General features: G+C 52.5%; 2 protein-coding genes across 3 annotated transcripts; both read left to right on the top strand.

Annotated features, from left to right (window-relative positions):
• The first annotated feature begins 238 nt into the window (after positions 1–238).
• IGSF21 (immunoglobin superfamily member 21) lies at positions 239–46,978 on the top strand. Of its 2 annotated transcripts, XM_063176911.1 has the most exons (10): positions 239–732; positions 22,462–22,574; positions 31,791–31,912; positions 39,527–39,645; positions 40,329–40,444; positions 41,582–42,029; positions 44,565–44,650; positions 45,511–45,703; positions 45,798–45,836; positions 46,730–46,978. In XM_063176911.1, the coding sequence occupies exons 1-10, from the start codon at positions 669–671 to the stop codon at positions 46,801–46,803; spliced, it is 1,374 nt and encodes a 457-aa protein (XP_063032981.1). In that variant the 5' UTR covers positions 239–668; the 3' UTR covers positions 46,804–46,978. The 2 variants fall into 2 exon arrangements, with proteins under 2 accessions (XP_063032981.1, XP_063032982.1); XM_063176912.1 differs by lacking the exon at positions 239–732 and having other exon boundaries at positions 22,505–22,626.
• Positions 46,979–52,751: 5,773 nt separating this feature from the next.
• Positions 52,752–56,892, top strand: KLHDC7A (kelch domain containing 7A). The gene has a single exon (XM_063176998.1). It carries the CDS (start codon positions 52,808–52,810, stop codon positions 55,421–55,423), a length of 2,616 nt encoding a protein of 871 aa, XP_063033068.1. The 5' UTR covers positions 52,752–52,807; the 3' UTR covers positions 55,424–56,892.
• Positions 56,893–70,390: the final 13,498 nt, after the last annotated feature.

Raw genomic sequence — 70,390 nt, forward strand, 5'->3', positions numbered from 1 at the left:
CCCTGGATCCATCCCCCCGTATCCCCCCTGGATCCATCCCCCCGCATCCCTCCGTGATTCCCCCCCCGCTCCATCCATCGCCCCCCCCGTTCCCTCCCCGCCCCCCGCTCTCCTCCCCGCCCCCCTCAGCCCCTCCCGGGGGCCGGGCCGGGGGCGGGCTCAGCCGGGGGGGGGCCGGGGGCGGCCGTTCCAGCCCCGCTCGGCTCCGGCTGCTCCAAATCGGCTTAAGGGCGGCAGCGGCGGCGGCGGAGCTGCTGCTGCACCGGGGGGGCACCGCCGAACCGAGCCGAGCCCCCTCCCGAACCGGACCGAGCCGAGCCCCATCCCCTCCCGGACCCCCCCGGACCGGCCCGAGCCCCCTCCCATCCCCTCCCGGACCGAACTGGGCCGGGTCGAGCCCCCTCCCGAACCGGACCCCCCTAACCGGACCGAGCCCCTTCCCCTCCTGGACCCCCCTGGACCGGACCGGACCGGGCCGAGCCCCTTCCTCTCCCGGACTCCCCTAACCGGGCCAAGCCCCCTGCCATCCCCTCGCGGACCCCTCCCCCTGACCGGACCGAGCCCCATCTCGGACCGGAGCGGAGCGGGCCGTGCCCCTGGCGGTGCCCGGCGCGATGCCCGCCCGGCTCCCGGCGCGGGGGCCCCGCTGAGCCGCCCCCGCGGGCACCATGCGCGCCATGAGCCCCCTGCCCCTGTGGCTGCTGCTCTGGCACCTGCGGCACCTGGCGCTGGGTGAGTGTCACCCCCTCCCCTCGAGGGGACAGGGACACCCCGGGAGGGATGGAGGCAGCCCCAGGGACGCCCCGGGGCTATGGAAGGGATGGGGGGACCCCCAGGGACACCCCCGGGGCTATGGAAGGGATGGGGGGACCCCCGCACCCCTCCGGTCATGGAGAGGCTTTGGGGATCGGCGTCCCCGCCCTGGGGTTTGGGGTGGTTGGGGGGTGGAGGGGCACCCACGGAGAGGAGAACGGGTTTGGAGTGGGGAATTGGGGTTTGGTGCTGGGGGGATGAGGTCTGGAGGTGTTAGTGGGGCACCCCATAACCCGGTATTGGTGTGGGAGCTGTTAATGGGGCACCCCATAACCCGGTATTGGTGTGGGAGCTGTTAATGGGGCGCTCATAGCCAGGAACTGGTGTGGGATCTGTTACTGGGGCACCCCATAACCCGGTATTGGGGTGGGAGTCATTAATGGGGCACCCCATAACCCAGTATTGGTGTGGGATCTGTAAATGGGGCACTCATAGCCAGGAACTGGTGTGGGAGCTGTTAATAGGGCACCCCACAACCCGGTACTGGTGTGGAGTCTGATAACGGGTCACCCCACAACCCGGTATTGGTGTGGAGTCTGATAACGGGTCACCCCACAACCCGGTACTGGTGTGGAGTCTGATAACGGGGCACCCCACAACCCGGTATTGGTGTGGAGTCTGATAACGGGTCACCCCACAACCCGGTATTGGTGTGGAGTCTGATAACGGGGCACCCCATAACCCGGTATTGGTGTGGAGTCTGATAACGGGTCACCCCATAACCCGGTATTGGTGTGGGATCTGTTTTTGGGGCACCTCATAACCGGGAACTGGTGTGGGATCTGTAAATGGGGCACCCCATAACCCGGTATTGGTGTGGGATCCGTTATTGGGGCACACCCTGCTGAGGGGTTTTAATGGGGCACCCCCTAAAAATGGGGTTCTAATGGGGCACCCCCTACCCGGGCACTGCTGCTAAACCCCGAGCCGGGCACTGGGGTGGGGCCGCTCATGGGGCGCCGTTTTTGGGGTGCGGAGGACCTGGGGTCTCATCCATGGGGCCACCCCGCGTCCCCTTTCCCCGCTGCTCCCCCGCATCCCAGCCCTGCTCCAGCCACGGAGGGGTGGCTGCTCTTTGGGGACCCCCCACCAGCTCAGTTTTTGGGGGGTCGCAGCCCCTCCTGCCCCTTTGGGATGCCCAAACCCCAAACAAGGAGCAGCATCCCCCAAATCCCCGCTGTCCTGGGGGATTGCAGCTCCGGAGCTCCCAAAAACCCCGGGACTCCCACGCCAGCCCCAAACCCGGGGCTCCAGAGAGGGGAAAACACCCGGGGAAGGAAACTTTGCCCTCCTCGCACCCTCAGGGCCAGCCGTGGGATTTCATTCCGTGCCCATTTGAGGTGAATTCCCTCTTTTTTCCCCCAATTCCCGCTCGGGGGGTCTCAGGTGGCCGCTCCTTCCCGAGCCCAGGGAAGCGGGAGCTTTTCCAGGCGCTGGGTGATGGAGGAGCGAGCGCGCAGCCTGCTCTGCATCTCCTCGGGTTTTTTGGCTTTTTTGGGGTTTTTTTTTTTTGATTTTTTTAAATGGACTTTGTGCTCTCCGGGCGCTGCAGGGCGCGGGGCGGGGGAGCCGCGGCTCTGCGGGGCTGCGCGGGGCAAGCTCCACACAAAGGAGCCGATTCTTCCCCTCCTGCTCCCGCTCCATCCCTCGGGCACCGCGCGGCCCCAACCCAGCTCGGGAAGAGGATTCCCTGAACGCCTCATTTCCCTTGGTTCGGGTCCTGCCAGGCTGCGGCTGCTGCTCCGAGCCCCCTTTTCCAGCAGCATCCCGAGCATCCCAGCATGGGGATGAATAAAAACCCGCTCGGGAAAAGGGGGGAACTTGTGCCAAACCCAGCCCCGGCTGCCTCCCCTCCCCTCCCCGCTCTCCTCCGCCGCCGTTTTAAGGTCATGGATAGACAATTTCCAAGGAACAACGCATCCCCCCGGCTTTCCCGGAGCTCCAGCTGTCTGTCACTGGCGCAGGGATCATTTTTCCTGCCTCTCTCTTCTCCTGCTGTTTTTTTTTTTTTTTTCCTCGCCGCAGATCGGGCGGCTGCTCTCGTGCTGTTGATTTCCTGCGGGGGAATCTCTGTTTGTGAGGGGGGAAAAAATGGAATCAAAGTTGGTTAGTGAAGGGGTTAGAGGAGCTCGGTGAGCCCGCAGGGGTTTGGGGTTAGGAAGTGATGGATCCGGCGTCGGGAATTGTTTGGGTTTGGGGCATCCACGAGCTGGGTTTGGGCTCCCAAACCCCGCTGGAACTTGGCTGCATCCCGAGGATCCGCCGTGCTCGGCATCTCCTTCCCTATGGAAGCTGCGCTCATTTTGGGGTTCCCAACCCAAACCGCACCGCAATTCTGTGATCCCCGCCTCGACTGTCCCAAAAATCCCATCCCGAGCTCTGTTTTTCCATCAGCCAGCCACAAATCCCGGCCAAATCCCGGGTTGGGGGCGCCTCCCTTTGCCCGGGGCAGCGGGGGCTGAGCCGCTCCTGAATTTGGGGGGATGGCAGAGCGTTGTTCGCGAATTTGGGGGCGCACAGCTCTCGCCATTCCCGAATTTCCGAGGGCAGATGGCTTTTTCCTGGCTGACGGCATCCTTGGCTGGAGCCGCCGCCGCCGTGCCCTCCCCTCCGTGCCCTCCCCATCCCGGCTGGACAGCGATCCAAGGGACGCAGACCCCGGCAAGATCCAGGTGGGCACAGCCCCACTCCTCCCTCTTCATCCCCTTTTTATGTCCCCAAACCCCCCTTTTTAAAGGAAATTTTTCCTGCTTTTATTGTCCCCTGATCCACCTCCTCATCCGCATCCCGGAGGATCCCCCAGGAATCCACAGGAATCATTTCCCACCCCACAAATCATCCCTGGGATGCTTTTTTTGAGGGGGGAATTTCCAGCCCTGCTCTGCATCCCTCCCCGGCTCAGGAAAAGCCCTTTTGTGACCCGGGATCATCCCCGAGGTGTTTTCCAGCCCTCCGGGAGCATCACCCCTGCTATTTCAGCTTTTTTTTCCCCTCCCTTTTGTCCCCGGCTCAACCTTTTTGCCAAAAAAAGCCGCCGGGGCCGGGGCTAAGTGGGTTAAGGAGCCGTCAGGAGGGAAAAACGAGGCCACGCGGAGGAGGCAGCGCTGGACCATGGAAAAGGAGAGGAGTGCCTGGAAAAGGGGCTGGAAAAGCTGGAAAAGCTCCGTTTTTCCCCGATCCGTGGGTTCTGGGATCAGGGCTGCCTCGTTAAGCCCCGTCTGAAATACGGCCCCATAAAGGGCTCGTCGGGGGCTGTTTTAGCGCCCTGCGAGGGATCAAAGTGTCAAATTCCTGGAGATTTCCAGCGGTTTTATCCCGGTGGGATTTGCTTCGGCTTCTGCTTCTCAATCCCAGTGGGGAAAAAATAAAAAAAAAAAAGGAAAATTCAAGTGTTTGAAGCTCCTGGGCTTTGCAGGGAGCTGTCCTTGGGGATATTCCTGAAAATCCCAGCATGGGAACAGCCCTTTGCAGCTGGGGATTTACCTGGAATTCTCTCCCCTCTGCATTCCCCCCGGAGGTTTTCCTGGCAGGGGTTTTCCCAGCTGACAGCGAGCCCCTCGAGTGGATCCTTTTGCAGCCTGGAAAAGACGATTTTCCCTCGTTTATGAAGGGAAAATCCAGTGTGGGGCTTTCCCCAGGGTGGTGGGAGTCACCTGCTCGTGTTTCTTTTTATTGAGAGGAGGAATTTGGTGGGATTTGTGTCCTGAGGGAATGAGGGAAAGGGAGGAGCAGGGGTGAAATCCTGCTTTAAATTCACCTGCAGGTGCCAAAAATCCGCCCCACATTCCCACCATCCCTTCCTGTCCACCCTTTTCCCATCAAATCCTCTTTTCGGGAAGTTTCCCCTCCCATTTCCACGAACCCCGCGTTCCCACGGAGCCTCTCCAGGTAAACCCAGGCCGTGCAGCCCCTTTGGAAAATCCCCCTCGCTGTGCTAATTGCCCTTTCGCAATTAGCCCAATTTCCCTCCTCCCACCAGCTGCGTTTCAGAGCCGCCACTTCAATCCAGAGCTCAGGAAAAAGCCGCGGCTCCGGCGAGGATCTTCCCTCTCCTTGTGCCTCTCCAGGATAAATCTGGGAAGGGGAGACATTCCCTGATTTATTTCTCCCTGGAAAAGCTGTGGCTGCTCCCAGAGCGTTTCCAAAATCCCCCAAGCCCAAATTCCTTTGGGATTGTTGGCATCCCCAAAACCGAATCCCGGGAATGCTGTAGGGTTTGGCTTGGGAATGTTGGTGTCTTTTGGCCTGGGATGAGGAATTCTGATCCTGGAGCTGAGCAGCCCCTGCCCTGAGCAGGCTGTCAGATATTCCCAGCTCCATCCGTGGGCTCAGCCTTGGAATCCCGGGATGTTTTGGGTGGGAATTCCACATCCAGGGACAGATCCCACTGTGCCAGGTGACTCCAAGCCCTGTCCAGCCTGGCCTTGGACATTCCCAGGAATCCAGGAGCAGCCACAGCTGCTCTGGGAAAGCTGTGCCAGGGCCTCACCTCCCTCACAGCCAGGAATTCCTTCCCAAAAATTAATTTCAGTTTCCCCTCTGGAATTGTGGAGCCATTCCCTGTGTCCTGTCACTCCAGGCCCTTCTGGAGAGATCTTTTCAATTTTTTCTTTCGGCTCCTTCAGGTCCTGGAAGGCCAAAATTGGGTCAACCCAAAGCTTCTCTCCGAGCTGAACATTCTCAGCTCTCCCAGCCTTTCCTTGGATCACCCTGGAGCCTCCTCTGGGCTTGCTCCAGAGGGCAGAATTCCTCATTTTCCTGCTCTGGGATCAGCCCTGGACTTGGGTGGTTTCCATGCTCTGCTCCAGGTGCTTCTCCCAGAGCTCCTCCATGTGCTCATCCTAACCTGGATCCATCCCGGGATTGTCCTGCTCCAGGTCCTTCTCCCAGCCTGGATCCATCCTGGGATTTTCTCATTCCATTTCAGGTCCTTCCCTCAGGAGGCTCCATGTGCTCATCCCAGCCTGGATCCATCCTCAGATTGTCCTGCTCCAGGTCCTTCTCCCAGCCTGGATCTATCCTGGGATTGTCCCACTCCAGCTCCTTCTCCCAGCCTGGATCCATCCTGGGATTGTCCCACTCCAGCTCCTTCTCCCAGCCTGGATCTATCCTGGGATTGTCCCACTCCAGCTCCTTCTCCCAGCCTGGATCCATCCTGGGATTGTCCTGCTCCAGGTCCTTCTCCCAGCCTGGATCCATCCCGGGATTGCCCCGCTCTTGTTAAACTTCAGGAGATTCCCGTGGGCCACTCCTGGACTTTTCCAGGTCTGGAATCCTGGAGGATCCTCAGGTGCCTCCAAACACTGGACCTTGCATCCCAAATCCATGGGTGGTCCTGGAGCATCCAAATGATCCCACCAGCTTCCCCCTCCCATGGAGATGTTTCCTGTGATGGTTTTTTCCCACCAAAATGCTCTTTCCTGCTGGGATTTCCTTGGCTTGGGAATGCTTGACCAGCTCTCACCTCATGCTCCGGGATCTGCTGAGGAAAAGTTCTTGGGATGAGAGTGGGATTTTAGTGGGAATCCAGCTGAGCAGAGCCCAGGATCTTCCCAAGGCTCTGGCAATGCTTGCTAAGGAAAAAGCTCCACAGGGAGCTGGGAATGGAGCTGGGAGCTCACCCTGGATGGTTGGGAATGAGCACAAATTCCTTCCTGGAACAGGTGTGGGGGGACGAAGCAGCATCACCCCCTCTCAACTCCCAGTGATGGGAACTTTTGGAATTTTCCCCAATTTTCCAAGATGAATCCTCGACTTTAGCCCCACCACATCCAGCTCTGTGCTCAGACCCCACAGAGAGGCAAAACAAGGGAAGGGGCCCCCAAATCCTTAATTTTGGGGGGCAGCTCCAGCCGTGCGAATTCCCGGCTGGCGGATCCCGGCGGGAGGGATGCAGCTGACGGATGGGGCTGGAATCCTTCCCCATCCAGCTGCTCTCTGTGCCCTTTTGTTTGCTCGTGCGGCGCTGCCGGGCTCGTTCCGAGCTCGTGGCTGGCGCTCCCGTTCCATTCTCTGCTTCCCACTTTTCCCCTCTTTTTTTTTTTTTTTCCCAAAATAACCCGTCAATCACGGGCTTGTTTTCAGCGCGCCGGGGCCCGGATCCGGCGGGAACGCCAAGGGCGGGCGGATTCCAAAGGCACTGATAACAACCCGCGGCTGTTGTTCCATCCTTGGAACTGTTGGCTTTATCAGTTAGGGACTGGGGGCTCTCCAAAGCCTTTGGATCAGGGAAGGTGCCTCGTTTCCACTCCCAGGTGGGATTCAGCTCCAAGGAGGTTGGGGAAATGCCAGGAAACACCACAATTCCCAGCGGGGGAAGTGGAGATGGGAATGTGGCTCCATCAGGCCCTTCCAGGCCTCCAGGCCGCACATTTTGGCTCCTCTGGGGCTGGGAGAGCTTCTCCATCTGGAAAATCCCACCTGGATCAGGGGAGGCAGGGAATTTGTTTGTCTCCTGCCCAAAACTCTGGAATAATTTCCCATTCTTATAATTCCTTGGTCAATATTCTCCAGGCAGAGGGGATTGAAAACCCCTCTCCATCTCCTTGTGCTCAGGGATAAATCCAGGAGCTGCTCCCATCCAGCCAGGACAGGGGAAACAGGAGCTGGGAATCTTCCTTTGGGATGCATCTCCTGCTTTTCCACCTCCTTTTCCCTCTTCTAAGGATCTGCAGTCCCAGGGAAGGGCTGGATCCAGGGAGAGGCTTCGTGAGGGGAGTTTGGGATCAGAGGGATGGGTGGGATGAAGGGTGAGGAGGGATCTACTTCCTCGTAATCTCCAGTCCATGGAAATGTTTTTTTGGGGGATGAATTCCATGGATAAGCCTGGATTTATGGGTAGAACGTTGTTTTGGAGGCCGCTCATTCCAGGCTGGTCCCAAGGTGGGAATTTCTCCTGGAGCTGGAACCTGGAAAAGAGGGAAGTGATGGGAAGGACATTTTTGGCCAGTGGTGGTCACCATGGGATGTCCTGGCATGGATTTTGGAATCTCCGGCTCTTTCTGGCAGGACTAGGACAGCAGGAGAGGGGCACAGAGAATCCAACTCAGCAAATTCCAGCAAAATCCTTGCAATTGTCCCAATTTTGGGATAAGGGGGGTGTGGATGGGCTCCCTGTGAGCCTCTTGTGGAAATGTCCCCCTTCCTCATCCCGAGTTCTTCGTGGCTGTGTCTTTCCTTTGGAAAAACCCCATGGATTGGATGGGAATTGCCTGGGAAGGGATTTTGATGGGATGGAAATTCCCAGCCCAGCTTTGCCCCTCTGGAGAGAGCATTCCAAAGCTCCGGCTCCAAGGCTTTGGAAGATTCCAAGCCTGGATTCCTGGACCAGGATTTGGGATTCTCCCCCTACTCCGTGGAGAATCTTCCTCCTTTTTTTAGGCCCGGCCGCCCCCGTTCCCTGCGGATGGAGCCGCACAAAGTGTGGGAACGCGGGATCCACATGGGAACACGGGATCCACGTGGGAACACGGGCTCTCTAATTCCACCCTCTGCAGCTCCAGGAGCATCCCGAGAACCGGGGGTGGAATTTGGCTGCTTTCCTGGCTTTCCTCCTAAAAATAAAGCAGGGAATGCTGGATTGCGGGAGGACCCCGTGACTGTGAGAGGGTTTGGGGGGCTGGGAAAGGCCAAGGAGCCCAAAATATTCCCAGGGAGCTGCTGGGGAGTGGGATTTTCCATCAGGGATGGATGGATGGATGGATGGATGGATGGATGGATGGATGGATGGATGGATGGATGGATGGATGGAAATAGTTCCATTGTGTGGGATTTTCCATGTGGAGTAACAGGCTGGGTCTGCTGGGGAATGGGATTTTCCATGTGGGATACGAGGCTGAATCTGCTGCTGGAAAAGCACCAGGCAATGGGCAGATCCCGTTCCAGAAAAGATCCATTCCATGGGGAATGGAAATGCTGGATCTGCTGGGGAATGAGATTTTCCATGTGGGATACGAGGCTGAATCTGCTGCTGGAAAAGCACCAGGCAATGGGCAGATCCCGTTCCAGAAAAGATCCAAAGGATGCAATTCCCACCAGGAACAAGGGTCCCAGAGAGCCCATCCTGCATGGAAAAGCCTGCAGCGCTCCGGCTCCACTCGGAGTCCTTCCCTTTGGAATTGGATAATGAGATGTTTTCCATTATTGCCAGCTCCTGGTGACCCTTTTGAAGTTCTGTTTGCGTCTCTCTGTGTTATCCCAGCTTTTTTTTTCCGTAGGGAAGCTCTTTGTGAGGAGTGGAGATTGTTTGGATTCCTCCTGAATTTCCGATGTAATTAGCACGGGGATGGGAAGGCGAGAGGAGCTCAGGGAAGCGCTTCCCAAATTAAACCTTCCCATTCCTTGGAATTTGGAGGGTTGTTTTTATTTAGGGCAGGAAAATCTGGGAGGTTCCATGGTGGGAGAGAGAGGGTGTGGGCAATGGGATGGTCGGGATGCTCCCACTGTTCTTGGTTTGCATGGATCACGCTCCAGATCTGCTCCATGCTTCCTGCCAGGAGACAAAAAAATGGATGAAAAAAATCCCAGAGTTTTTGGGCTGAAAGGATTTGATTGGAATGATTTTATCTCGGGGGGAGGGAGGGAATGGGAATGGGAATGGGAATGGGAATGGGAATGGGAATGGGAATGGGAATGGGAATGGGAATGGGAATGGGAATGGGGTGCACTTCCAGCCTGGAAAATGAATTGGGAATGGAAATGGAGAGCATTTCCAGCTTGGAAAATGGAAATGGGAATGGAAATGGAAATTAAAATGGAAATGGAGAGAACTTCAGGCCTAGAGAATGGGAATGGGAATGGGAATGGGAATGGGAATGGAGAGCACTTCCAACTTGGAAAATGGAAATGGGAACGGAAATGGAAATGGAAATGGAAATTAAAATGGAAATGGAGAGAACTTCAGGCCTAGAGAATGGGAATGAGAATGGAGAGCACTTTCAGCTTGGAAAATGGGAATGGGAATGGGAACAGAGAGCACTTCCAGCCTGGGGAATGGGAATGGGAATGAGAAAGGAGAGCACTTCCAGCCTGGAGAATGGAAATGAGAATGGGAATGGGAATGGAGAGCGCTTCCAGCTTGGAGAATGAGACTGAGAATGGGAGTGGGAACAGAGAGCACTTCCAGCCTGGGGAATGGGAATGGGAATGGGAAGGGAGGGCTTTTCCAGCTGTTTAACATCCTGGGCCCTCCTCTCTGCCCCGCTGAGCAGGAAAACCTCCCGCATTCCCGGCCTCTCTTCCCGCCCTCCCGGGAGCACTGAATTAAAGGAATATTGGATGATCCCACGCTTGGTTATGTTTTATTAACGCGGAGCCTCGGCCTCCCGGCACGTCCAGAGGATCTGAGGCTCTGCCGGGCATTTGTTCCTTTTCCAAGGTCTGGCTGCCGCTGTTATTCCCAATCCCAGTCCTTGGTTTGGCTGGGGGGTCAGGCTGGGGTCTTCAGGAAGAGGAGGGAAATTTGGGATGAAAAATGGGAATGTGTGGTTTGTCTGAGGATTCTCTGTGTCCTGGTGGGCTTTGGGATAGGAGCTTTGCAGCAGGAAGAGGGATGGATTTGGGAAAGGAAAGTCATGGACACCACACGGAGCCACGGAAAAATCTCCTCCTGATTTTCCAGCTCTGCTCCATCTCAGGGGTGGGAGAACCCCCAGAATGTCGGATTTGAGGGAAAAGATCCCCAAAAATGCCAGCATTCCACAAGCAGAGCTAAAGGAGGAATCAGGGCTGGGATTTTGCTCTGTCAGTCTTTGGAATCAGCGGGAAAAGCCAAACATAGAAAATGGGACAGCTCTGGAAGTGCTGGGAGAGGGAAAGGTGTTAATTAGCAGTGATTTCTCAGCGGAGTGAGGATGGATCGGGATGAAGGGAAGAGCCCCAAGGAGATGGATCGGGATGAAGGGAACTGCCCCAGTGAGATGGATTTGGATTAAAGGAACAGCCCCAAGGAGGTGGATTGGTATGAAGAGAACAGCACCAAGGAGATGGATTGGGATTAAAGGAACAGCCCCATGGAGATGGATCGGGATTAAGGGAAGAGCCCCGCACATCCTCTCTGTGGGAGGGAGGAAGTGTCAGGAATCAGTGCCTGGAATCAGGGCTGGAAGAGGGAGATATCCATTAATCCCATTAGGGATGCAGAATTACCGGGAGTGCAGAGGGATTATCAATCATGGAGTGTGAATCTGGAGGAGAGGGAGTGGTGATCACAATCCTGCTTTGTCCAGGGAATGGGGCTGGAGAGGATGGGAAAGATGGAGCTGGATGGGGTTGGGCCAGGGAGATCCTGGGGGATGGGATCATGGCATTCCCAAGGTATGGGATCATGACATTCCCAAGGGATGAGGGAGTGTTTGGGATGCAGCTGCCCCTTGTCCCTGGAAAAAACATCTCCAGGCCAGGGTCAAATTCTGGAGTTGGGAATCCTGGTGGGAATTTTGGCTGTTTCCATGGAGGGTCTGGAGGAGTCTGTCCCAAAAATCCTTCCCTTCCCTTCCCTTCCCTTCCCTTCCCTTCCCTTCCCTTCCCTTCCCTTCCCTTCCCTTCCCTTCCCTTCCCTTCCCTTCCCTTCCCTTCCCTTCCCTTCCCTTCCCAAACCTTCCCTTCCCTTCCCTTCCCTTCCCTTCCCAAACCTTCCCTTCCCTTCCCTTCCCTTCCCAAACCTTCCCAAACCTTCCCAAACCTTCCCAAACCTTCCCTTCCCAAACCTTCCCAAACCTTCCCAAACCTTCCCAAACCTTCCCAAACCTTCCCAAACCTTCCCTTCCCCCTCCAGAACATTCCTTCAGGAATACCAAGGCTTTTCCAGCTGAGCTGGGACTCTTTGGGGCTAATCCAGGTGCCCCAGGCAGCCCTCGGGTCATTTTTTTGGGAAAAAGCTGCACATCACACCCAGAATTCCAAAAACAAAGTGGATTTTGGAGCTCCTGGGATTCCTGCATGGACTGGGTTTAATTTTGCTCTTCCTCTGCCTGAGGTTGTGCCTCCGGAGAAAGAGTTCAGAAGGAAAAAATCCCAAAATATCATTAACAATGATCCCTTCCCAGCTCCTCCGGGCAGGAATCGATGGAAGGAGCGGAGATCGCCCGGAGCCGACAGCTGGGAGGGAGGAGGGATCGATGGCTCCTCGTTTGTCACCAATCAAAAATCTGGGATAATTGGATTTCCTGCAAGTGGAGAAATAAATCAGGGAATTCATTATCCAGGTCAGGGTCACCCCTGCTCCGGGGCCACCGGGGTTTGGGAAAACCTGCTTGGAACTGGTGGGAAACTCAGCGGGGTCATCCAAACTGAAACCTGCTGACTTTCCTGAATGGAATTAATGATTTTCCCTCTTTTTCCCATCCCAAGCCTATGGGTCTCCCGATAAAGCTGAGAAAAGAGGAGTTTTAGAGAGGACTGGGGAGTTTGGGGTGGGAAAATTCTTTCCTGGGGTTATTTTTGGGAGCAGGAGCACCTCTGATAACCCCCTGCTCTTCCTCCAGGATGGGATTTTTTGGGATCTCCAATTATCCCCTTGCTGTTATTCCAGGATTTTTGGGGGGATGACCAAAAACCCCTTGTTGTTACTCCAGGATTTTTTTTGCTCTTTAATAACCCCTTGCTGTTGCTCTGGGATGGGATTTTCTGGGATCTCTAAAAACCCCTTATATCTGGAATAAAACAGTCCATAATTTTTCGGGGATCTCTAATAAACCCCTGCTGTTATTCCAGCATGGGATTTTTTGGGAACTCTGATAACACCTTGCAGTTACTCCAGGATGAGAATTTCCTGGATCTTGCATGAGCTGGAAAAGACTTTGCTTTCCCCTTCCCAAGTGGGGAAACTGAGGCATGGAAAGACCTGGAACACTGGAATGCTTTGGGTTGGGATGGACAGGGACATTTTCCACAGGTCATTGCTCCAACCTGGATTTGAGCACTTCCAGGAACAGGGAGCAGCTCCCAGCTCCTTCCTGCTCTGTTAATTATTCCTGCTGGGATTAACTCCAGCAGGGATTAACACCCCGAGCCGTGGCTTCCCAGAATTGGCTGCTGGTGCCATAATCCCCATCCCAACAGAGCTGGAACAGCAGGAAAATCCTCAGCTGCTGTCAGCAAATCCCTCCCAAACCACTGACTGAGCTCTGCCAGGGGTTTGGGAATTTTTCCCCAATTTTCCAATCCCTCAGCTCCAGTTTGAGACTCGAAAAAGGAGCACCAGGCGCAGAAATTCTCTTTTTTTATTCTGGAATTGCATTACTGGGATGGATTTTGTGCGGCAACACCATCTGGGGATAAAATCCTTTATCCCAGGTGAGGTTTTCCATAATCCTGGTGCCCAGGGGTGGCATTCAGAGGGTGCAGCTTCCTGGGAAACTCCAGGAGCATCCAGCTGGCAGGAATCTCTTCCTCGTCAGGATGCAGAGCTGAGCTGCTGGAAAAGGAGAGCCGGGAATTTGATCATGTGGGGAAAAATCCCATTTCCAATCTTTTTCAATGCGGGATTAGGATACAGCCTCTCCTTCTCCTGCCACACTTAATTCAGGATTAATTCCACATCTGCACACGGAGATCAGATCCTGCTGTGTTTTCCGTGGAGCTGCTTGATTAAAAACCAGGGAAAAGCAGAACAGGGGGAATTTTTAGCTTCAGGACACCTGGACGTTCCGACTTGGAGCATTAATCCAGGTTAATCCAGGTGTTGAGGAGGCACCATGCTCTGATGGAAGGATTTCAGGGAATGTTGAGCCATTCCGGAGGCAGTCCATTGGATTTGGTGGTCGGTGGTCGCTCCCGCTTGGCAAAGTTGGGATTGTAGGAAAAATCCCCATCTGGTGAGCTTGGGATTTTCTGGGGATAGATGAAAATCCATGGAAATGGAAAATCCATGGGGCAGCTGGGGGGAGATGGAAAAAATGGGGGAAAAGAAGGAAAAATTGGGATTTTTTTAAACAGTTCCCAAGTGTCATTGGGATCTGCTGGGAAAAGGAGGAAGGAACTCCCTCCTGGGATTTATCAGCAGGAGGAAATTCCTGCCCTGCAGCCCAGACTGGGGCCGGAAGCACTTCCAGGTGGAAAACAGGAAAATCCAGCTGATGTGGAGGAAATCCTGCAGGAACAGGGTTTGTTTATAGGGAAAAGGGAAAATCTGGGATGAGAGGTGGCACCTCCCACTTGCTGGGCCTCGTTTGCCCAAAATCCATTGGCTTCACCCCATGGAATGGCAATAAAATCGAGGAGCGACCAATTTGGGGAATTCTGCCTTAAATAACTTGGGGGGAGTTGTTTGGCAGCTAGGAATCAGGCCTGATTTGCATATTTGCATAGATGCAAATGAGGGCCATGATCTCCATTTATCAAACGAGGCGTCTCAGACCCAGCCTGGCCCTGCGGAATTTTTGGCTCCATTTTGGCTCCAACAGCTGTTCCAACATCTGGGAAGAGGCCATGAGGTGCTGGCAAAGCCATTGCTCCAAATTAGGGATGGCGCCAGGTTTTTGAGGGAATTTGGCTCTGCTGGATTCACCTTCCCACCTTTCCTGGGATGAGGCATTGTTTTGGATTCTGAATGCACCCAAAATGATCCAAACAAAATGAAAAATCTGGAAAAATCCTTAGATAATGAGGAAAAGGGGTTAATGGAACAGGAGAAATGACAGCAGAATGATGACAAACATCCGACTCTTCCCAAAATCCTGATCCACCAACCCAGGAGCTCTTCCCAAAATCCAGACCCATTGACCCATCCCAAACTCTTCCAAAAACCCCAACCCAAAGATCCACCAGGAGCTCTTCCCATGATCCCAACCCAACAACCCATCCCGAGCTCTTCCTGAAATTCCAACCCCTCAACCTCTTCCAAGCTCTTCCCGAAATCCCAAACCTCAATGACCCAAGCCAAGCCACCACTTTGAGCAGCTGTGGGAGCTCCAGTGGGATGTCCAGCGTTTTATTTTATGGGAATATCAGTGGGATGAAGATGTGGAGATAAAATATTCCCCCCTCCAGCACCGCCGGGAGGCCGAGGGACTTTACAGAAACGTTGGAAGTGCAAAGGAGGGGAAAAGTTATAAATAAAACTTCTCAGCGCTTTGGTAAATGCTCCTAAACATCCTTCCCATGCGGAGATAAATATTCCACGTGTGATTTACGGCCCTGCATTCCCAGGCTGTGCGGGCAGGGGGATAAAATCCCATAAATCACCGGGAATATCAATGCAGCCACCACATTCCCGCTGATAAGTGGCGTGGGCCGGGAAAATCCATCTTTTCTGCACCAGCTGCGCCTTGACGGAGTTGATTTAAGGAGTTTTGGGATTGGGAGGGGTTTCCCAAGCCTTGGGAGGGTCTTGGATCCTTTGTGTGTTTTCATGGAGAGGGATTCTCCTCCAGGGGGGTTCAGTTTTGGGGGTGTTGGGATTTTGTCCCAAACAAGATAATTCCCATCTATTCCAGGGAAATAATTCCCAAATCTGACAGATCCTGGCTTTCCGATGGATGTTGCTTCCCTCCAGTCCTGTTTTTCTTGTGTTCACCCCCAAATCCTCACTTTTCCAGCATCCCTTGTTTTGTTCCATCTATCCCAGGGACATACTTCCCAAATCCAACTGATCCTGATTTTCTGGTGGCTGTCACTTCCGTCTAACTGTGATTTTCTTGTGTTCATCCTGAAATCCTCACTTTTCCAGCATCCCTGGTTTTGTAGCCTGGATTTATCTCCTGGGATGGACGGGACACAGCCCTTAGATCCACCATGGAATTTCATCTCTGAGCATCCAGGGAATCCCTGGATTTTTGGGATGAAGGACCCCCTTAACATCCAAAAAATTATTCCAAAGCCATTCCGGGGGTTTGTAGCAGGGCCTGGTCTCCCTCCAGCCAAAGCCGTCACGGTTTTCCCTCCAAACATCCATCTTTTTCCTGGAACGCCGCATTCCCTGTGGATTTGTGCCGGAGATGTCGAACAAGCACGAAATCGACGCCGCGAGCCGAAGCCAAGCCGGGAACGGGCTCCCTCATCCTGTGCTCCAATGAGCCGGAACAGCTCCGAGGAGCTTGGGAAAAGCCGGATGAAGACGTTCGAGGATTTATTCCAGCCCGTGCCCCAGCCACGGGGCTGATTCCGACGGCTCAATCCCACCCGGATTTGTTTGTCGGGAGGCGCGCGGCGAAGGTGGAAAACGCTGGAGTTTACCTGGGATTTACTGGGCATGGAGAGAGCTGGACTTGAGTCGTTGTGGGAAGGAAACTGGACAGGGAAAAGTGGAAATGTGGGAAGGAGCAGATGGAAAGAGGACGGAGATTGGAACTGGAGAGATGGGACATGGCACCACCGGGAGGCTCCCAAATCCCAAATTTCCTGTGGATTTTCCACTCCCAAAGTGCCCAAACTCTCCTCCTCCATCTGAAATCCTTTATTGTGCTGAGGTTGTGCTGATGGGGAAGAAAATCCCATGGAGCTGGAATGTTTGGAATGTTTTTAGCCCAGCAGGGTCCATTTCGATCTCATTCCTCATTTTTCTGCTGCCTCTGGAGCTGCTGGAATCTTGGAGCTGATGAGAGCCAATCCCACCCCTCCAGAACATAAAAGTGACTCTGGAGGTCATCATGTGGAGAAAACCAGCCCAAAATGGATTTTTCCTCAAGATCTATCAGCATCAATCCTTGGGAACCCTCAGGTGGTGTTGGAGATGCTTCCCATGGACACAAGGACATTGGGAATCACGGCACGGAGCAAATCGGGAATTCGTCCTTTTTCTTTGGACTGGGATATTTTGGGATATCTTTTCTTTGGGATATTTTGCTTAGGAGGAATCTGGGATTTAAGGAAAAACGGGAAGCTGGACAGTGGTTAAAAATTCCATCTCGATGGGATTTAGGTGTTGAAATCCTTGGAAGCTGGGATTTGGGGGTTTGTTTTATCCGTATTTTATAAAAATAGGGAATCATGGAATGGGTTGGATTGGAGGGACCTTAAATCCCATCCCAGTCCCTGCCATGGACAGGGACACCTTCCCCCATTCCAGGTTGCTCCAAGCCCAACCAGGCCTTGGACACTTCCAGGGATGGAGCAGCCTCAGCTTCTCCAGGCTAAATTGATCCATAAAATTCCATCATTCCATAATTTCCACAAGTTTTGCCCACGGAAAGGACTGGAAACAGCCCCCAGAGCCCACCTTGAAGTGGTTCCCTCACTTCATCTTCATTTGAAAGGGGTTGGGAGGCCGAAGGGGCCGCGCTCAATCCATGGATTGATCCAAAGGATTGATCCAAACCATTGATTCCCATCACAAAGAGGCTCGGGGCACATCCATAGGATCCATCAGGTGCTGCATCCCAATAATTGGAGAAAAATGGACCCTAAGCATGGGCTGGACATCCCCCTGCTCATTCCATACATTTTCTCCTGATCCCTAAAAATTTAGGAGCTGGTTTGGTCCAGCAGCCCCGCCTAAGGAATAATTCCAGATCCAGCTGCGGAATCGTTCCCTCCCACTTATGGAAATGAGGGAGGGAAGCGGCGCCTAATGAGATGTTTGTGAGGGAAGAGGAATTTTAATTACTGGCTCTTAATTGTCTGCTCGGCCCGTTAATATCCCATTTTCCCGGGATTAATGCCATTCGCTCCCTGCCAGCCGGGCTCCTCCTCTCCTGGGGGTGACGCCAGCTTTCCCGGGTTTATTTTAGGGAATATTCCCATTTTCCAAAAGCCAGGATGACTTTTGGGAGGGCGGTGGAGGGGTTGGGGAGGTTTAACCCCGCTGGCACCGAGCTGGTGGATTTTTGGGAAGCAAAGCTGAATATCCAAGGAAAACTCAGCACAAGGATTCCCCAATCCATTTTCCCCACTTCCCAAAGGCCCATTTTCCTTGGAAGCACGACGTTGACTCCGGCTGTCATGTCCCATTCCCTGGCTGGTGTTAAACCCGTGCCAGACGCTTATTCCTGTTTAAACAAGAAATAAAATCCTGCCGCAGCTTTCCAGGAGGAAAAGCTCCGGATTCAGCAAAATTCCACCTCCCTGGATGGGGCCAGCTGGGAATTCTTTGCCCTTGGAGCCCTCCCGGGTTAACAACGAGAGGCAGCATCATATTCTGACTGTAAATTGTCCTGGAATGTCATAAATAAAGCATGGCCGGAGCTGGGAAGGGAGCAGGAAGGAATTTGCTGCGTTCCCAGGAACAACTGGAGCTGCTGAATTTTTCATGGACAAGATGTTGCAAAGCGCCGCCAGTCAGGGCACGTTTGGTTCTTGAGGATCCGGGACTTCCATCCCTGGATCCACCATGGCCATGGACATTCTGCAGTCAGGAATTTGCAGGAGTACTCCCAGATTTTTCCAGGGGCGTTTGCATCCCTTTGGATCCCACTGAAAGGGGCGAAATGTCTCCTGCTCCCCTTAAATCCTGGGAATTTTGGGATATTGGCCGGTTAAGGGAGTGCTGGTGTCTGTTTTCCTGTTCTCTCCTGGTTTTCCCATCCCATCCCAGCCCTTGGAAAAGGGAGGTGGAGGAACAGGAGGGAATTATGGATAAGCCCCGTTAATCACTGGCTAATTAAAATGATGAAGTGTTTGTGTTGTCACCAGCTCCTCGAGCATGCTGGGGACATTCCAGAGGGGGATGGAGCTGCTGGATCCCAATAATCCCCTCCTCTGGCTCCATCCTGAGCTCCCACTCCTCTCAGATCCGCTGCTGCTTCCTTCCCCTAAAAGGATGGGGACGGGTTGGACTTTGGGGACACGGAAAGGGGGAAAATCCATCCTCAGCTGGGGCTGCCCCATCCCAGGATTTGTTCAGTCTTGGACAGGGCTTGGAGCAGCCTGGGATAGTGGGAGGAGTCCCTGCCCAGGTCCCTTCCAATCCAGTTCCAGAATTCCACTGGTTTGAGATTTTTTGGGAAGCATTGGGAGATGAGAAATCCAGGAATGGGAGCACCGGGTGATCTCCACAAATAAATCTTGGATTTCCATGTGGGATGGAAGGAATCAGGCACCCGGGGAGGATGTGGAAGGGGCTTCCTGTGGTGCTCCATTTCTCCATGGCCTTTCCTTGGGACATTCCCATCCCATCCCATCCCATCCCATCCCATCCCATCCCATCCCATCCCATCCCATCCCATCCCATCCCATCCCACCCTTCCCAGGAATCTCGGAGGGATTCCAGCTGCCCTGGCCATTCCCATGGAGTGTCCAGCTGCGTTTGCGGGCAGAAATCCCCACAGAATTCTGGAAAGGGCTGGAAATGGGGTTTTAATCCAGCATCCCACACTTCCAGGGCTGGAGCAATTCCTGCCTCATCCCTGGGAGCTCTTTTGTAATTGGAAGCACCGAGCTTGTTCCAATGCTCTCCTTTATGAACGCGTCACTCCCGATTTCAAAGGACATTTCCTTTATCCCTCCCTTCCCCCTCTCCTCCCCCTCCTTCCCTTTTCCCTTTTTTTAAAATCCCCCTTAAACTGGACGGTGCCAGAATTCCCAGCGATCGCCAGCAAAAATATCCTCTCCTCCCCAGGGCTGCCATCTAATCAGAGGGATGAATTTCCAGAGGGCTGAATCTGATCCGGGGGAGGCCGGGCCCGGCATTCTCTGGAAAAATCTCGGATTGAAAAGAGCAAAGGGGAAGCGGAGCGAGGCTGAGAAGGGGACGCTGATAAAGGGACGCTGATAACGAGAGGGATGACAAAAATTTCATAAATTTGGGATGGGCTCTTCTTTTCCGAAGAGTTCTTCCCACCCGGCCGTTCCCGTCACGGCCGCTTTGTTCTCCTCAGTAAATCCCCCAAAAAAAAAGGGAGCTGAGAGAGGCTTTGGAGCAGCGCTGGCACCTGGCAGTTGTTCCCTGTTGGGAGGCGAAGGGAAGGCGAGGATGAGGGATGGGATTCGCACGTCAGCCGCAGCCAAGCAGCGGGGTCTGGACGGCTCCATCTGGATCCCTGCTTTATTTCCCTTTGTTTTCCCGCTTTTCCCCCTCCTCTCCACGCATCCTTGGCCGGCTCCTGTGGGGACTCGGCATCTGTTTCCCTCTCCCTCTTGTCTCCTTCTTTTCCACAACTTCTGGGCTGGTTTTGCACTGGATTTGGGCAGAATTGCTCTTGAAGTGTTTGAATTTTCCCTTTCCTGCCTTTTCCAGGCCTAGTCAGGGCTCTGGAATCAGCTGTCCATGGGATCCTGATCCCACAACACCACAGCAATAAATCCTGGAGCTCCAGAGCTTCCATGCAGGAGAAGTTTGGGAGCATCCTGTGGTTCCACCCTGGTGTTTTTAGGGACCAAATGTCTGGATTTAAGGCCCAGCCAAGCCAGAATTCCCAGGAATATGGGTGGAAGCTGCTCACAATGCCAGCTCTGAATGGTTTTCCAGCACATGGAGGAAACAGTGAGAGGAAAAATTCCAATTTTGGGGGTTTTTTTTTGGCCACCCAGAAGATGCAGGTCAGGGATAGGTTTGGAGGGGATTTCCTTGGAAAAATGCTTGGATGGGTAGATTTGTTGCATGGGAGTGGCGGGGCCATCCCAAGCTTGGTTCTTTTTGATTTTAAAAATCCACCAAAAATCAGGGAAAGGTCTAAACACCACCAAAAGCCTTGGCTGGACTGGGATGGGGATGGATCCCTTTCCCATGGAAATGCACATTTCTGGAAGGGAATAATGTGGGAAAAGGGATGGAAATCATTCAGAAATGCTGAGCTGGGAACCCCTGGATCCCACAGACAGGGGGACAATCCAATCTCTGCTCTGGACTGCGATGGGGATGGTTTTGCATGGACGTGCACAGGTCTGGAAGGGAATAATGTGGGAAAAGGGATGGAAAACATCCAGAAATGCTGAGCTGGGAACTCCTGGATCCCATGGACAGGGGGAAAATCCAATCTCTGCCCTGGACTGCACTGGGGATGGTTTTGCATGGATGTGCATGGGTATGGAAGGGAATAACATGGGAAAAGGGATAGAAACCATCCAGAAATGCTGAGCTGGGAACTCCTGGATCTTTGCTCCAGCTTTGCCAGCTCCTCCCCGGCTCCCTTTAATCTGCGGCTGATCCGGGGAAAGGCGGGAGCTGCGATCCCACCCGGGGGCTCCATGGGAAGCCAGAGCTCTTCCGCACGCACGGAGGCTCCATCCCCAATTCCTTGGGGCGGATCCTGCCGCGCTGCCAAGGATTTGCTCATCCCCCTCCTTCCCCGCCGCTTTCCCGTGCCTGTTGCTCATCCCGGCGTTCGGAAATGTCAAAAGCCGAGCGAGGGGAATCGGGGCAGCCGGAGAGACCTCGGCCGCCCTTCCTCCCTCCCTCCCTCCTCCTCCTCCTCCCGTTCCTGCCTTTTCCATCCGCACAGCCCCGAATCCAAGGGGCCCTCGTGCAGCCTTGGCAGTCACAGGGATTTAATCCCCGCTTTAGGAACAAAAATAAACTCTGGACAGGCAGGGAGAGGCTGGAAAGGAGCCGGCCCTGGGCGGACTGGGAATGTTGACCAGGATTTGGGTCGCTCCCAGCCGGGAAAACCAGGATTCTGGGATGCAACCCCAAAATTCCCTCATTCCAAGCATCATTTGGGGCTGAAAAGAGATTTAACCCTCAGCCCTTCCCCCAAACAATCCCAAAAATCCATTTTTTCCCCAGCATATTTCCTTGTGCAGAGCTGTTCCCGCAGCCCCCGAAAGCAGCACAAAACGGGATTTTCCGGCTTTTTCCCGGTGTTCAATATTCCAGGCCACGCTGCCCTGCTGCCGCAGCCGGCACGTGTTCCCGGAGCGTGTTCTCCCGCAGGTCGTGCCTGGGATTTATGGCACAAACACCTCCAAGTTGTTTTACAAGGAATGCTGAGCCTCAGGATCACTGCCTGGGAGGCACAAAAATTCCCGGGAACTCACCCTCTGCCCTCCCAGGGCATCTTCCACAAAGGAATCTCTGATTTCCAGCCCCGTTTCCAAACCTGCTCCTGTTTCCCGGCCTTTCTCTTGGCTCTTTTCCCACCTGGTGCAAGGAGAGATTTAAAAAAAAGGAATTTGGAGTGGGTGAGGGGGTTTTTTGGGATGTCCCAGTGTCAAACAGGGAAGGATGCCTGGGATTTGCCAGGCTGTTAATCCATCAATTCCCAACAGTCTCAGGAAAGGCAGGAAAACATACCAGGAATGCAATTCCCGTCCCTGCTGCCCCCCGGCTGCTTCCTGCTCCCAATTTCCCAACAAATTGAGGGGAAAGAGGGACAAAAGGAATGGATGGAGCTGCCCATCAGCTCTGTATTTCCCTCTGGAGTGAGGATGGATCTGGAATCTGGAAGTGGGGAGATGAGGAAGGAGCTGGAAAACCCCTGGGTGGGGGTCGTGCATCCTTGGGGGAAGCTGTTGGGGAATTCCCACCGGGAATGAGGAATTTGGGAAGTTTTGTGCAAGCTCAGGGGAGAGACAATTGAGCCCAAGGCAAAGCCATAGGAAAGATGGGAATTTGCAGTGGGAATGGCAGCTGGGATTTTCCCAAATTCAGGAATAATTTCCTACAATTTTGGCTTTTTTTGGGATCATTGGGGTGGCCCTGTGAGTGATCAGGGCTTTCCCTGGCATCCAACAGTGCCATTAACCCATAAAATCCCTGGAAACCACCAATTCCAAACTTCCCTGGAGCTCAGCTCTCTTTTCTTTCCCTGCCTTTTTTCCCCCCCACTTTTCCAGGATATCTGACCGTCAGCATCGAGCCCCTGCCCCCGGTGGTGGTGGGAGATGCCGTGACCCTGAAATGCAACTTCAAAACCGACGGGAAAATGCGGGAGATCGTCTGGTACCGGGTGAGCTCCGACGCCTCGGGAATGGGAATGCGGAGCCGGCCGGGAACAGAAGGTCAGGGCTGGATGAGGCAGGAAAAGCAGACGGAGCTCGGGCTGATGGGAATATCAATTCCTGGGAGGAGGAGGAGGAGGAGGAGGAGGGAGGCAGCTGGGCTGGACGTGGGAAATGAGGCTGGGAGGCATGCAGGATGGTTTTGGGATCATCGGGATTTGGAATTGTCAGGATTTGGGTTTATTGGGATTTGGAATCTTTGGGATTTGGAATCGTCAGGATTTGGGTTCATTGGGATTTGGAATCTTCGGGATTTGGAATCATCAGGATTTGGGTTCATTGGGATTTGGGTTCATTTGGATTTGGAATCATCAGGATTTGGGTTCATTGGGATTTGGGTTCATTTGGATTTGGAATCATCGGGACTTGGCATCATCGGGATTTGGGATCAGCGGGATTTGGAATCATCAGGATTTGGGTTCATTGGGATTTGGAATCTTCGGGATTAGGAATCATCAGGATTTGGGTTCATTGGGATTTGGAATCTTCGGGATTTGGAATTGTCAGGATTTGGGTTCATTGGGATTTGGAATCTTTGGGATTTGGAATTGTCAGGATTTGGGTTCATTGGGATTTGGAATCTTTGGGATTTGGAATCGTCAGGATTTGGGTTCATTGGGATTTGGAATCTTCGGGATTTGGAATCATCAGGATTTGGGTTCATTGGGATTTGGAATCTTCGGGATTTGGAATCGTCAGGATTTGGGTTCATTGGGATTTGGAATCTTTGGGATTTGGAATCATCAGGATTTGGGTTCATTGGGATTTGGAATCTTCGGGATTTGGAATCGTCAGGATTTGGGTTCATTGGGATTTGGAATCTTTGGGATTTGGAATCGTCAGGATTTGGGTTCATTGGGATTTGGGTTCATTGGGATTTGGAATCATCGGGACTTGGCATCATCGGGATTTGGGATCAGCGGGATTTGGAATCATTGGGATTTGGGGTCACCATTGGATTTGGGCTCCACATGGAGCCCCCATATTTTTTTTTTTTTTTTGGAGTGGCTGCCAGGTGGGTTTAGGGATAGTTCAGGATTGAGTTGGGATTTGGAGTTGGAGTTGAGGTTGGGACTGCTCTGCCAAGAGCTTGGCAGGTGGAAAATGATGGGGAAAAGGGAGGAATGGAGAAAATTTGGGATATCGGGAGTTTGGGGTTCTTCATGTAGAGGTTTATAAAAAACTCCAAACTTTCCCTGTTCCAAATATGTTTGGGAATTTAGGATGTTGAATTTCTCCCTAAAATAAGGAGGGAAGTTCCTGGTTTTATTTGGGAAAGGGGAATTTTGAGCCTGGTTTTATTTGGGAAAGGGGGGGATTTGGAGTCTCATTTTATTTGGGAATGTGGAATTTAGAGCCTGGTTTTATTTGGGAAATGAAGCATTTGGAGCCTGGCTTTATTTGGGAAAGGGAGGGATTTGGACACTGGCTTTTTTTGTTAATGGGGAAGTTGGAGCCTGGTTTTACTTGGGAAAGGTAATTTGAGGGCCAGTTTTATTTGGGAAATGAAGGATTTGGAGCCTGGCTTTATTTGGGAAAGGAAATTTGAGGGCCAGTTTTATTTGGGAAATGAAGGAATTTGGAGCCTGGTTTTATTTGGGAAAGGGGAATTTTGAGACTGATTTATTTGGGAAATGAAGGATTTGGATGTTGTATTAATTTGGGAAAGGGAGGATTTGGAGGTTGGTTTTGTTTGGGAAAGGAAGGATTTGGATGCTGGTTTTATTTTGGAAAGGTGAATATGGGGGCCAGTTTTATTTGGAAAGAGGAATTTTGAGAGTGATTTTATTCGGGAAAGAAAGGATTTGGATGTTGGTTTTCTTTGGGAAAAGGGGGATTTGGAGCCTGGTTTTCTTTGGGAAAGGAAGGATTTGGAGGCTGGAGCTGCCCCTGGATCATCCTTCCCAAGCCTTGATCCAGCCTCAGGTTCATCAATCCTGAGCTTTCTCCAGGGAAATTTGGGATAAGCTGCCAACTATAAAGGGTTTTATCCAAGAAAACCTGAAGTTTTCCAGGGAAAACTCCTGGAGGAGGCAAAGAGAGGGCGAGTGGTGCCGGCGGCATCAGATGGAGCAGCTGGGAATATTTTTCCTTGGATTTCCCATCCTGTTCCGCTCCCTGAACAAGGAGCTGCCTTTCCCCAATGCTCTCCTGCATTTCCAGATTTATGAACAGGGAAAGGATGGGAGCAAATCCAGCTGTTGGAATGTGGTGGAATTCTCCATGGAATCTGAGATGGATTTTCCAATAATTATTTATGGATGGACCCCTAAATGCTGGACAGGCAGGGAACAGAACCCAAAACTTGCCCCAAATCCAAAATACCAGCTTGGAATTGATTTCACTTCCCTCCTTATTTTAGGGAGAAATTTTTTGTCTGCTGGCTCCGCCGTCTCCACCAGGTTTTTCCTTCCCTTTTCCACTGGGTAATATTGGATTAACCCACTTTCCCGGGAGCTGGATTTGCATAATCCCCCCTGCGAGCAGGGATGTGGGAGCGGCTGCTGCTCCGGAGCAAACGATGCTCCGAGAAACCTCGGAGGCAAAGGGAAGGGCAGAAATATCCCAGATTTGATTTTCATCCCCACAAATCTCCCAGGGTTTTTTACCCCTCCTTCCCTCTTGCTCCTTTCCCAGGACGTTTCCCAGGTTTGGGAAGTTGGGTTTTTCGTGGAGCATCCCAGGATTTGCCCAATTCCTTCCTGATTTTAAGGGCTTTTTTCCCATTTTTCTCCCTGTCTTGCCTCACTCCCAGACTTTTTCAGCTTCCCAAAGCTCCAGTGGCAGCTCCGGGGTGTTGGAGGTGATGGATGGATCTGGGAGAGCCGGGGCGGAGCCTCTGGAGCTGTGGGTTCCGTTTATTCCACCCGTAAATCACAGGAATGTGGCTCCGGAGCGCTGGATTGGGGTCACGCCCGGCTCCTCGTTCCCGTGATTTATTGGACAGGGAGCAGAAGGAGCTCCTGGAGTCTGAGGGATCTGAGCTGCTCCAGGGGCGGGAAGGGGCAGGGAAAAGGGGGAGAGAGGAGGAAAAGCCAATGGCAGCGCTTTGGTGGGGATTGGAGTTGGGAATAACCCCTGGGATGGATCCTGTGGGATGGATCCCTAACCCCTGTAATGGATTCGTAACCCCTGGGACGGATCCGTAACCCACATGGTACATCCATAACCCCGGGGATGAATCCATAACTCCAACCCCTGGAATGTATTCATAACCTGTGGGATAGACCCATAACCCACATGGTATATCCATAACCCATGGGATAGATCCATGGGATGGATTCATAACCCATGGGATAGATTCATAACCCACAGGATACATCTATAACCCATGGGATAGATCCATAACCCACAGGATGGGTCCATAACCCCTGGGATGGATCTGTAACCCCTGGGATATATCCATAACCCACAGGGTGCATCCATAACCCCGGGGATGAATCCATAACCCCTGGGATAGATCCATAACCCAGGGGATGAATCCATTACCTATGGGGTGAATCCATAACTCCAACCCCTGGAATGTATTCATAACCTGTGGGATAGACCCATAACCCACATGGTATATCCATAACCCATGGGATGGATCCATGGGATGGATTCATAACCCATGGGATAGATTCATAACCCACAGGATACATCTATAACCCATGGGATGAATCCATAACCTGTGGGACAAATCCATAACACATGGGATGGATCCATAACCCACATGGTACATCCATAACCCACAGGATGGATCCATAACCCCCGGGATGGATTCATAACCCATGGGATAGATTCATAACCCACAGGATACATCTATAACCCATGGGATAGATCCATAACCCACAGGATGGGTCCATAACCCCTGGGATGGATCTGTAACCCCTGGGATATATCCATAACCCACAGGGTGCATCCATAACCCCGGGGATGAATCCATAACCCCTGGGATAGATCCATAACCCAGGGGATGAATCCATTACCTATGGGGTGAATCCATAACTCCAACCCCTGGAATGTATTCATAACCTGTGGGATAGACCCATAACCCACATGGTATATCCATAACCCATGGGATGGATCCATGGGATGGATTCATAACCCATGGGATAGATTCATAACCCACAGGATACATCTATAACCCATGGGATGAATCCATAACCTGTGGGACAAATCCATAACACATGGGATGGATCCATAACCCACATGGTACATCCCTAACCCACAGGATGGATCCATAACCCCCGGGATGAATCCATAACCCCTGGGATAGATGCATAACCTGTGGGATAAATCCTTAACCCATGGGATGAAACAATAACCCATGGGATGGATCCATAACCCCTGGGATGGATCCATAATTCATGGGATAGATCCATAACCCACAGGATGGGTCCATAACCCCTGGGATGGATCTGTAACTCCTGGGATATATCCATAACCCACAGGGTACATCCATAGCCCCTAGGATGGATCCATAACCCATGGGATGGATCCGTAACCCATGAGATGAATCCATAACCTATGGGATGAATTCCTAACTCCAACCCCTGGAATGTATCTATAACCCATGGGATAGACCCATAACCCACATGGTATATCCATAACCCATGGGAGAGATCCATGGGATGGATTCATAACCCATGGGATAGATTCATAACCCACAGGATACATCTATAACCCATGGGATGAATCCATAACCTGTGGGACAAATCCATAACACATGGGATGGATCCATAACCCACATGGTACATCCATTGTGGAGAGTCTGGTTCAAGCATGGCTTGAAGAAAGAGGCCATGAAGGTTTACAGCTGAGGGAAAAGTAAAAGGTAGCTGTAAAGCAGCATTTCCCAGGCTTGATTCTGTAAATAATTAGGCTCTCAAGCACCACTTTATAAACAATAAGATTCTCAGACCGTCTTCCCATAACAGGCAAAACATTCTGTCCTTGGGCTCTCTGGGAACAGATAGCTGCTCTGGGAACAGATATGAAGGTTTTGAGAACTTTTCCTATCACAGTGAGAACGCTGGTCCTGTTTTCAATAAACAAACCACAGGTATTGTAAAACAAAAGGAGGGGTTAGAGTTTTCTCTGTAACCTATCGTGAGCTTGGATTTTGCAATATGCATGAAGTTAATGAACACCATTATAAAAGGTGACTGATTTAATCAATAAATCGGAGTCGATGCTCATCAATCGGATGGTCGTCTCCCTTCACTTCAATAATCCATAACCCACAGGATGGATCCATAACCCCTGGGATAGATGCATAACCTGTGGGATAAATCCTTAACACATGGGATGAAACAATAACCCATGGGATGGATCCAAACAATAACCCATGGGATGGATCCATAACCCCTGGGATGGATCCATAATTCATGGGATGAATCCATAACCCACAGGATGGGTTCATAACCCCTGGGATGGATCTGTAACCCCTGGGATATATCCATTAACCCACAGGGTATATCCATAGCCCCTAGGATGGATCCATAACCCATGGGACAGATCCATAACCCATGGGATGGATCCGTAACCTGTGGGATAAATCCATAACACAGGGGATGGATCCGTAACCCCTGGGATGTATCTATAACCCATGGGATAGGTCCATAACCCACAGGGTACATCTATAACCCCTGGGATGGATCCATAACTCCCGGGTGGGTGATCCCATTGGGATCTGTGCACTCCGAGACTGAGGATCCTCATCCCACTGGTGAAACCCCACAGAGAAGCCTCACATTGCAACCAGTACCCACAATTCCAGCGATTCCCCTGGATTCCCAGGGAGGAGGGACAGACAGGGACAACCCTTTCCTCCTGCTGGGAAGCCCCTCAGCTGCTGGAACGCCGCCAATTTCAGCATTCCCGGGACGAGCAGAGGGAATTTTTCCCAGAATAAACAGGAACACATCCCGCGGGTGGAGGCGTTAATTAACATCCAACACTCCCAACACCTCCGCAAGGTGTGATGTTCCCGGGAACAGGTGTGAACACGGATCTGCACCTGGAGAGCTCCTGAGAAAGCCTTAGCAGGAGATGGGGTGGCAGAATCCGCTCGGAATGAGGCTGGGAACACCCAGAGCTGTTCCTTGGTCCCAGTGCAGGCATCTCTGGGGTTGCACCAGATTTGTGTAGTTGGTTCCAGGATGGAAACTGGGAAAATGACTTCTTTTCCCAGTGGAGCTCAGGAAAAATAACAGGGAAGCAGGAGAGGGAGGGGAAATCCTTGGAGGCTCCAATCTGGCTCCATGCAGCAGGAAAGGAAGGCGAGCTGGGTTGGGCTGGGCTTGGAAAATGGGAATTTGGGAATTGCAAACAGGGTTTGGTGGATTTGAGGTGTCAGACATCATTCCCTGGTGCTGTGTGGGATTCCTGGGATGTCCAGAAAGGGTGGGAATGGAGGGAAGCCCGCAGAGCTCTGCCTCCATTAATTAGAGTTTGGTGCTCAGGGTAATTAGCGGGAAGGGAATGAACTGGGATTGCAGGGAGCAGGGCCCTGGCATTGCTCCTGGTAGTATCCCTGGAGTATGGGAATTACTCTGTGTGGTATCCCTGAAGTATGGGAAAATCTAAATCCAGAGTTTTCCAGCATAATGAATTTTTCCCATTGGTTGTGATTCCCAGGGAATGGGTGAGGGAGGCAGGAAAAAACCTAAACCAGGAGTTTTCCAGGATAACAAATTTTCCTGTTTGCTTCTCCAGGGAATGGCCAGGAAAATCCTAAATCTGGAGTTTTCCAGGATAGAGTTTTCTGCGTTGATTCTCCAGAGAATGAGCAGGAAAAAGTGAAACAATGAATTTTCCAGGATATTGAGTTTTTTCCAGTTGATTCTCCAGGGAATGGGCAGAAAAATCCTAAATTTGGAGTTTTCCAGGATAAAGTATTTTCCTGGTTGATTCTCTAGGGTATGAGAGGGAAAAACCTAAATTCAAAGTTTTCCAGGATAATGAGTTTTCTCCAGTTGATTCTCCAGGGAATGGCCAGGAAAATCCTAAACCAGGAGTTTTCCAGGATGAGGAGTTTTTCCCAATGTTGTGATTCTCCAGGAAATGGGCAGGAAAATCCTAAATCTGGAGTTTTCCAGGATAATGAGTTTTCCTGGTTGATTCTCCAGGAAATGGGCAGGAAAATCCTAAATCTGGAGTTTTCCAGGATAATGAGTTTTCCTGGTTGATTCTCCAGGGTATGGGCAGGAAAATCCTAAATCTGGAGTTTTCAAGGATAAAGAGTTTTCCTGGTGTCTCTGACGTGGACATTGCATCCCCCCTCCTCTTCCCCCGCAAACACTGGGAGTGCTGCAGCTGCTCCAGGGAATTTTCCCTCTTTCCAGAGCCATTTCCATTTGCTTGGAGAACGGGAATCCATTGATCCGTCCTCGGCACACAGAGCCTGGATCAGATCCCAGTTCCGGCCCTTTCATCCCACATCCATCACTTCCCGATGATTTTGGTTCCTTTGGGCGTTCTAATGGGACACTCCAGAGATCTGAATGGATTTTGGGAACAGCAAATGTTCATTTTAATGGATTTTGGGATTTGTTCGGGTCACTGTGGAGGGGAGGGAGTTTTGTCAGGAATGAGATTTTTCCTGGGATTTATGAATAACGCAGGAAGCAGCACCCGGAATGTGCTCCTGTGCCCCTTTTCCCAAAATTCCTGGATGTGAAGACATCCATTGGAATAGGAACCATGGGATTCTGCTCAATTATCCTCCTTTTTTGATTCCCAGCAGGAAGTGTTGGGCTGCAAATTGCTATGGAGTTTCTCTTCCCAAAAAATCTCCCCCAGGCCTGGATAAAAGGCTGGAATTAGGGCTGATCCCTGGAGAGACAGAATTCCTGATGAGCCTTTTCCTGGAATTCCCTCAGGATTAGAAGCGGTTCCTCCAGTTCTCAGGGATTGTGAGGATTCCTAGAGGGTGATTCCAGCTCCCCTTGGATGGGGCAGGATTTGGACCCACATCTGTTCAGATGTGCTGGGAAAATCCCAAGGCTGCAAATTCCCGATCCATGGGCACCACCTCCACCATTCCCAGCACTCCCCATCCTAAAAGAATCCCTTAAATCCCTTTGGATTTGGATCCCTTCTCCATCCTGAAGCAGCTCCCAGGTTTCTCCTCAAACCCAAAGAAAATCACAAAAAATCATTGGAAAGTTCCCTGGAAACTTCCCAAGGCCGGAGATTTACAACTCCCGTCCTTTTTCCCGCTTTTCTTTATCCCACATGCGTGCTAGGGTGGAATTTCTTTCCCATAAAAGCCTCAGCCTGGGATAATAAAGTGGAAGAGTTCTTTTAGTGATGGATTTTTTTCCCTCCTTTTCCACCACTTTTTGCCATAAAAAAGTGGGAAAAAAGGAAATAGAGAATAACGGTGGAATTTTGGCGAAGTGTTGTGTGGGGATTTGGGGTTTTGTCCTTGGGAAATGTTGAATTTGAGGATTAAATCCTGAAATCTTCTTCTGTTGTTCTTGGTTTATTTTAAAAAATGGGAATTTTCACTCTCTGCTGGAAGCTGGTTTAGCCTCAAAATTCCCATTTTCCTCCATATTTTTCCACCAAAGCTCCTCAAAAGCAGGGAAGATAAATCCAGAGGCATTGGGAGGCACAGGGAATAGAGTCCTAAAAAAAGCAATTTTCCATTTAAAAAACTACAATTCCCAGCTGGAAAATGGAATAACGGGATGGAAAACGTGGATTTTGATTTCACCTCAGCAGGGGCATCATAAATCCATAAATTCCAAGATGAAAGATGCTGGGATTCAATGGATAAATGTGGAAATCATTATATAATAAAACAAAAACAAAATCAAAATAAAAATAAAAACAAACCTTAAAATAAACATAAAATAAAAACAAAAACAAAAAGTAAAATTCTAATGTAAGTATCAAAATGCATAACATAAAATATTAAAATCAATGTATTTACACCATTTAATACAGATTAAAATTCAAATTAATTTATCCAAATCTAAATAAATACCAAAATATTAAAAATTATTTCAAAATGCAAATAAATCTATTCAAATCTAAACAAATACATTCAAATTTAAACAAATCTATTCAAATCAAAATCAATTTACTCAAATTCTCAGAATGAAAACCCTTTGAAATATTCCAAAAAGGGCCCAAAATTCCCAGATTTGGGACACTGGGGTTGTTTCCCGCAGGTCACTGACGGTGGCACCATCAAGCAGAAGATCTTCACCTTCGATGCCATGTTTTCCACCAACTTTTCCCAGATGGAAAACTACAGGAAGCGGGAAGACCTCGTTTACCAATCCACCGTGCGGTGAGTCCTATGTTCCTATTAATGCAAATTTTTAGCAATTTTTTTCCCTATTTTTGGCCCCGTTGAAAGGATTCCAGCAGAAACCACACCCCATCCAAGCGTTGTTCCCGTTTTCCTGATGATTCTCAGGGAAAAAGGTGGGAAAAATGGGGATTTTTAGAGGTGGGAATGGGCAGAGAAATCCAAAGCTTGGGAAAATTGGGAAAAACAGATCCATGTTTATTTATAAAACAGGCATGGGAGCGCCTCCTTGCTTTTATTCCAAGTGGGAATCACTTCCAGAATTCCAGGTTTATTCCTGATTCCACACCTCCTCCATTCCCGCTGCTCTAAAACCAACTCTGGAGCTTGGAAAAAAGGTCAGGAGAGGCTTCATCCAAGGGGGAAAAAAATGGGATGAAAATTCCCTTCCTCCCAGTTTCTTTCCAGCTTTGTTTCCTCTAGAAATGAGAATTTCCTGATTGGATTTTCCCAGCTCATTTTTCCTGGAATGGGGGGGTAAGAAAACTAGGATTTCCTCCGGTCACAGGAGGTTTTCCCACCTGGAAATATCCGGAATGGCCTGGGCTCATCCCATAGGATGAGCTGGTGGGAAGTGGGAAATCCTTCCCAAACCTTTGGGATAAATTTGGGAATTTTTCGGGTTTTTTTGCTGGTTTTCCCTGCTACGTTTGGAGTTGGTTTTTATCCTGAAGGAAAAGAGCGGCTGTGTGGAATGAACGTGGATTTAGAGTGGGAAAAGGGTGGGGAAATGGGGCTGGGGAGGGGATATTATGGGATGGATCAGGAGGATCCTCAGGCCCTGCTCAGGAGAGGCTCAGGAGGGGTTTGGGATGCTCAGAGGAGCCAGGAGATGCTCAGGGATTACTCCAGGAATGCTCCAAGAATGCTCTGGAGATGCTCAGGGTGCCTGGGGGGCCACTCAGAGGATACTCAGGGCTTACTCAGAGGATACTCAGGGGTCATTCAGAGGATACTCCAAGGTTACTCAGAGGATACTCCAGAGATGTTCAGGAGAAGCTCAGAATGGCTCACGTGGATGTTCAGGTAGGTCAGGAGGTACTCCAAAGTTACTCAGAGGATACTCCAGGGATGTTCAGGAGAAGCTCAGGATGCTCATGTGATTCTCATGCAGAGAGGAGTTACTGCAGGATTACTCAGAGGATACTCAGGAGAGACAGGGGATATTCAGGACACCCAGAGGTTACTCAGAAGATGCTCCAGAGATGTTCAGGAGAAGCTCAGAATGCTCACGTGGATGTTCAGGTAGGTCAGGAGGTACTCCAAAGTTACTCAGAGGATACTCCAGATATGTTCAGGAGAAGCTCGGGATGCTCATGGGATTCTCACACAGAGCAGGAGTTACTGCAGGGTTACTCAGAGGATAATCAGGAGAGTCAGGGGATGCTCAGGACACCCAGGGGTTACTCAGAGGATGCTCCAGAGATGCTCAGGAGAAGCTCAGAATGCTCACGTGGATGTTCAGGTAGGTCAGGAGGTACTCCAAGGTTACTCAGAGGATACTCCAGGAGTGTTCAGGAGATGCTCGGGGTTTTCACGTGGATGTTCAGGTAGGTCAGGAGGAACTCCAAGGTTTCTCAGAGGAGTCAGATGATGGTTGGGATACTCAAGGGTTACTCAGAGTGTGCTCAGGGGATGTTCTGGAGATGCTCCAAGGATGCTCCAAGGATGTTCCAGGGATCCTCAAGGGATACTCCAGGGATTCTTGAGATACTCTGGAGATGCTCCTGGGATGCTCCAGAGTTGCTCCATCCCTGTTTTTTTTTTCCCTGGATCTTCGGAGCTGCTCCTTGGATGCTGAACACGTTCCTGACTCCTGTGTGGAGAAGGTTTTGGCAGCTCCAGGCAGGAATTTCACATCCCTGACTCCAGGGCTGTAAATCCAGCTGTAAATCCAGCTGTAAATCCAGTGCTTCCCTTGGGATTTGGCCATCACTTGCCTCCAGATGGGAAAATCAGGGAATTAAAAATTAAAGTGGATTAAAACATTCCCTGTGTGTGGAATGAGGGATCAGGAGAATCTCTGGAGCAGGAACAAAGATCAAACATTCCCTGGAATGAGGGTTTGGGAGAATCTCTGGAGCAGGAACGAGGATCAAACATTCCATGGAATGAGGGATTGGGAGAATCTCTGGAGCAGGAACAAAGATCAAACATTCCATGGAATGAGGGACTGGGAGAATCCCTGGAGCAGGAACAAGGATCAAATATTCCATGGAATGAGGGATTGGGAGAATCCCTGTAGCAGGAACAAGGATCAAATATTCCATGGAATGAGGGATTGGGAGAATCACTGGAGCAGGAACAAGGATCAAACATTCCCTGTGGAGGGAGTGAGGGCTTGGGACAATTCCTAGAGCAGAAACAAGGATCAAATATTCCACAGAATGAGGGATTGGGGAATCCTGGAGCAAGAACAAGGATCAAATATTCCCTGTTCATGGAATGAGGGTTTGGGAGAATCCCTGGAGCAGAAACAAGGATCAAACATTCATGGAATGAAGGATTGGGAGAATCCTGGAGCAGGAACAAGGATCAAACATTCCCTGTGGAGGGATTGAAGGATCAGAAGCATCCCTGCAGAAGGAGAACAAGGAATCACACATTTCCTGCTCATGGAATATTTCCCGGACCTGACAAGGAAAGGCTCCCACTTTTCCTGGCTGCAGTTCCTTGTTTTCCTCCCTTTCTCCACATGTTGTAGAACGAATGGAATTTGGGAGCAGAAAATTCCCCCAGCCCAGTGCCAGGCACTTGAAAGCCTCGGGAATGTCCGGGAAATTGGGCATGGAGCTGGGAGATGTCGGCAGGAAAAGGATTTTCATGGCATGGCCTTTTATTTCCAAGGAAAACAGGAGCCAGCCTGAGGAGATCATTCCCAGAGCTGCTTTTCCCAGTCATTGGAATTTTTGGGAAGGTCCTGCTGGATTTTGGGCTCTCCCAAAGAACTGGGGCAAAGCCAGGAAAAGTTTGGGGATGGAGGAAGCATTTCCCAATCCAGGCTTTTCCTCCTGTTCATTCTCCCTTTTTTCCCCCATCTATTTATTCTCTCCCTTTTTGGGAATCTTTGCCATGGTTCAGACACAGCTGGAGCCATCCCAAGGAGCTTTATTCCAGGAGGAGCTGTCCTTATCAGTGTTACCCTGGTCCTTATCAGCATTATCCCGGGCAGAATTATCCCGGGAGAATCCCGCCACTTCTGCATTTTCCCGGTTTCTTATCAGCGTTTTCCCACATGGAACCCTCCTTATCAGCTTTTTCCCGGGTGGAGTCAGCTTTATCAGCGTTTTCCCCGCTCATGATCAGGGTTATCCCAGGAGGAACCATCCCAGAGAAGTTATCCCAGGAGAAGCCAGCCACATCTGCGTTTTCTCTGTTCCTTATCAGCCTTTTCCCGCTCCTTATCAGCGTTTTCCCGGCCTTATCAGCGCAGCCCAAGGGCTCCAGCGCCGTCTCTTTCCATCCTGGCTCTGTGCCATGAAGAGCAAAGCTGGGAGAGATCCAACCCCTCCAATCCCGTTTTTTTCCCCTTTCCCTCGATTAAAATTCCACCCTCATTAGGAATTCCCAAATCCCTTTGTCCCTGTATTTCCAACTCCAGGATGTGCCAGGGAGCGTTTGCCTTTCCAGGGCTGGTTGTTCCCTGTCTCCCATCCTTGGGAATTCCAAAGTGAGTCTGCCAGGCCCCAAAATCCGCGTGCAAATCCAAAGGAATCCTTCCAAAAGGGCTGGAGCGGGATCGGAGCCGCTCCGAAGTGCGGCTAATGGGAGATTCCCGATCCGTGCGTGGATAATCGGAGCCTGGAACAGATGGTGGAGGCTCCGTGGGAAGCGTTGTATCCATGGAAAGGAGGGAATGTTCACTTCCAGGAGGATCTTTGGAGCGGGAAGGTGGCCAGGGGCTGGGAGAAGCGAAAAGTGGAGTTGGAATCCCCCCGGAAGGGAAAATTCCTCTGAGTGGGATTTTTAACTGGGGTGCTCCATGAGGGAATTGCTCCTGTCCACATGGGGTGGGTGAGGTGGGATGAAGCTGCTGGAGAGGTGGGATGGATCTCCTGGAAGAAGGAATGTTGCCAGCCAGAGAGGAGGAATGGATCTGCTGGAAGAGGGAACATCACCATCCAGAGGGTTGGATGGATCTCCTGGAAGAGGGAACATCACCATCCAGAGGGTTGGATGGATCTCCTGGAAGAGGGAATGCTGCCAGGTAGAAGGTGGGATGGATCTCCTGGAAGAGGGAATGCTGCAAGCTGGAAGATGGGATGGATCTCCTGGAAGAGGGAATGCTGCCATCGAGAAGGTGGGATGGATTTCTTGGAAGAGAGAATGAAGGAATGCTGCCAGGTAGAAGGTGGGATGAATCTCCTGGAAGAGGGAATGCTGCCTGGTGGAGAGGAGGAATGGATCTCCTGGAAGTGGGAATGCTGCCAGGTGGAAGGTGGGATGGATCTCCTGGAAGAGGGAATTCTGCCAGCCAGAGGGAAGGGATGGATCTCCTGGAAGAGGGAACATCACCATCCAGAGGGTGGGATGGATCTCCTGGAAGAGGGAATACTGCAAGCTGGAAGATGGGATGGATCTCCTGGAAGTGGGAATGCTGCAAGCTGGAAGATGGGATGGATCTCCTGGAAGAGGGAATGCTGCCATCGAGAAGGTGGGATGGATTTCTTGGAAGAGGGAATGAAGGAATGCTGCCAGGTAGAAGGTGGGATGAATCTCCTGGAAGAGGGAACATCACCATCCAGAGGGTCGGATGGATCTCCTGGAAGAGGGAATGCTGCAAGCTGGAAGGTGGGATGGATCTCCTGGAAGTGGGAATGCTGCCAGGTGGAAGGTGGGATGAATCTCTTGGAAGAGGGAATGCTGCCATCGAGAAGGTGGGATGGGTCTCCTGGAAGAGGGAATGCTGCCAGGTAGAAGATGGGATGGATCTCCTGGAAGAGGGAATGTTGCCAGCCAGAGAGGTGGGATGGATCCCTGGAAGAGGGAATGTTGCCAGGTGGAAAGTGGGATGGTGCTGGGATGCTCTTCTCCACCACAGAGGGATGGCTGTGCCAGCTGGAAAGGTGGAATGTTGCTGGAAAAGCTGGATGAGGCTTCTGGATGGTGGGGTGGGATAATGGTCCTGACTGGAGGGGCAGGATGCTTCCAGTGGGAGAAATGGGATAATGACAACTGGAAAGGTGGGATGTTTCCAGCTGGAGAAGCGGGATGACTTCTGAAGCTTCTGACTGGAAAGGTGGGATGTCTCCAAGCAGTGAGGTGGGATGATGCCGACTGGAGAGGTGGGATAATGCTTCCGACTGGAAAGGTGGGATGCTTCCAACCATTGAGGTAGGATGATGGTCCTGACTGGAAATGTGGGATGCTTCCACCTGGAGAAGTGGGATGATGCTTCTGACTGGAAAAGTGGGATGTTCCCAGGTGGTGAGGTGGGATGATGCCAACTGGAAAGGCGGGATGCCACCATCCAATGAGGTAGGATAACGCTTCCAACTGGAAAGGCCGGATGTTTCCAGCCATCGCGGTGGGATGATGGTCCTGACTGAAAAGGTGGGATATTTCCTGCTGGAGAGGTGGGATAGCCCTTCCGACTGGAAATATGGGGTGTTTCCAGCTGGAGAGGTGGAATAATGCTTCCGTCCGGAAAGGCCGGATGTCCCCGGGTGGTGAAGTGGTATTGGAAAAATAGCTCCCAATATTACCAGTTAGATTGTGCCTGGGCCAGTCTGACCCTCACTGCCGGGCCAAAGGCAGCAACTGCGGTGTATCACCCCAGAGATACCTTGGCTTGCTGGTGGTTGCAGCTGGGCACTGAACAAGTCCAGGCTTGTTAGGAACCCCGTTTACCTCAGGAGGAGAGCTTCAGGCGATGGTGAAGAGAAAAAGAGATGGATTCTGCTGGAGGGTTTAATGTCCAGAGGTTTATTCCATGGTTACAGAGGTCTGAACATGAAGAACTGCTCCAACAGAACATCGGCCGCATGGTCTGATCACCCTTTTAAGCTCAGGGACAGGGGGAGGGGAGGTACAGGTGAGCCACCAACCAGGTGAGAGGGGCAGGGTCTCAGGGGAAGATGACACCCAGACAGGCCAATGACCTCTGGGCACAAGGGGCATCCTTTGAACTTGACCAACCACACGACGCCTTGCTGGAACGTGAAGCCTGATTGACAGGACTCACTCAGCATGGGGCCAAGGGGGAAGGGAGAGAGGCACAGGCACACCTGGGGAAATGACCTGGAAGGCCAAAATGGGACATTACAGCACACCACAACAAAGTGGGATGATGCCAACTGCAAAGGTGGGATGCTTCCTGCTGGAGAGGCAGGATGCCGCCATCCAGTGAGGTGGGATAATGCTTCCAACCGGAAAGGTGGGATGCTTCCATGCAGTGAGGTGGGATAACATTGCCAACTGGAAATGTGGGATGTTTCCAGATGGAGAAGTTGGGATGGTGCTTCCAGCCAGGGAGGTGGGAAGTCACAGACCAGCAAGGAGGGATGGGACCAGCTGGAGAGGTGGGATGATGCTGCCTGGAAATGTGGGATGCTCCCAGCTGGAGAGGCGGGATGGGATATTGGCTGGAAAGGCAGGATGCTCCCAGCTGGAGAGGCGGGATGGTGCTGCCATCTGGGAAGGTGGGATCGTTCCAGCTGGCACTGGGGGATGGTGCCGGCTGGAAAGGTGGGATGGTGCCGGCTGGTGAGGCGGGAAGGTGCTGCTGAACAGAAAAGTGGGATTCTAAGGACCAGAAAAGTGGGATGCTGAGGATCAACAAGGTGGGATGCTGAGGACAAAAAATGGGATTCTGAGGAGCAGAAAGGGGGGATGGTGAAGTTAAGAAAGGTGACACAGTGAGGACTGGAAAAGGGGGATTCTGGGGATCAGAACTGTGGGATGCTGAGGAGCAGAAAGAGGGGGATGGTGAGGACCAGAAAAATGGGATGCTGAGGATCAGAAAGGTGGGATACTGAGGACCACAAAGGTGGGATGGTGAGGATTAGAAATGTGGGATTCTGGGGATCAGAAAAGTGGGATGTTGAGGAGAAGAAAAATGGGATTCCAGGGAGCAGAATTGTGGGATGCTGCTGGCCAGGGAGCCGGGATGTTGCCCATCAGCCAAGTGGCCCCTATGCAGCCTCCCAGGATTTCCCAGCTCCAGCAGCACGGATCCTTTGGCACAACTCCTCCTCTCCTGTTTTTCCCAAGTCTATCTAAAGCCTCCAGATAAAAGGTGGACTGATAAGCACTCAGGGTTCACTGGGAATTTGGGATTTGCTGTACTGGAGTGGCCTCACAGGGCTGGTGTCAAGGTTTCCCATTGGCATCCGCAGGCAGGCGATGCCTGTGGCCATGGATTTGTGCTCCATCCACGTCTCCTTCCAATAACGCAATTCCTTCCCCTCGGAGGAGCTGTCAGTGCCGGGGAACTCCGGCTGCTAAAGCATTCCCAAGCTCCTCCCGCAGCCTTTGGAGTTATTAAGAGTTTATTGATCCCTGTCCAACGCCGCTCTATCCGGGTGCCGATCGATGAATCCCAGGGGAAAACGGGGTGGGGATGGAGTGGTGAGCACTGTCCCTCCTCCGCAGCCTTCCCGAGGTCCGGATCTCGGACAACGGTCCCTACGAGTGCCATGTGGGGATCTACGACCGAGCCACGCGGGAGAAGGTGGTCCTGGCCTCCGGGAATGTGTTCCTGAATGTGATGGGTGAGTGCTGGGATCGGGATCAGGATTGAGGGAAAACCACTGCGGGGTCTCAGGGATTGGGATCGTTCTGCCGTCCTCGGGGGTAGGAACAGGGGTGGGGATGGGGATGGGGATGAGATGGGATGGAGACAAGGATGGGGATGGGATGGGATGGAATGAGGATGGGCTGGGGATGGGATGGGCATGGGGAAGGGGATGGGGAAGGGGACAAAGATGGGGACAAGGATGGGGATGGGGGCAAGGATGGGGATGGGGATGAGGATAGGATGGGATGGAAATGGGGACAGAATAGGGATGGGGATGGAATGGGGATGACGACAAGGAGAGGGATGGGAACAATGACAGGGACATGGACAAGGACAGGGATAGGGAATAGGATAGTGGCAAGGACAGGGATGAAGATGAGGGTGAGGATGGTGTGGGGAGAGGGATGAGGATGCCCATGGGGATGGGAATGGATATGAAGATGGGGATGGGACACGGATAGGGACAGGGATTAGGACAGGGAATGGACTGAGGGTGGGGATGGGGATGGGAGCATGGAATGGGCATGGGAATGGGAACAAGGATGAGGATGGGGATGCGGTAATAATGGGGATGATAATGGGGATGAAGATGAAGGATGAGGATGGGATGGGGGTTGTTGAGGACTCCACGCTGACCTCCCGGCTGTCCCCCTGCAGCTCCCCCAACGTCCATCTCGGTGCTGGCTGCAGACACCCCGGCACCCTTCAGCCGCTACCAGGCACAGAACTTCACCCTGGTGTGTGTGGTGTCCGGCGGGAAGCCCGCACCCCTGGTGAGCTCCCGGCGGGATCATCCCTCCCACTGGCACATGGAACAACCCACCACCTCCACTGTAAAACCCACCAGATCCTTGTGCTCTTCCATCAGGCCAAACCCGCTCCCCAGATCCCATCTTTCCGTGGAGACTGTGGGATTTGGGAGTGGGAAAAGGACCAAACCTTCGGGATTTGGGAGCAGGGAACAAAGCAAATCTTTGGGATTGGGGAACAGAGAATGAAACAAACCTTCAGGATTTGGGAGTGGAGAAAGGACCAAACTTTTGAGATTTGAGAAAGAATGAACCAAACCTTTGGAATTTGGGACAGAATTAACCAAACCTACAGGATTTGGAAGTGGGGAAAGGACCAAGCCTTCGGGTTTTGGGAGTGGAGAAAGGACCAAACCTTTGGGATTTGGGAAAGAATGAACCAAACCTTCAGATTTGCGAGAGAATAAAGCAAACCTTCGGGATTTGGGAGTGGGGAAAGGACCAAACCTTCGGGATTTGGGAGAGAATGAACCAAACCTTTTGGGATTTGGGAGAGAATGAACCAAACCTTCAGGATTTGGGAGTGGAGAAAGGATCAAACTTTTGAGATTTGAGAGAGAATGAACCAAACCTTTGGAATTTGGGACAGAATGAACCAAACCTACAGGATTTGGAAGTGGGGAAAGGACCAAGCCTTCAGGATTTGGGAGTGGAGAAAGGACCAAACCTTTGGGATTTGGGAGAGAATGAACCAAACCTTCAGATTTGCGAGAGAATAAAGCAAACCTTCAGGATTTGGGAGTGGGGAAAGGACCAAACCTTCGGGATTTGGGAGACAATGAACCAAACCTTCAGATTTGCAAGAGAATAAACCAAACCTTTGGGATTTGGGAATGGGGAAAGGACCAAACCTTCGGGATTTGGGAGAGAATGAACCAAACCTTCAGATTTGTGAGAGAATGAACCAAACCTTCGCGATTTGGGAGTGGGGAAAGGACCAAACCTTTGGGATTTGGGAGTGGGGAAAGGACCAAACCTTCAGGATTTGGGAGAGAATGAACCAAACCTTTTGGGATTTGGGAGTGGAAAAATGACCACAGGTTCCATCCGAAAGGATACTGAGGACACTCCCACACTCCTCATCCCTTTTGTCCCCTCCAGGTGTACTTCAAGCGGGACGGGGAGCCCATCGAGGCCACCCCGCTGCCGGAGCCGCCGGCCGGCGCCAGCAGCTGGGCTCCCCGGAGCCTCCTGCACCGCGACCTGGACGACACCAAGATGCCGAAATCCCTGGCGGCCGACGGCGAGCTGGGAATGGGGAACCCGTTTCCCACGGCAGATCCTCCACGGGGGCTGGCGGCCGAGCGGGATTCGGTGACGGAAACCATTCCCGAGACGGTTGTGAGCCGGGAATTCCCGCGCTGGGTGCACATGGCCGAGCCCATCTATTACTTCCGGCACACGCACGCGCCCGTCAGCGACGGCACCATCGAGGCCAGGGCCACCCTCACGTGGACCCTGAACCCCCAAATCGACAACGAGGCCCTCTTCAGCTGCGAGGTCAAGCACCCGGCGCTCTCCATGCCCATGCAGTCTGAGGTCACGCTAGGTAAGCCAAGGGATTTGGGGCTTTTCCTGGGTTTTAGGTAATTTTGTCCATTTTTGTGGAAATTTTTTCTTTCTTTTTGGCTTTTTTCTTTTAATTTTTGGCCTTTCTCCCAATTTTTTGGCCTTTCCCTCCAATTTTTGCCTTTTTCACCCATTTTTGGTATTTTAAATTTGTTTTCACTCCTTTTGGCCTGTTTTCCTTTTATTTCTTGCTCTTTCCTTTTTGTTTCTGACTTTCCTCTCAATTTTGGGGTTTTTAAAACTTTTTTTGCCTTTTTCTCCATTTTTTCTTTCTTTTTTAAATTTTTGGCTTCTTTTTTTTCTTTTTTTTTTTGGCTCCTTTTTTTATTTTTGACTTCTTTTTTTCTTTTTTTTTCTTTTTTTTCTTTTTTTTTTTTTTTGCTATTTTCCCCACATTTTTTCTGGATTTTCCACAGGATTTTGGTTTTTGTTTTATATTCCATGTGTTTTGCTTCCCTTGCACCCATTTTCTCCCTCCTTTTCTCCTTTTCCTTTTCTTTTGGGGGCCTTTAGGCACGCATGGGGATCCCATGGGGCTGCATTGGGATAGAGGTGGTGATGCCGAGGCTCCACAAAACTTGGGATGAGAGGAAAGAATCTGGGATGTCCATCAGGCAGGAGAAGGGATTTTCCAGGTGTTTATGGCCCCCCATCCATGGGCAGTGTTCAGGGTGGGATTTGCTGGGATAAAAAAGGATTTTTGGGGAATCTGTGTTGTGATGAGCAGGAAGGGGTGTTGGAGCTGTGGATGGAGCTGTCACCTCCATCTTCAGGAGATCCAAGAACATCCCATGATCCTTATTGGTTGCCACAAAGCTCATCCCAGTGGGAATTGCCAGGGAGGGAATTCCCGAGCTGGCTCCTGCCCATGGAGCTGTGACAGGTTGCTGGGATTGAAGCCAAGGAATTTGGCTCCCCACATTCCCAGGTTCCTGGAAGAGCAGAAGCTCCTCAGGTGTCCGTGGGATCCACGGGTCCATCACCACCCCTCACCCTGCCTGAGGCTCCCCTCCGCTCTCCTGGCTCCTGCTGGAAGAGGCTGAGCTCTCCACGGGGTTTTCCAGCCTCAGGACACTCCTCTGGAAAGGCTCTCCCAGCCTCCAGCCAGGTGGAGCAGCCTGGGCTTTGCTCCAGGCCAAGTGGAGCACTTGGCTCCTCATCATCTCCTGGAGAGCTTCTCCTTGGCTTCCCGACATCTTCGCACTAAATCTCTTCCCCAGCATCCAAAATGTATGGAAATCCTGCATTTTCCCACTTCCTGGAGCTCTTCGGGTTTTGATCCAAGGTTAAAACCTTGCGGTTTTGCTGCTCTTGCCCAGGAGGTCCAAGACCTGGATTGGCAAAGCTCAGCCCGCATTGTCCTCAAATCCAGGACTCTCCTCATCCCTGGGGGTGTCCCTGCAGCTCCTTGGGTGCCCATCCACTCCCGATTTTTGGGAATCATCCCAGCAGATCCTCTTAATCCTTTCCCTACATCCATAGCATAAATACACACTGTGGGTATAAATAAAATATAGATTCCCAATAAAAGAGAAGATATTCCCAAAAAAAGCTGCATTAAACCCAACACCAACCCAAAAGCTGCCTTTTGGTCCCAGTCAGGGTATGGTGGGATCACCTTCAGCGCATCCTGCCTGGTCCCACTCTAGAAGGTCACATCCCACATGGAAAGAGCAGTCCATGGTCTCAGGGTGTCCAGGCAGAGCATCCCAGGGCAGGGATGGCGATTCCAAGGGATTCCAGCGTCCTCCACCACAGCTCTCTGGTGACTCTTTGTCCCTCTGTGTCCTGCTGGGGTCACATCCAGGTCCATTTTGTCCCATCCGTGACAAAGCTTGGATGGACAAAGGTGACACATCCTTCCTCCTGCCCATTTCCCCTTCTCCTTCCATGAAAGTCCAGGAAGTTCCTGGGATGTCCCATCCCAGTTCTGGCCCAGCAGGGACATCCACACAGCCCCAGGTGGAAGCTGGAGCAAATCCTGTGTGGTGTCGCTCCATCCCAGTGGAGGAGCATTCCTGGTCTTGCATGGGAAAAGGCATTCCTGTTTTTTTCCACGCTGTCCTTGGGATTTTGTGCCAACCAGGCTTTGGGGTTGTCTCCTGTGTTAACGGCACCTGGGTGAGACTCTGGGTGAGACTCACCAAGGCCACATTTTTTGGGAATGCTCCTCCGGGGTGTCCATCTCCCTGCCTTCAAACCAACCTGATCCTTCTTGGCCTTTTTTTCCGAGCGGAGAAGGGTTTGGTTGGGAAATAACTCCTTCCCATCAATCCATCCCACCCCAGCCATCCATCAGCCTCACACTTCTCCCGTTCTCCCGCCTGGGGGTCCTTCCCTCCCTGTCCATCCGTCATTCCGGTGTCACTCAGCCCAGCCATCAGTCACGGAGCTGTCACCCCCTGGGCTGCCACCCCTCACTGGGATCATCCATCAAAGCCTCGTTAACCCCTCCAAGGGCAGCCCCGGCGCCGGGAATGTCACTGACGGCTCCTCCTGTCCCCTTCCTGTGCAGTTGCTCCCAAGGGTCCAAAGATCACGATGACGCCGACGAGGGCGCGCGTGGGGGACACCGTGCGGATCCTGGTGCAGGGATTCCAGGTCAGCATTCCCACGGCCACGGAGGCCAACGGACAGCCTTGATCCAAGGATGGGGATGTGGGCTTGGCTTGGTGGCCTTGGTGGCATCATGGTGCCCGTGTTGGGATGGGTTGGCCAAAGTTGTGTTTGTTCCACCCTGGAAGTGCCCAGGGACAGGGTGGGGGGTGGTTGGAGCCATCTGGGACAGTGGGAGGTGTCCCTGCCCATGGGATGGGATGGGATGGGATGGGATGGGATGGGGTGGGATGGGATGGGATGGGATGGGATGGGATGGGATGGGATGGGATGGGATGGGATGGGATGGGATGAGATGGGATGCAATGCGATGGGAGGAGCTTAAAGGTACCTTCTAACCCAAACTCAAACCTAAACTCAGACTCAGACCCAGACCATACTCAATCCCAAACCCAAACCCAAATCCAAACCCAAACTCAAACCCCGACTTAGACTCAGACCCAGACCCAAACCCAAACTCAAATCCAGACCCAAACTCAAACCCAAACCCAAACTCAAACCCAAATTCAAGCTCAGACCCAGACCCAAAGCCAAACTCAAATCCAGACCCAAACCCAAACCCAAATGCATACCTAAACTCAAGCTCAAACCCAAAGTCAGACTCAAACCCAAACCCGGACTCAGACCCAGATCCAGACCCAAACTCAGACCCAAATCCAGACCCAGACCCAAACTCAAGCTCAGACTCAGATCTAAACCCAAACCCAAAGTCAGACCCAAACTCAAGCTCAGATTCAAACCTAAACCCAGCCCCAGCCCAAAACTCAACCCCAAGCCGGGTGTGATGATTTCATCTCCAGCTTTGCTCATCCAGCTCCCCTCTGCCCCCTCCCCTCTCCCTGCAGAACGAGGTGTTCCCGGAGCCGCTGTTCACGTGGACGCGCGTGGGGAGCCGGCTCCTGGACGGCAGCGCGGAGCACGACGGGAAGGAGCTGGTGCTGGAGCGGGTCCCGGCCGAGCTCAACGGCTCCATGTACCGCTGCACGGCCCAGAACCCGCTGGGCTCCACCGACACCCACACCCGCCTCATCGTCTTCGGTACGGCCCCACCGCGGCCCTGCTGTGCCCTCCGTGGGTCCCCACGAGGTGCCTTGTCCCTAAAATTGTCTCTCTGCTCTTTGTTTCCCACTAGAAAATCCAAATATTCCCAGAGGACCAGAGGACTCCAACGGTGAGCGGTGCTGGTGGCAGCGGGATCTCCATGGAGATGCTCGGGGAGGGAAGGGCTGTGTGGAGAGGGCCTTGCCTTGGCCCCAGCCCTGGGCCACATCTCCTTGTCTCACTCCAAGCCCTCATCTCTCCTTGCCTTGTTCCAAGCTCTTGCTCATCCTTCCTTGACTCATTCCAAACCCTTTCTGATCTGTCCTTGCCTCATTCCAATCCCTTGCCCATCTCTACCTCACTCCAAGTCCTTTCCCCTCTCTCCTCACCTCATTCGCAGCCCTAGCCTCGTTCCCAGCCCTTTCCCATCTCTCCTCACCTCACTCCAAGACCTTTCCCCTCTCTCCTCACCTCATTCCCAGACCTTTCCCATCTCTCCTCACCTCACTCCAAGACCTTTCCCATCTCTCCTCACCTCACTCCAAGACCTTTCCCATCTCTCTTCACCTCATTCCAATCCCTTGCCCATCTCTACCTCACTCAAAGTCCTTTCCCCTCTCTCCTTATCTCACTCCAAGCCCTTTCCTCTCTCCTTGCCCCATCCCATGTCCTTTCCCATCTCTCCTCGCCTCATTCCAAGCCCTTTCCCATCTCTCCTAGCCTCATTCCAAGCTCTCACCCATCTCTCCCTGCCTCATCCCAAGCCCTTTCCCATTTCTCCTTGCCTCATCCCAAGCCCTTTCCCTTCTCTCCTCATTCCCACCTCTCTCCTGTGTCCTCAGGAATGTCCTTGCGCCAAGAGGGACCCTGCAGACGCTCCCACCCATCCCTCATCTCCACCCAACCCCCAGGCCAAATTTTGGGAGGGATCCCCTCCTAACCAGTGGTGCCCCCATCCTGCTCTGAACCCCAGCATTGGGATGTGGCTCCATGAATTCCTGATCCCTTTTTCCTCCTCTCCAGGTTCACTTCCCGGCCACTGCGGCTTCAGATTCGTTTTGGCACTCACCCTGACAGTGATCCTGGAGCTCACGTGAAGCTTCACCTCCTCCTCCTCCTCTTCCTCCTCAGTGTCCGGCTCCTCCTGGCATTCCTGCCTCCAGCCATCGGGTCTCCCGCTCTTTTTTTTTCTATACTCTTGACAGTCTCGGTCTCTTTCCGTGTCTTGGCTTCCTCAGACAATTGAATTAAAGGGAAAAAGGAAAAACCTCTTCTGGGAGAAGGTCGTAATTCATGTTTTACCTGTGCTGGGATTCCCAACTCCATCTGGGCATTCCCAGCACCATCTTGGGATTCCCAGTTGTGTGTCGGGGTTCCCAGCTCTGTCTCGGGGTTTCCAGCTCCATATTGGTGTTCCCAGCTCCGTCTTAGGGTTCCCAGTTGTGTGTCAGGTTTCCCAGTTCCATCTTGGTGTTCCCAGCTCTGTCTTGAGGTTTCCAGCTCCATGTCAAGGTTCTCAGCTCCATGTCAAGGTTCCCAGCTCTGTCTTGGAGTTCCCAGCACTATCTTGGCATTCCCAGCTCCATCTCGGGGTTCCCAGCTCCATCTCGGGGTTCCCAGCTCCATCTCGGGGTTCCCAGCTCCATCTCAGGGTTCCCAGCTGTGTCTAGGGGTTTTTAGCTCCATCACGGGGTTCCCAGCATCATCTCAGTGTTCCCAACATCATCTCAGTGTTCCCAACATCATCTCGGTGTTCCCAACATCATCTCGGTGTTCCCAGCACCATCTCGGGGTTCCCAGGACCATCTAGAGGTTCCCAACATCATCTCGGTGTTCCCAGCTCCATCTCGGTGTTCCCAGCTCCGTCTCGGGGTTCCCAGCTTTGTCCTGGGGGCATTGCAAGGTCTTGGAAGGGGGAGCAGGAGAATTCAAAGATTCAAGGACCGAATTTTCCCTGGAAAAACCCACATGCAGCATTCCCACTGCCCCGAGATGCTCCAGGCCTTGTGTCCCCCGGGTGAGGACTCGCACACGTCCCCAGCCCTCCCGAGGCCACGGAGGCAGCGCCGGGAGCCCAAAGTCGTGGATCACTGGGTTTATCTGGCGGGATTCCGGCTGTGCCGGGAGCCAGGGCCCGTGTGCGCTGCTCGTCCCGGGCTGGTTGAGGAATGACAAGTGACAGGCGGCTCCCGACCCCAAATGTCAGCGCTCACACTTGAGCGGGCAGCGTGTCCCGTCCCCTCGTGGCCAGCTGTCCCCATGGAAACGGGCTGGATCCGGCCATTCCCACCATGCCCCATCCCGGGATGGCGTCAGTCCCGCTGCACGACGGCCCCTGGCAATATCCAGGTGATTTTGCCCCAAAATCCTGGAGGTTTTCCAGCCTTTTCCTCATTTTGGAGCACCTGGTTGTGGGTTGGGATGTCCTGGGGGAAAAGGATCCCGAGGATGGGGCAGTCCCAAGCCTTTTCCTCCGGGAACTCGTAATCCTGGAGGATTATTTGGCAGCCGTGTGGCGCCTCATCTTCCCAAAGCCCTGCACGAGTGCTAAGCATCATTATCACTGTGATAATTAATTATTATTAAGCAGATTCCAGCCCTTCCCCGCTTCGCTGCCAACCTCGCTGCTTTCCCAGCCTCGGAGGAGCTAAATGAACCTGCGGCAGCTCCAGAGCTCCTTCCCATACAAAATCCCGGAGTTTTACCCTTCGGATTGGTAGCAGTGGGATCAGGACTGGCTGGGACGTGTGGGAGGATCAGCAGTTCCACCTCCACCCCGAGGGAATGGCAACCAAACATCCCAATCCCATCAGATCTGTGCTTCCACCCTGAAGGAATGGCATCCAAACATCCCAATCCCATTGGGTCCACTTGCACCCCAAAGGAACGGCATCCAAACATCCCAATCCCATCAGATCTGCTTCCACCCCGAAGGAATGGCATCCAAACATCCCAATTCCATTAGATCTGTGCTTCCACCCCAAAGGAATGGCATCCAAACATCCCAATTCCATTAGATCTGTGCTTCCACCCTGAAGGAATGGCATCCAAACATCCCAATTCCATTGGATCCGCTTCCACCTCGAAGGAATGACATCCAAACATCCCAATCCCATTGGATCCGCTTCCACCTCGAAGGAATGACATCCAAACATCCCAATCCCATCAGATCTGCTTCCACCCTGAAGGAATGGCAACCAAACATCCCAATCCCATCAGATCTGCTTCCACCCTGAAGGAATGGCAACCAAACATCCCAATCCCATTGGATCTGCTCCTCCACCTGGAAGGAATGGCATCCAAACATCCCAATCCCATCAGATCTGCTTCCACCCCGAAGGAATGGCAACCAAACATCCCAATCCCATTGGATCTGCTCCTCCACCTGGAAGGAATGGCATCCAAACATCCCAATCCCATCAGATCTGCTTCCACCCTGAAGGAATGGCATTCAAACATCCCAATCCCATTGGATCTGCTCCTCCACCCCAAAGGAATGGCAACCAAACATCCCAATCCCATTGGATCTGCTCCTCCACCTGGAAGGAATGGCATCCAAACATCCCAATCCCATCAGATCTGCTTCCACCCTGAAGGAATGGCATTCAAACATCCCAATCCCATTGGATCTGCTCCTCCACCCCAAAGGAATGACATCCAAACATCCCAATCCCATCAGATCCACTTCCACCCTGAAGGAATGGCATCCACACATCCCAATCCCATTGGATCCGCTTGCACGCCAAAGGAACGACATCCAAACATCCCAATCCCATTGGATCTGCTTCCACCCCGAAGGAATGGCATCCAAACACCCCAATCCCATCGGATCTGCTCTTCCACTCCATGGACGAGAAGAAAATCTTCATTTTTTTTCCAGAGGAAGCGTTGTTTCTTCAGAAATTCTCCCTTGCCTCAGTTTCCCCCCACGCTCTGGAGGGTCCCTCCCATGGATCCTTGTGGATTTCCTCATGGTTCGGAGCCGCTCCAGCGGCCTCATCCCGCCCTAATTAAACAACCGCCAGGATTAAACAGCCATTAGGCCTCTCCGCTTGGAAAAACGAGCATTTCCAGCCGCCCGAAGCTCCATTTAAATGCAAATGTGGCGGGTTTAGCCCGGAACCGTGGAAATGAGGAGCATTCCCGTGGAAACGAGGAGCAATTCCAGCGGCGGGGCCACCACCGGCTCCGCTCGGTGCCACCCCGGGAGCGCTGGGACAGGAACGCCGGGCTGGGTGGGGCTGCATCCCAAACCCACCCCCCAAATTCGGGATGCTCTGGGAAGAATCCCTGGGAAAACAGATGGATCTCCTGGCGTGGATAGTTCGACCAGACGCTGGGACTTTCCGAACGCCAGCACAGACAGATGAGTGAGGGCATTTGGGAGTTTTCTCCCCATTTTGGGGCAGAGCTGCTGCCTGTTTTCATGAATTCCTGCCAAAACGAGGCGCACAAAGGGATTCCATCCCAAAATCCTCCCCAAAGGGACCCATCCACGCTGTGCTGGACCCACCTTCCCCTCCCTATCCTCTCCCTGCAGGTAATCACACAGGACCCCAATTTCCCCCCCTTTTTTCCCCATTCCCGATCGCGTTGTTGGAGACGCCGGCAGTGAATAATGCAGGAGGAGGCTGGAGGGGAAAGGAGCGGCTCAGGTTGTTCCATTATTGATGAGAGCTGACAGATCCGCTCCTGACAACCTTCCGAGGAGATCTGATTAGCTCGGAAAAAAAAAAAAAAAAAAAAAAAAAAAAAGAAAAACCAAAAAACCACCGAAACCGCAGCGCCTTCGCGAGGGGCTGACGGCAGCTGAAAACCCCAAAGGAGCAGCGTTATCGACGTTCCCCGATTCCAGGGGACTTTCAAAAAAGGTTCGAGCAGATTGAGAAGAGGTAATTACGCTCAATTAGAGTCACAAGCGCCGAGACGTCAGCGCCGCTTCTCCCGCTCCCCTCGTACCGCAGGCAGGGATAAACGGGGATTTATCCAGCGGAATCCGTGGATTCTTTGGGATAGCGGGAACCGGGGGGGCTCCGGCCCTGCAGGAAAGTCAGCGGGAGCTTCGCTGGGCGCCTCCGCCGCCTCCCCCCTCATTGCCGGCTGGGTTCGCATGAATAATTCATCCTCATCCTCCTCCTGCCCGGCTCTCGAGTGCCGGGATCTTTGTAGATCCAACCTGGGGATGAAAGCCCCGGCAGGAGCGGTGGAGGGCCCCGGAGGTCGCGGCTGCCAGACCCTTTCCCAATTAGCCGAGCCCTGGAACGCGTGCCCAGACTCCACACGCGGCCCTCCTCCCTCAGCTCCGGCACAGCCCGCCTTTCCAGGCAGGAGAAATTCTCCCTTTCCCAAGGTTTTGGCCAAACCGAGCCCCCCAGGGGTGGATTTGGGGCTCTGTCAGGATGGAGGAGAGGCTGGATGGTGCTGTTTTGGATGCGTGACACCACCCATGCTCCAAAATCCAGCTTTTAAGTGAAATATCTCAATTCTCCCAAGCTCTCCTGTGCTGCATTTCCCCACACGAGGGGACAGCATCCCAAATATTCCCCTAAATATCCTACATTAATCCTAAATAAAATATCCTAGATATCCTCCACTGGTGGATTCGTGTTCCCAGCAGGGACGAGCGCAGGGATCCCTGAGTGCCAAACCAGCCCGGGGAGGGTCATTCCTGTGCTCCCTTTCCATCCTTTTCAGGGATATAAAAACATTTTTGGTGTTTAGGACGGGATCCTCCAGCTGGAGGGTCAGGGGACCCAGCCCCATCCCTTCCACCACAGGAATTTCAGCATTCCAGATTGGGCGGGGGGACACCTCAGCACCCAGGGATGCCAGGGATGGTGGAGAACCTGCCCCGAGGGGGTTCAGAGGCTCCTTTCTATCCCATAACGTTGAGAAGCAGCTGGTGGGATGATGTTTGGGAAGCTGAGGACACCGGGAATGAATTCTTGAGCTCCCACCTCCCACTGGAGACCCCTGGCAAGGCCCCCTCGCTCCGCAGCCCCCCACGGGCTGGGACCAGCGCACCTCCCACATCCCCCGCGTTCATCCCTGAGGAAAATCCCACCGGATTGGGATGCAGCCAGCAGGGAGCGAGTCCCTGAGTGAGAGCAGGAGCTTCCACCCACGCCCAGCTTGGCTCTTTCTTCCCTCGTTGTTTTCCGCCTCTCTCTGATGTTCCCCAGGGTCGGATCCCTTTGAGTTCCCCTCCATTGACAGCGGTGGCAGCGATGCCATTCCCCAGGCTCCCGCCTTTCCTCCCCACCGTGCTTCCTCCACTTTTGTCGTCTTGGGGACAAAAACTCCCCAAAATCTTCGGAATTCAGGCCAGGAGCAGATCCACCACCAGCACCTTCCCCTGCCGTGCCTCAGTTTCCCCACGGTGACTCCAATCCCTGCAGCATCCCTCAGAAATCCCATCCCTTCCCATCCCGAATTTCTCCCTGCTTTTATTCATTCCTCTCCTGGTGCCCACAGCTGAACTCCAGCCCCGATTTCCTGCCCAAACTCCCCTTCCCGACGCCCCCAGCTCCTCCTCCTTCCTCGGCGGCCTCCGTGAGACCCCCCAAGCTCCGGGGCTCTTTCCCGTCAGCCCTCGTTAGGCAGCGGGCGGCAAGCGAGGGCCGCTGAATTAATTAATCACTGAATTAATTAATCACGGAATCAGCTGCTGAATTCGTCACCCGTCCGTGCCGCGGAGCAGCTGCTCGGCATCAGCCCAAAGGGCTCCTGGCTGCTGCTCCCTCCCTTTTCCGGGAGCACCGAGGGATGAGGAGCCTTCACTGGGCACAACAACTTTTTCTCTTTTTCCTCTTTTTTCATTGCCTGACCCTTTTTAAAGCGGCACGGAGGAGCAGCAGCTCCCCGGGGATGTTTTCCCTGCCTTTGCGCCCTTCCCCGAGCCTCTCTCTCCGTTTCCCAGGCCAACAGAGCCGGCCCTGGGCCGCACCTTTCCCTGGAGCCCAGCCCATCCCAAACATTCGCGGCTCCTCCGGAAGCCTCCTGCCAGCTCTGCCCGCTCAAAGTCACCTTGTCCCGGCCCGCCGCGCTCCGGCCTCTCCCGGCAAATCATTAATCGGCTCCTCGGCATTCCCGCATGGAAAAATGCCCCAGCGGGTGCCCCCGGCCTGGCACTCGGACATGCCGCTGCCCGGGAAGCTGCTCCTGTCGGCGGCCGCGCTGCTGCTCCTCTCCCTGGCCTTCAGGTTTTATAGGAACCGCTCGCCTCCCCCCGGGAAAATCCCACCGGGAGAGCAGCGGGAAAACCGGGATGGGGATGGGGGTCTGAGGAGGAGGAGGAGGAAGGATGGGGCGGACAAGTGTGGGAATGGCCCCGGGATGCAGCACGAGGGTCTCCGGGGGGAGCAGAGCTTTCCAAGTAATGAGGAGGAGGAGGAGGAGGAGGAGGAAGGAGAAGAGATGGGTTCGGAGCTGATTCCCAGCAAAGCCCCGCTCAGTCCGGCCGGGATGGAAAGGGAGTTGGGAAGGGAACTGGGATGGAAGTTGGGAATTAAATCAGAAAGTGAAACAGGGGTTGAGCTGGGGAGTGATCCTGGGAGCAGGACGGGAAGCGAGCAGGGAAAAGAGCCGGGAAGTGAGCTGGGAAGTCAGCCAGGAAGCAAATCGGGAAGCAGGCTGGGAATCAAGCCGGGAAACACTCCAGGAAGAAAGCCAGGAAGCAAATTGATAATGAAGCCAGTTAATGAGTTGGGAAGTGAGCAGACAAACGAGCTGGGAAAGAAATTGGGAATTAAGTCAGGAATCGAGCTGGGAAATGAAGCGGGAAGCAAGCTGGAAAGTGAGGCAGGAATTGAGGTGGGAAGTGAACCAGAAAGCAAGCTGGGAAGTGAGCCGGGAAGCAAGGCAGAAATTTTGCTGGGGAGTGAGCCGGGAATTCTGCTGGGAAGCGATCTTGGAAGCAAGGCGGGAGTCGAGGCGGGAAGGGAGCCGGGAATGTCGCTGGGAAGCGAGCTGGGCTCTCACGACCCCGGGGCCGGGGCCGCAGCCCGAGGCAGCCCCGCAGGGAGGGACGCAGCTGCTCCGAGCTCCGGGAGCTCCCCGGGGATTCCCGACGCCCGGACAGAGGGGGATGGATGCGCCCAGAGCACGGAGCGGGATGCGGCTGGAGCAGGGAGGAGCAGGGAGGGCAGCACGGGGTCAGTGCGGACCCTCAGCGTCACCTCCAGCCTGGGGCTGCTGCTGACGGCGAGCGAGGTGGGCTCAGACACCTCCTACTGCTTCTCCTCGGTGGCCAAGATCCAGGTGGAGGAGAACTTCATCCCGGAGCGCCAGGACAAGGACAGGGACAGCCCGCCCAGGCCTGGCCTGCGGGGCAAGGTCTACGACTACTTCGTGCAGTCCAGCTCCGAGTCGGTGTCCAAGCAGACGTCCCTGCCCTTTGTCCCTGCGGGGACATCCCAATGTCACAGGGACAGGGACCAGGCAGAGCCACAGAGCTCCGGAACCCAGGGGGAGAATCCAGCTTTGGAAATTCCTGATCCCGACACCACCTCAGCTCCACAGGAGGGCACGGAGAACCTTCCAGAACCACCTTCTCCCGGCTGGAAGAGCGGCACCCCCCAGCTCCCACTGCCCGGTGGGGCTCCAGCTGCGGGTCCTGAGCCATCTCAGGCGTCACCACCCGCCCAGGTGCACCTGGGGAACTGCTCCGAGGTTCTGCGTGCGGCCAAGGCTCAGCAGCTGCGGGCCCTGCAGGACGCTGCCCTCCAGGTGATGAGCGCCAACCTCCTGCAGGCGCTGCGCTCCCCGAACATCTACGGCCGCCTCAATGCCGGCGAGCGGGAGCTGCTCCCGGCGCTCCGGAGCCGCGGGCGGCCGCGCCTGGTGGTGGCCGATGTCCCCCCGGCCGAGCCCGGCCACCGCCGCGGCCGCCTCTGCTACTACGACGAGGACGGGGACCGCTGGTGCCAGCTGTGCCAGCTGCCGGCCGGGGTGGCCGGGCGGGGCTGTGCCGCGTGCTCCATGTTCAATTACCTGTTCCTGGCGCCCGGCTGGGAGGGGACAGGCCGGGCGCGGAGCCCCTCGCGCCGCGTGCTCTGCTACGACCCTCTGAGGGACAGCTGGTGTGACATCTGTCCCCTGCGCCAGGCACGGCCACACTGCCAGCTGGTGGCCCTGGACGGGCACCTCTACGCCATCGGGGGCGAGTGCTTGGCCACCGTGGAGCGCTACGACCCCCGGCGCGACCGCTGGGCCTTCGCCGCCGCCCTGCCCAGGGACACCTTCGCCGTGGCCCACGCGGCCGCCGCGTGCGACGGGGACATTTACGTCACCGGGGGCACGCTGCGCTCGCTGCTGCTGCGCTACGACGCCCGCGGGGACAGCTGGGCCACCAGCCCGGCCGTCGGTGACAAGGACGGGACGGCCGAGCTGGTGAGCGCCCACGGGTTCCTGTACCGCTTCCAGCTGCGGCGCGGCGCCGGCGGCACCGAGGTGGCCGTGTCGCGGTGCAGCGCCAGCGCCAGGCTGTGGTACCGCTGTGGCAGCCGCCCCCTGCCCGAGCCGGCCGGGCTGCGCTGCGCTGCTCTGGGAGGCCTCGTTCATTGCCTGGGTCGTGGTTTCCATCTCCGCTTCCTGGCTGACCCCGTCTCGCCGCGCTTCGGGGCCAAGGAGCTGAGGCCCTTCCCGGAGCCCCACGGGAGCCTCCTGCCCGCGGTGCTGGTGCTGCCCGAGGGGGGCACGGAGACACCGCGGCCCTGAGGGGTCCCCGAGGAGTGGTGGCAGCTGGAGAAGGAGCTCCTAGCCCGACGTGTGCAATCCAAGCCCTCCATGGACCCGACTTCTTCCCATACCCGTGATGCAGGAAGGGATCAAACCCTTGGATCCGACCTGTTCCCACTGCCCAGGCTGGAGGAAGGGATCAGATCCTTGGATCTGACCTGTTTTCACTCTCCGGGATGCCGGAAGGGATCAGACCCCTGGATCCAACCTCCTCCCACCCCCTGGGATGGATCAAAGAATCAGATCCTTGGATCCAGCCTCTTCCTACTGCCCAGGATGCAGGAAGGGATCAGACCCTTGAATCTGGCCTCTTCCCAGTCCCTGAGATGCAGAAAATAATCAAACCCTTGGATCCGACCTGTTTCCGCTCTCCAGGATGCAGGAAGGGATCAAACCCTTGGATCCCACCTCTTAGCACTTCCTGGGATGGAGAAAGGGATCAGATCCTTGGATCCAGCCTCTTCCCACAGCCCAGGCTGGAAGAAGGAATCAGACCCTTGGATCCGGCCTTTTGCCACTGTCCAGGATGCAGGAAGGGATCAGACCCCTGGATCTGGCCTCCTCCCACCCCCTGGGATGGAGAAAAGGGATCAGATCCTTGGATCCGGCCTCTTCCTACTGACCAGGATGCAGGAAGGGATCAGACCCTTAGATCTGGCCTCTTTCTGCTCCTTGGGATGGAGGAAGGGATCAGATCCTTGGACCCAGCCTCTTCCCACTGCCTGGGACAGAGAAAGGGATCAGATCCTTGGATCCGGCCTCTTCCCATGTCCCAGGCTTGAGGAAGGGATCAAACACTTGGATCGGGCTTTTCCCCCACTGCCCAGACTGGAGGAAGGGATCAAAATCTTGGATTGCGCCTCTTCCCACACCCCGGGCTGGAGGAAGGCATCAAACCCTTAGATCCAGCTTTTCCCCACCCCCTGGAATGGAGAAAGGGATCAGATCCTTGGATCCAGTCTCTTCCCACACCCCGGGCTGGAGGAAGGGATCAAACCCTCGGGCGCTGCCGGGAATCGCAGCCCGGAGGAGGCTCCGGGAAGAGCCGGGAGGAGCTGGGCGGGCTCGTTTGCTCAGGGGAGGTCAAACAAGGCCATGTTTGTTTGGGCGGCAGCAAATCCCGGATCTCCGCGGGCTCCAGCTGTCCGGACACCCTTCAGGACCAATTCAGACCTGATTTAGACCCGACTTAGGCTCCAGGTGGGGAACGTTGACCCGGACACGGATGAGGAGTGGTTTAGGGTGGAGGTTGCTGGAGTTCTACCAGCATCGCTGGGACACCTCACTCACGCTGGGAAGAGTTCGGGGCTGGCCTCGTTATCTCTTATCTCGTTATTCCTCTCCTCCTCCTGAGAGCGCACTTGTCTGTGTTTAATCTCTGTGTAAAGCGGCGCCGGGGGTTTGGGCACAGCTGGGCCTAAATTAAAGCGAACATTCGGTGAAATGAACGCCGCGCCTCGTTTTAAGCCGAGCCTAATTGGAGGCAAGAGCGCGCTGCATGTTCGACATCTCTAATTAGGCACGGCCGGCAGCTCCGGGAGGCAAACAGGGAGCAGCGCTCCCTCATCCCCTTTTCCCAGGTTTTCCAGGACCAGTGCTCCCTCATCCCCTTTTCCCAGGTTTTCCAGGACCAGTGCTCCATCATCCCCTTTTCTCAGGTTTTCCAGGAGCAGATGCTCTCTCACTCCCTTTTCCAAGCTCAGACACTCCCTCATCCCCCTTTCCCAGCTTTTCCCATCATTTCCCTGCTCAGACACTCCCTCATCCCCCTTTCCCAGGTTTTCCTGGCTCAAACGCTCCCTCATCTCCTTTTCCCAGCTTTTCCCCCTGTAGACACTCCCTCATCCTCTTTTCCCAGGTTTTCCAGGAGCAGTTGCTCTCTCATTCCCATTTTCCTCCCAGCTTTTCCCAGGTTTTCCCAGCTTTTCCTGGCTCAGACACTCCCTCATCCCCTTTCCCAGCATTTCCTGGCTTAGACATTCCCTCATCCCCCTTTCCCAGTTTTTCCCAGCTCAAACGCTCCCTCATCCCCTTTTCCCAGCTTTTCCCCCTGTAGACACTCCCTCATCCCCTTTCCCCAGCTTTTCTTGGCTCAAATGCTCCCTCATCCCCTTTCTCCAGTTTTTCCCACTTCAGACACTCCCTCATCCCTTTTTCCCAGGTTTTCCCAGCTCAAACGCTCCCTCATCCCCTTTTCCCAGCTTTTCCCAGCTCAGACACTCCCTCATCTCCTTTTCCCAGCTTTTCCCCCTGTAGACACTCCCTCATCCTCTTTTCCCAGCTTTCCCAGGAGCAGATGTCTCTCATTCCCATTTTCCCCCCAGCTTTTCCCAGGTTTTCCCGGCTCAAACACTCCCTCACCCCCTTTTCCCAGCTTTTCTTGGCTCAAATGCTCCCTCATCCCCTTTCTCCAGTTTTTCCCACTTCAGACACTCCCTCATCCCTTTTCCCCATGTTTTCCCAGCTCAAACGCTCCCTCTTCCTCTTTTCCCAGTTTTTCCCAGCTCAAACGCTCCCTCATCCCCTTTTCCCAGCATTTTCCAGCTCAGACATTTCCTCATCCCCTTTTCCCAAGTTTTCTAGGAGCAGATGCTCTCTCATTCCCATTTTTCCCCCGAGGTTTTCCCACGTTTTCCCAGCTCAAACGCTCCCTCTTCCTCTTTTCCCAGTTTTTCTGGGAGCAGACGCTCTCATCCCCCTTTCCCAGTTTTTCCCAGCTCAGACGCTCCCTCATCCCCTTTTCCCAGCTTTTCCCCCTGTAGACATTCCCTCATCCCCTTTTCCCAGCTTTCCCAGGAGCAGATGCTCTCTCATTCCCATTTTCCCCCAGTTTTCCCAGATTTTCCCAGCTTTTCCTGGCACAGACACTCCCTCATCCCCTCTCCCAGCTTTCCCAGGAAATCGCTGCTTATCCCACAGTTCCAGAGGGGCGGGGAAAAGGAGCTTAAACCCCCCCCAGTTCCACCTCCCACTACCCCAGACTGCTCCAGCCCGGCCTGGGACCAGGATGGGAATTCCAGGGGTTTTTTTTTGGGAATTTTGTGGCGGTTTAAGAGACCCTGGATTAATGTTCTCTCCCAAAGCGCTCCCAGAAGGATTCCTGGCACTGCCTGGAGCCTCCGGACAGAGGGCAGGGAACCTTGGGAGGCTGCGTTAATTAATGAGCCTGGGGCCGCGGTAATTAATTAACCCGGGGCTGCGTTAATGAACAAACCTGCCCAGGCTGTTCCTGCTGGTGGGGGACCCCTCCCTGTCATGGGAAACGCAGGAATATGTTGGAGTATGAGGATTTTTTGGGATTCGTGGAATTTCCCAGCTGAAATATCCCAAAAAAGAGACTCTGGGGTATGGGAGGTGACAATTCCAGCAGCGGGATGATCCCTCTGGAATGGCCCCGGGCCAGCGGGGGGGAAGGACTGGAATGAGGGAGGGGGAAAATAAAGGGAAAAGGACAAATTCAAACCCACACTCAGACCTGGAAGTTTCGCTCCCTACTCCCAAATCCCAAAGGTTTGGTTCATTTTCTCCCAAATCCCAAAGGTTTGGTTCATTCTCTCCCTAATCCCAAAGGTTTGGTTCATTCTCTCCCAAATCCTGAAGGTTTGGTTCATTCTCTCCCAAATCCCGAAGGTTTGGTTCATTCTCTCCCAAATCCCGAAGGTTTGGTTCATTCTCTCCCAAATCCCAAAAGTTTGGTTCATTTTCTCCCAAATCCCAAAAGTTTGGTTCATTCTCTCCCAAATCCCGAAGGTTTGGTCCTTTCCTCCCAAATCCCAAAGGTTTTGTTCATTCCATGCTCCCGAATCCCAAAGGTTTTGTTCGTTCTCAGCTCCCAAATCCCAAAAGTTTGGTTCATTCTCTCCCAAATCCTGAAGGATTGGTCCTTTCCTCTCTCCCAAATCCCAAAGGTTTGGTTCATTTTCTCCCGAATCCCTAAAGTTTGGTCCTTTCCTCGCTCCCCAGTCCCAAAAGTTTTGTTGGTTCCCAGCTCCCAAATCCCAAAGGTCCAGCTCCAGCCTCCTTCTCCCACCCCGGGGCCATTCCAGAGAGATCATCCCTCCACTGGAATTCTCACCTTGCTCATCCCAGAATCTTTTCCTTTTGGGATGTTTCAACCCAGAAATTCCGTGGATCCCAAAACCTCCTTATTTTCCCCATCATTATTTAACTCCTCGCCCCTCTCGCTCGTGCTCCCCCACATTTCTGCTTTTCCCACGGCGAATTCCCGGTGTTGGAGCTTTCCACCCCCCTTGGATGGTGCGAACCCATCCCAAATCCCGATTTTTGCCCTTTTCCCGTGACCGCTGCAGAGGAGAGCTCCCGGTAGGTGGGAACACGGCCCTGGAGCCCTTCCAGAGGACATTGGATTGTTTTCCATCGCAGGAAAGCTTTCCCAGATCCCGCCTTTCTGCTGGCGCCGTTTCGTGTTTCACCTTGCCTTTAACCCCTTCCTGCCCGTGTTCCCCAGGGAAGAGCGCCAAGGACGGGCCGCGGGCAGCGCTCCCTCCCCCGATCCTGCACTCGCCAAGATTAATTTTGGGAAGCATTTGGGAGATTAAAAACTCCCGGGGACATCCCGGCCTTGTCCTGCCGGGAAGGACACATAGGCCGGGAGGGTGTGGGAATGACTTTGGGATGAGGGAAACGGAAAATAAAGGGAAAAGGACAAATCCAGACCCACGCTCAGACCGGGAGGTTTTGTTCCCTGCTCCCAAATCTCGAAGGTTTGGATTGATTCCTGATCCCAAATCTAGGAAGTTTGATTAGTTCCCTGCTCCTCAATCCTGAAGATTTTGTTCATTCTCCAATCCCAAATCCCAAAAGTTTGGTTCATTCCCTGCTCCCAAATCCAGGAGGTTTGGCTCCTTCTCTTCCAAATCCCAAAGGTTTGGACTGTTACCTGATCCCAAGTCCAGGAGATTTGATTAGTTCCCTGCTCCCAAATCCCAAAGGTTTGGTTATTTCCCTGCTACCAGATCCTGAAGGTTTGGTTCCTTCTCTCCCAAAAACCAAAGGTTTGGATCGTTCCCTGCTCCCAAATCCAGTGCAGGGAGGAGCCTCTGGAAGTCTCCCAAATCCCAAAGGTTTGGTTCAATCCCTGCTCTCAAATCCCAAAGGTTTGGATCATTCCCTGATCCCAAATCCAGGAGGTTTGATTAATTCCCTGCTCCCAAATCCCAAATGTTTGGTTCATTCCGTGCTGCCCAATCCTGAAGATTTGTTTCACTCCCTGATCCCAAATCCCAAAAGTTTGGTTCATTCCCTGCTCCCAAATCTCAAAGATTTGGTTCCTTCTCTCTCAAACACCAAAGGTTTGAATTGTGACCTGCTCCCAAATCCCGAAGGTTTGGATCATTCCCTGATCCCAAATCCAGGAGGTTTGATTAATTCCCTGCTCCCAAATCCCAAAGGTTTGGTTCATTCCATGCTCCCCAGTCCCAAAGATTTGGTTCACTTCCTGATCCCAAATCCCAAAGGTCTGGTCCTTTCCCTGCTCCCAAATGCCAAAGGCTTTGGATCATTCCCTGTTCCCAAACCCAGTGCAGGGAGGAGCTTCTGGAAGTCTCCTAAGTCCCGAAGGTTTGGTTCTTTTCCTGATCCCAAATCCCAAAGGTTTGGATCATTCCCTGCTCCCAAATCCAGGAGGTTTGATTAATTCCCTGCTCCCAAATCTCAAAGGTTTGGATCATTCCCTTATCCCAAATCCAGGAGGTTTGATTAATTCCCTGCTCCCAAATCCCAAAGTTTTGGTCCTTCCCCTGCTCCCAAATCCCAAAGGTTTTGTTCATTTCCCATTCCCAAACCACGAAGGTTTGGTCCTTTCCCTGCTCCCAGATCCCAAAGATTTGGCTCCTTCTCTTCCAAATCCCAAAGGTTTAGGATCTGTCCTGCTTTTTGAGGATAATTTCCACGGAATTGGGATCTGTCCTGCTTTTTGAGGGGAATTTCCATGGGACTGGGGCCTGTTCTCATTTTTGGGAGCATTTCCATGGGATTTTTGGAAGCATTTCCATGGGATTGGGGTCTGTCTTCCTTTTTTGGGAGCATCTCCATGGGATTTTGGGAAGCATTTCCATGGGATTGAGTTTTGTCCTCCTTTTCCCGCACTGGGATGTGACTTCCAGGGTTTTGCTTCCCTAAAGCAGCGGCGCTGGAAATCCCAATCCTGGAGAAATTCCATAAAAATCCATCCAGGCCCCCAAATTCCAGGGTTTTTTTGCACACTAGGAATTTTGGAGCTGGAGAATGAAATTCTGGGATTTTCCTTTCCTGGGGGATCCAGATTTTCCAAACCAGCTGGAGAAGAGGATGAAGAATCCCAGGAATTTCCTGAAGATCATAGGGACCCTAAAAGAGAATTTGGGATTATCTCAACCCAGAATTTTGGGATTTCAATGGAGGATTTTCCCTAAAATGGGAAAAATCCAGGAATGAGGAGAGGAGGAAAATTCAGGAGCACAGGAGGAGTTTTAAAATTTAGGAATTTTCAATGGAAGCTGAGCCCAACAGAGCCTCAAAAATCCCTTTCCTCAAAACTCCCAAATCCTCAAAATTCCCTTTTCCCGACATTTTTTCCCGAGGCGTTGCTGCCATCTAGGGGCTCCTGGTTGAAAACATAGAAAAACGGAATTTATTCGCGGTTTCCCAGCATTATTCCCAACTTTTTTCCCTTTGACTTTTCCAGCGGGTTTTTCCTGCTTTATTTGCAGCTTGGATATTCCCGGAATTTTTTATTCCTAGATTACATCCGGGGTTTTTCCAAGATTTTTCATCCCAGCAAAAATCATGTTTTATCCCTGGAAAAAAAATCCTGGTTAAGACTTGAATGTTCCCAGAAAAAACCTTGGAAGGCACAAAACATCCTCGGGGCTCAGCTGGGATGTAAAATTCCCAAAAATGTCAGGAATGTGGGAATTCCCAGCTCCTCATCCCAGCAAATCCCTCATTCCCACTTGGATCCTTATTCTGCCAATTTCTTGCCCCATTTCCATAGGAAAAAGCAGAAAATTCCATAATTTTGGAGTTTTTCCCCAATTTCTGCTCCTTCTCCCTCTCAGCTGCCCAAAGGTGTTTTGGGAATGAGGGAACATCCAGGGAAAAGTCGGAATTCTCCTCCTGCTCCTCCTTGGGATCCACTCAGATGCTGTTTTCCCAAAATATTTTCATTCCCAGGAATCCCAGATTCCTTTAATTCCCAGTGCTGCTCAATCTCATAGGGCAAAGCAGGCATGGAAAAAATTTCCATGACTTTGAAATCAATTGAAATCAAGGAATGGGAATTCCCAAGGAAAAGGGAACTTAGGGAGCAGCCAAAGAAATGGGAATTCAAAGAAATTCAAAGGAATTCCTGGAATTTTTACGGAAAAATGGGATTTATTCCTGATTTCCCCAGATTTTCCTGGAGGTTTTCCATTGAATTTTCCTGGATCCATCTGGGCTCATCCTGAGGAATCCAAGCACGAGGATCCCACTGGATCCTTCTGGGAGCAGCTCCATGCCCAGGGAATGCCAAAGGGGGAGGGAAAAGCAGGAATTCCAGCAAAAAATCACCTCAGAAAGAAGAAAATTGGGATTCCTGAATTTTCCTGAGGCCACACTTGGGGAATATTGGAATTTTAGGGATTTATCCAGGCTGTGCTGGGTTTTTACTCCATGGGAAGGGTTCAGTCCAGGTTTCATCCCAAATTCCTGCAGGTCAGGGAAAGGAAAGCAAGAGGGAAAAGTGGGAATTCCAGCAAATTCTGGATTTCTGGGAATTGCAGAAATCTGGGATCAGGGCAGTTTTTACAGCCTGGAGAAACCAAAGGAATCTTTTCCCATGGGATCATTTTTCCCATTTCTCCTCACCCCATGGGATTCCTTTGGGATCCATGTGCAGCTCTGACCCCCTGGAAAACCCCAGAGCATGAGGGAATCACAAATTCCCAGCCCCAGGCATTCCTTGGGATTCCAGGGGGAGGATGATCCCTAAAAAAGCCAGGACATCCATCCACAACCCTTCCCATCCCTCAATTCCAATGAAATTATCCCAATTCCCATGGAAATTATCCCAATTTCAATGAAACTATCCAAATTCCCATGGAAATTATCCCAATTCCCATGGAAATTATCCCAATTCCAATGAAATTATCCCAATTCCCATGGAAATTATCCCAATTCCAATGAACTGGTCCCAATTCCAATGAAATTCTCCCAATTCCAGTGGAAATTTGGATAATTTCCCACTTCCAGTGGAAATTATCCAAATCCTGATGAAAATAATCCCAGTTTTGACAGAAATTATCCCAATTCCAATGAACTGGTCCTGATTCCAATGGAAATTACCCCAATTCAAGTGAAATTATCCCAATGCCAATGGAAATGATCCAAATTCCAATGGAAAATATCGCAGCTCCAATGGAAACTATCCCAATGTCAATGGAAATTATCCCAATTCCAACAAACTGGTCCCAATTCCAATGAACTGGTCCCAGTTTCAATGGAAATTATCCCAATGCCAATGAAGTTATCCCAGTTCCAATGGAAATTATCACAATTCCAATGGAACGATCCCAATTCCAACGGGAATGATCCCCATTAACTCAGATTCCGCGTTTTTCCAGCCCTGAACTTCCAGATCCTGGTGTAGGCAGGGATTTGGGATCATCTGGAATGAAGGAATTCTCCCAATGTCCTCCAAAGATGAATCCAGTCCCACATCCCGGTGCAGGTGGAGATTTGGGATCACCTGGAATGAAGGGATTGTCCCAGTGTCCTCTAAAGACAGCCCAACATTTCATGGCAGGTGGAGATTTGGGATCACCTGGAATGAACACATGGGATTGTCCAGGATGAAGGTGTGGGATCATCCCAGTCTCCTCCAAGGCCAGATCCAGCCCCAGATCCTGGTTCAGAGAGGGATTTGGGATCACGTGGAATGAAGGGATTGTCCCAGTGTCCTCCAAAGTCAGATCCAGCCCCCCATCCCAGTGGAGTCAGAGATTTGGGATCGCCTGGAATGAAGGCCTGGGATTGTCCAGGATGAAGGCACAGGGCTGTCCCAGTCTCCTCCAAGGCCAGATCCAGCCCCAGATCCTGGTTCAGAGAGGGATTTGGGATCACCTGGAATGAAGGGACTGTCCTAGTGTTCTCCAAAGATGGATCCAGCTCCACATTCCAGTGCAGGCAGAGGTTTGGGAACACGTGGAATGAAGGGATCTATGGAATTGTCCTGGTGTCCTCCACAGTCAGATCCAGCCCCACATCCCTATGCAGGCAGGGATTTTGGATCACCTGGAATGAACACATGGGATTGTCCAGGATGAAGGTGTGGGGTTGTCCTGGTGTCCTTCAAAGATGAATCCAGTCCCACATCCTGGTACAGGTGGAGATTTGGGATCACATGGAATGAAGGTGTGGGATTGTCCTGGTGTCCTCCACAGCCAGATCCAGCCCCAGATTCCAGTGGAGGCAGAGATCCAGAGAATGAACACATGGGATTGTCCAGGATGAAGGCACAGGGCCGTCCCAGTCTCCTCCAAGGCCAGATCCAGCCCCAGATCCTGGTTCAGAGAGGGATTTGGGATCACCTGGAATGAAGGGATTGTCCCAGTGTCCTCCAAAGACAGATCCAGCCCCACCTTCCAATGCAGGCAGGGATTTGGGATCACCTGGAATGAACACATGGGATTGTCCAGGATGAAGGTGTGGGATCATCCCAGTCTCCTCCAAGGCCAGATCCAGCCCCAGATCCTGGTTCAGAGAAGGATTTGGGATCACCTGGAATGAAGGGATTGTCCCAGTGTCCTCCACAGTCAGATCCAGCCCCCCATCCCAGTGGAGGCAGAGATTTGGGATCACCTGGAATGAACACATGGGATTGTCCAGGATGAAGGTGTGGGATTTTCCTGGTGTCTTTCAAAGATGAATCCAGTCCCACATCCTGGTACAAGTGGAGATTTGGGATCACATGGAATGAAGGTGTGGGATTGTCCTGGTGTCCTCCACAGCCAGATCCAGCCCCAGATCCCAGTGGAGGCAGAGGTCCAGAGAATGAACACATGGGATTGTCCAGGATGAAGGCGCAGGGCTGTCCCAGTCTCCTCCAAGGCCAGATCCAGCCCCAGATCCTGGTTCAGAGAAGGATTTGGGATCACCTGGAATGAACACATTCGATTGTCCAGGATGAAGGCGCAGGGCTGCCCCAGTCTCCTCCAAGCCGAGATCCAGCCCCAGATCCTGGTTCAGAGAGGGATTTGGGATCACCTGGAATGAAGGGATTGTCCTAGTGTTCTCCAAAGACGGATCCAGCTCCACATTCCAGTGCAGGCAGAGGTTTGGGAACACCTGGAATGAAGGGATCTATGGAATTGTCCTGGTGTCCTCCAAAGACACATCCAGCCCCACATCCCAGTGGAGTCAGAGATTTGGGATCACTTGGAATGAAGGCCTGGGACTGTCCAGGATGAAGGTGTGGGATTTTCCTGGTGTCCTTCAAAGATGAATCCAGTCCCACATCCTAGTACACGTGGAGATTTGGGATCACATGGAATGAAGGTGTGGGATGGTCCCATTGTCCTCCACACCAGATCCAGCCCCACATCCCAGCACAGATTCCCGTGGACTCCAGGATCTCCAACATCTTTCCCCAAGGCATCTCCATGGCTCTTTGGTGGGAACTGGGGATCAAACACTGGGAAGGCCGAGGGAGCTCATCCCACAGTTCCTCCCCATCCTGGCCCTGCGCACCTTGGGTCCTTCCCTGTCCCAGGACAATTCCTTCCTTGGCAGGTCCTTCCCAATCCCAGCTCCCCCTGCTCCAGGCTCCTTGGACCCTTCTGGATGCTCAAGGTCCCACTTGGAGCTCCCTGGAATTCCCCATCCTTGACATCCAGGATTTTTATCCTCACCAGGAGGTGAGGGAGGAGCTGGGGGCTCATCCAAATCCCCAGATGGACCTGGTGGGAGGGCTCAGGATTCCATGGAATTCTCCCTGTCTGATCCAAGGCTCAGGCAAGGAGGATCCGAGGTCCCAATGCTGCTCGTTCCATCCAGCCCAGCATTCCCAAGTGTCCAGGGCCGCTGGAACCTCCTCAGAGGGGTTTTGGAGGTGTCATTTTAATAGAAAATACAGTTTTATAGAAAATATAATTTAAAGAGAATAACCTTTTATAGAGAAAATATGATTTTATATAAAACTGTGGGATCTCAGCACCTCAGGACTGAGGTGCAGAGTGACCGAGACCACCCTTGGGGGGCTCAGGAGTCCTGGAATGTTGCCAGCAGTGTCTGGTGGCTGGACTTTGATCCTGCACGGGAGACGACACCTGTATGAGGATGGGAGGATTTCACTGGGGTGAATGGTGAAGGGATAAGTTAGTTAGAGTGAAACACAGGGTTTAGGATTTCTGTACAGGGGGGTCTAGAGAAGTAAGATGGAGGCATTGGGGCGTGTCCTGTTCTTCTTCTTCTTCTTCTTCTTGGCCTCCATCTTCTGTGGTGATGTTGGCACTTTGGGATTGGTTATTACTAAAAGTGCACTGGTTAATAAGGGTAAAAGGTATTGGGGAAAAATGATAAATATTGTATACGTAATTTTGAGTATAAAGATAGGTGACCGCCCCGGGGGCTCTCAGTGAGCTCATGGCTGGCTGCTGTGCAGACTCTGTAGGGCCGAGAGAAAATCTTTTAGATAAACAATTAATAAACACCGAGACCAAGAAAAGATCTGAAGCCTCTTCTCGTCCTTTGGAGCGCGGGCTGTCCAAGGCCACCCTGGGCCTTTCCAGGTCACCTAAACAGCCGAGAAACCGACATAAAAGCATCCATGGATCACCCTCCATTATCCTGGAGAGGGAAGGAGGGAGGGAGGGAGGGAGGGAGGGATGGATGGATGGATGGATGGATGGATGGATGGATGGATGGATGGATGGATGGATGGATGGATGGATGGATGGATGGATAACGGGGAAAAGCAGGGAATCTTTTCCCGAACCTTCCCGGCCGGATCCACACGGTGGCAGCAGGGATCTGCCGATGGAACGCCGAGAGCAGCCGCTCTGCTTATCCCAAAAAAAACCCCAGGGATGCGAGCCGAGGAACCGCTCCATGGAAGGGGTTCAGAGATCCCCGGAGAGATCCCAAAGGAATTCCGATTACAGGGAGAAAGGGAAGGAAAGGTCCCTGACCTGTGTCCAAGCTGTGTCCGAGCACATCGGTCCCAGGACATGCTGATCCCTCCAGAGCTGGGGATTCCAGCAGGAACTCCGGGAATTCCCCCTTCAGGTGGCACTGTGGGACAGGGAAAAGGACCCCGGAATGGTTCAGGTTGGGTTGGCGGGACCTTCGAGCCGATCCCGCCATGTCCGGACACCTTCCCTGGCCCCAGGTGCCTCCAGCGCCAACCAGCCCAGCCTGGGACATTCCAGGGATGCAGGGGAGGCACAGCTTTTCAGGAGAGCTGTGCCAGGGCCTCGCCTCCTTCCTGGGCAGGAATTTCTTCCCAAATTCCACTCAAATCACTCTATCTCAGTCTGACCCATTCCTGCTCATCCTGGCACTCCTCTTCCCAAGGAACATTCCCTCTCCAGCTTCCCTGGAGCCCCTCCAGACACTGGAAGTTGCTCCAAGTTCTCCACATCCCTCCTTCCATCCATCCATCCATCCATCCATGGATTCCATCCATCCATCCATCCATCCATCCATCCATCCATCCATCTTTGGATTCCATTCATCTCTCCATGGATTTCATCCATCCATGGATTCCATCCATCCATGGATTCCATTCATCACTCATCCCCCATCCATCCATCCATCCATGGATTCCATCCGTCCGTCCGTCCATCCGTTCGTCCGTCCAAGCTGCTCCAATCCCTTTGACATCTCCATGGCCTCCTGTGGACCTTCTCCAACAATTCCGTGTTGGAGCAGAGAATTCCAGGTGGGATCCCTTCCCTTCCCTTCCCTTCCCTTCCCTTCCCTTCCCTTCCCTTCCCTTCCCTTCCCTTCCCTTCCCTTCCCTTCCCTTCCCTTCCCTTCCCTTCCCTTCCCAAACCTTCCCAAACCTTCCCAAACCTTCCCAAACCTTCCCTTCCCAAACCTTCCCTTCCCAAACCTTCCCTTCCCAAACCTTCCCTTCCCAAACCTTCCCAAACCTTCCCAAACCTTCCCTTCCCTCATTCCTTAGGATGCACCTGGGACATGGATTTTGGGCTGGGAATGCTGGGATGAAGATGGGAGAGAGGGATGGGATCCACAAAAATCCCATAAAAATTCCTAAATTCCTATTCCTGGTCTAAAACCCTGGAATGTGGTTTTTTTTTTTCCCCATGGAAAAATCCCTTTATTTTCCCATTTAATTCTGGATGACTCCAAAGGTTTGGGGGCTTTATTCAAATATTAATAAAATATTAACAAAAACTGTAGTGTGAATATAAAATCAATAATTAATGTAAATAAATAATAAAATACTAACAAATACTTTAGTGTGACTATAAAATCAATAATTAAATTGTAAATAAATAATAATATAAAAAACCAATACTAATTAAGTGTGAATATTTAAATAATTCCTGTTGAAGTCTCAGTCCTACAATTAAAGGAGTCCCAAATTATTTTATTTTTCCTTTGTTTTGATTGTTTTATCAATTTATTTGTGTGGTTTAGAGGTGACAATACTATTAGTAGTAATATAGTAATAATAATAATATTTTCATCAATATTTGGTGAGTTCATTATTGATAATTTCTGATTTAACCAATATTTGTGTGAGTTTATTATTGATAATCCCTGATTTAATCAATATTTGTGACAGTTTATTATGGATAATTGATTTTCATAATTGATATTGATTTCCATCAATATTTGGTGAGTTTATTATCTATAATCCCTTATTTTGATCTATATTTGGTGAGTTTATTATTGATAATTCCTGGTTTCCATCAATATTTCATGAGTCTATTGATAATTCCTGATTTTTATCAATTTGAATGAGTTTCTTGCTGATAATTTCTGATTTTGATCAATATTTGGGATCACTGAGTCGGTCCTGCTGAGTTTTTTAACCTTCATGCTCCTCCTGCTGGAATTCCTTGGGTTTCCAGTGGGATTTAGGCCTGGCTTTACAACACCTGCTGTGCCAAGTGAGGCTTTGTTAGACCCGGTATCAATAATTATCAATCATTATCAATAATTATTGTCATTAATCCCTGTCCTGCTTTTTGGGACATGCTCCCCAAAAAGCAGGACAGGCACCAATCCCACGGAATTTCTCCTCAAAAAGCAGCACAGATCCTAAAACCCATGGAAATGCTGCCCAAAAACCCATGGAGATGGTCCCAAAAATCAGAACAGGCCCAATTCCATGGAGATGTCCCCAAAAAGCAGGACAGACCCCAGTCCTGTGGAAATTCTCCTCAAAAAGCAGGACAGATCCTACAACCCCATGGAGATGTCCCCCGGAAAATCAGGACAGATCTAAATACCATGGAAATGTTTCCCAAATTCCCATGGACATGCTCCCAAAAATCAGGACAGATCCCAAAACCCATGGAGATGCTCCCCAAAAGCAGAACAGACCCCAATCCTCTGGAATTTCTCCTCAAAAAGCAGGACAGGTCCCAATTCCATGGAAATTCTTCTCAAAAAGCAGGAGAGACCCAAAAACCCATGGAGATGTCTCCCAGAAAAGGAGGACAGAACCCAATCCCATGGAAATGCTCCCCAAAATCCCGTGGAGATGTCTCCCAAAATTCAGGAGAGGCCCCAGTCCCATGGAACTGCTCACAAAATGCAGAGTAAGACCCAATCCCAAGGAAATTCTCCTCAAAAAGCAGTACAGACCCCAAACCCATGGAAATGCTGCGCAAAATCCCATGGAGATGCTCCCAAAATTCAGGACAGGCCCAAATCCCGTGGAGATATCCCCAAAGAGCAGGACAGACCCCAATCCCATGGAAGTGCACCCAA

Source organism: Melospiza melodia, chromosome 26, assembly GCF_035770615.1.
Source record: "Melospiza melodia melodia isolate bMelMel2 chromosome 26, bMelMel2.pri, whole genome shotgun sequence".
Taxonomy (NCBI): Eukaryota; Metazoa; Chordata; class Aves; order Passeriformes; family Passerellidae; genus Melospiza; species Melospiza melodia.

Excerpts from the sequence above, each read along its gene's own strand:
- IGSF21 (XM_063176911.1), top strand. The coding sequence starts at position 669 with ATGCGCGCCATGAGCCCCCTGCCCCTGTGGCTGCTGCTCTGGCACCTG. Across the intron at positions 40,445-41,581 it reads GCGGGAAGCCCGCACCCCTG|GTGTACTTCAAGCGGGACGG; the intron begins GTGAGCTCCCGG and ends TGTCCCCTCCAG. Across the intron at positions 45,837-46,729 it reads AGGACCAGAGGACTCCAACG|GTTCACTTCCCGGCCACTGC; the intron begins GTGAGCGGTGCT and ends CCTCCTCTCCAG.
- KLHDC7A (XM_063176998.1), top strand. The coding sequence starts at position 52,808 with ATGCCCCAGCGGGTGCCCCCGGCCTGGCACTCGGACATGCCGCTGCCC.